Source organism: Bactrocera dorsalis, chromosome 5, assembly GCF_023373825.1.
Source record: "Bactrocera dorsalis isolate Fly_Bdor chromosome 5, ASM2337382v1, whole genome shotgun sequence".
NCBI lineage: Eukaryota > Metazoa > Arthropoda > Insecta > Diptera > Tephritidae > Bactrocera > Bactrocera dorsalis.
This window is the reverse complement of record NC_064307.1, coordinates 60217208-60289296: the sequence shown is the minus strand read 5'-3', so window position 1 is coordinate 60289296 and position 72089 is coordinate 60217208. Positions and strand designations below refer to the sequence as shown.

At 31.9% G+C, this 72089-nt stretch overlaps 1 protein-coding gene across 4 annotated transcripts; it reads left to right on the top strand.

The window, feature by feature from the left end:
• The first annotated feature begins 20962 nt into the window (after positions 1 to 20962).
• On the top strand, positions 20963 to 65455 carry LOC125778591 (cell death protein hid). 4 transcript variants are annotated; one of them, XM_049456902.1, is made up of 5 exons: positions 20963 to 21469; positions 23050 to 23809; positions 55645 to 56197; positions 57891 to 58080; positions 64175 to 65455. In XM_049456902.1, the coding sequence occupies exons 2-5, from the start codon at positions 23611 to 23613 to the stop codon at positions 64253 to 64255; spliced, it is 1023 nt and encodes a 340-aa protein (XP_049312859.1). In that variant the 5' UTR covers positions 20963 to 21469; positions 23050 to 23610; the 3' UTR covers positions 64256 to 65455. The 4 variants fall into 4 exon arrangements, with proteins under 4 accessions (XP_049312859.1, XP_049312855.1, XP_049312857.1 ...); XM_049456898.1 differs by having other exon boundaries at positions 57891 to 58092; XM_049456900.1 differs by having other exon boundaries at positions 23033 to 23809; positions 57891 to 58092.
• The last annotated feature ends 6634 nt before the right edge of the window (positions 65456 to 72089 follow it).

The following is a 72089-nucleotide window of genomic DNA, read 5'->3' as shown; positions in this document are numbered from 1 at the left end:
GTGCTTGGTTATAGCGGAATCGATGAAAACAGGAAAGGCGATGAGCTCGCAATATAGGACACCCTTATATAGACTATATCGGTTTGGGAACGAGTTGAATTTCTGTTATTGAACAACGCTAGCGCTGAACTTCTCGACTTGCCGTGAGCTTAGGTAACTTAGTAAATACTTTTGAGCTCCTTCTGGCCTAGTTCAGAAGCAGGAGATCCAATACTTGCTCTTAGTTCAACTTGTCGCAGGACAATTCCTGCTGGTCATTAGCTAATAGAACTGTGTGACGTAAGCTTTACTCTAACAGTCAAAACTATATGAAGACAGGTGTATTGGAATCATTCGGGCACATTCTCTTACAAGATCCAATGTTTCCAGATGAGGTCTGAGGATTTGTCAATTTCTGAGAGTATATCCGAAAAAACTTAGAAGTAGTCAGGTATCAGAACTCACAAGGGCCTCAGTTGTTCACATGGATACCATTAGTGGATCGATCTTTTAACCTAACCTCACCTAACTTCGCTGTTTTCTTAAATAAAAACTTAAAAGGTACCTTAGGGATCTGGATAATATTAAGTTAATCACCCATCTCCAACTTTTGACATATCCTACAATCGTCCGGATGTAGGTCGGAATTATTGCTGTAGTAATTGAATATTCTCTTCCGGTAACAAGCTGGTTTGTTTACAAAATATTTGAGAACTACAGTGTGAGTCCTTCGACCTATTTTCTTCTTAAGCTGATTTTCTAACTCTACTTTTACGCTCTCAATTGTTTTGTTGCTTGTTTTCTTCAGGTGCCTTCGGAACTTTGCTCTCTTACAGAAGTTAACCTAGCTTGAGCAACTGCTGTATATAAAGCATTTTGAACTCCTCAATCTATCAATTTTACATCTTGCGTGATAATAAGGGGCCTCTTAGAACCCAGGGGCATAGGCTCTGCTCTTACCACCTTCAGATGAAATCATATATCTAAGGACCTAGTCGACCAATATCAACCCATTTTAGTGTATGTCATTATCCCGATTTTATATGTGCGAAATTTAACGAAATCGGACAAAAACCACGCCTACTTGCATAAATACATAATTTTGTTTTTATTTTACAGTATATAAATCGAGATCCAAAGACGTGATTGAAAAAAACTTTGCACAAATAACGCCTGTACCTCTAAGCTATGCCATCTAACAACTAAAAATTATCAAAATCAGACTATAACTTTTTGGTGAAATCCGGTCGCTTGCAACTTCATTACTATTTTATGGAACGAAAGTGGATACTGAGGCATTTTTCGCATTATTTTCTTTCCAAATGAAATCGGTCACTAGGTCACCGTGCCCACTGGTTCAAAAAGTGTCCAGTTTCGCACTTATAAGCATCTATTAACATGTGTAGAATGGAGATTATTTTTCAGCAAATAATAAAGAGTATGGACTCAATTTATAAGGGATACTATGCATGACACACAAGAAGCTAGAAACAAGAAAAATTTATGAAAATGATAGCGGCAGCAATTTCGCAAAGTTCGCGTTGTTAATGGCCAGGAAATAAACACAAAAACAACGCTATGCTCTATTAAATTGCTGAACTAAAGACGAACGAGGGCAATGAAATAGGAGCGTGGCAAATGGTGAAAAACTTTGAAGCTTCTTCTTTTTTTCGGTGAGAGAACAAGGAAACACTGTTTCTGTGAAAGAGTTGCACAAGTAATGAAAAAAAATACACATGCAAAGAGGAACAAAAACAACCATGAGGATCAAAGCGAAGCGACGCCACCGCAGTCGATTGAGGCCTTTGAGTCCAACGACGCTTGGGGAAAAACAAAGCGCTGCCACTATATGGGTATTTGACAAAAGGCGACAAAAGGGCAGCCGGCCAGTTGGTTGGGCAACTGCGGCGTTGCGTGGCCACAAACACACAAAAACAACAACAATAAAAACTATGTGAAAGCAAAGAACGGCGAGTGATGGGGTACAGAGGACACAAATAGAAGAAAAATAATACGATTGACCGCAAGTGGTAGAAATAAAAGCAAAAGCAAAAAAATGTAAGATAAAGGACGATTGAGTAGAGAAAAGAGTGGTGTCAGCTGTGTGCTGCAGGGCACATAAAAGTTCACAAATACACACACGGCTTGTGTGTATGACACTCGTCATAAATATATATAGGGGAGCCATAAAAAATAACGGCTCGCTATTGCACTTGCAGTGTACTTTATTGCATGCGTTGTTGTTGCTGTAGAAATTAGCCTAGTTTAATTTTAAATGCGCTGCGGTGTCGCTTACTCCGCGCACACCCCGCAAGAGCCACTGTTGCACGTTTAAAGCACGAAGTGACTGCAGTCGCACACGCGGCACATCAGCTGTGGCACGAACGCAGCGCAGTGTATTTTGGCTGTTGCTACAGTGTCATGACTTGCGCATTGTTGCTGCCTTTATATTTATTTTTCGCGTGTCCACTTCTTCAAGGCAAACATGCACCCTTTTTGGAAACACAGCAGAAGGTAGAAGCGAAAAAAAAAATAAATATTTTAAAAACATACAAAAATCCAAACGTGCCACAAGCAGCAACAAATTCTAAAATACACCACCACCACACGCGCACACATGAAAAACTGCCTTGGGGCAGGTTCCACATGCTTGCAACACCCCTACACAATCCTTGCCACACCTTTACGCGCACAGTTACATACATACATACATACACATATGTACATATGAGCACGCTCGCGGCTCCATTCCTTGCCGCTTTTATTTAACACCTTATGTGTGCGCACATACCGCTGCGAAAGCGAAGCACAACAACCAGCCCTTTGCAACACACGGTGCCTACCGCCGTCCTTACTGCGTTCTACTTCTTGTTATTGCTGCTACTGTGCTCCCCTTTTGATATTTTCGTAACAGCATCAGACTGCACTGCTAAGCTGTTTTAAACGCCGCTGTTGTCGCTGTGTTGTTTTGCTGCCGGCAACATTTGCTACGACTGCGACTGCTGCTGTTGCTACCATTTTGACGCGTACTTATGTTGCTTTTATGCTTCTTGTTGCTGCCACCGTAGTCGCATTGCTGCTGTGGCAACAACGGTGCAGTGCTTTCGCTGCCTTTGTGGCAGGCAATCACTTGATAGGTCAGCGACCCGCACAATGGTGGCGCATAATTGTTAAATAACCGCGCGTGTACATACTTACGCTTGCAACAATGAGCGCATACACGAGCAGCACAGCAGCAGCCTTTGTAACAGTTACACAATACTATGGTGGCACAGTCAGCTGGCTGTCTTAGTGCAGATTTACTTTTGCTGTTGCTTTTCTACATATATTGTACTAGAGGTGGCAACTTTATAAAGAACGTTACTCAAATAATGGCTCAAGTTTTTCTTTGGAGCCAAGTGAAAAGTCAAGGTCTGAATAAACTGCCGTATAGCAAGCAACAATGAACTTCCAGCCTCAATCTATAAAGTTTGTGTTGCGATAGCCCCGTGTTTTCAGTACCGCCTCTGTAGAAGGTTCTATTCAAAACTTGTTTAAATTCAAAAGTTAGTACAAGCCAGTCCAGCTCTACGCAATATTCTAACCATAATCACCTCTAGCCTCACAAACTGGACTTTGGAGTATTTGTACAAAAATGAAAGTATGAGTACATAGTAATTCGATAAGGTTCAACCAAGCAGCCGTCAAAAGTGTAACTTAAGAAATGTTATACAAGTAAAACACCCAATATATTCACTTGACAGATATTTTATCTAATAACCTCTCATATTTGATCTTAGACTTGCATAAGTTAGCCTAACCCATGATAAATTAAATATACGACTTTCTGAAAAAATTGTGTCACAAAGACTTTCGGGAATAGTTCAGTTTGCTGGAAAAACATTTTCAAACTCTGCTTTACCTTATATTCGTATGGGACAGCATTGAAATAAGTAAAAATTTTATTAGACCAAAACGGCATCGAAGATTTCCATCAAGTGACTATAACCACAATTAAAATTGCAAACATTCAATTTGGTCACTGTAGGAACGAGGGCAAGAGAAAGTATCTGGAGGCCACAGACAAGGTTCCTCGCGTCTTGGAAACTAATTCACTGTTGGCAGACATATATTATAAAAAGTGAAGTACTTGGTCTATCTCGAAATCAGCATAAGTACTCGAAAAATATAGACAGAAATATATATAGAAATGATTCCGGCCAACCGTGCTTAGTAAGGCAGGCAATTGAGAAGCTGCCGCTCTCTGGACGAGCAAAAATGACGTTCTATAAGTCAATTAATATTTCCGTCTGCAATGAAAGATAGAAGGATAGGCGATACGGCGATACGGCGACATGGATGTACATAGCTAATCGAAAAAATTCCAATGAATGCGCTGTTTAGGAGATGTCCAAGGTAAGAAAGGCTGTGCTTCACCGATATGTTTATTCGATTCGAGACCCATAGATGGACAATGGAAGCAAAGGCGCCCACGTATACAATAGAGTTACCAAGTGCACAGTAACCTGCCTGCACATGGGATGTACAACCGATGTGACTGCGCAAAGCATAGAGGCGACTGGCGAAGTTTTGTGTTCGGTTGTTATGTCCAAGAGGAAGACTAAATAGTGCCATAAGATACAACAGGCTTTGAAACACTACTATTGTTTATAAAGTCTTATGTTACATTCCTTAATAAGGCAGATTTCGTTCCATAACTGCAAGTACTTCTTCCAAGGGTACGTCTCTACTTCTGAAATACTGAGTACTGGTTAGGTCACCATATATATAAAAAGTGAACGAAGTTCCAGCTTATCTCAGGGAAAATTTCGACTTCAGCAGAAGGAGGTCAAAATGGTCTGGTAAAAAGTTTATTAAAAAAATTCATCTTGAGCTTATTCTGGATCCTCAACCACTTTCTAAAAATGCGGTAGTTTAGTTTAAATGGCTTGTGCTTATTTTGAGGTATTTAAAATGTTCATGGATAAATTCATTTTGAGAATCATTATTTTCAACTTTACAAAACAGTCAAAACCCGACTGTAAACATACATATTATTTAAAAGGTATTATTAACTTTTAAACAACACATCTGGTTTGGAGATATTCAAGACCTATAAGTAACTTCAAACGAAATAAAAACTGAAAATCTCACATGCTGTGCCTCTCTAATGTGTTACATATGTATGTATGTATATGTCTACAAGTGCGCGGCTGTGTGCGCACGCCTTTGCCCTTGCTACTTGCTGCTTGCAACAGCGCTCGCTGTCATTGCCAGCAACTAACAGTTGCACCAACTGTTGTTGCCACTATTGTATTTTTACTTTTTCTTTGTATATGCCGTTTTTATTACTTTTTTATTGTTTTTGTATTCGCATTGCTTCATATACTCAATTTAAGTTACTTTATGCGCACATGTATTCTCTTTTATTTTGCCATTTTTTCCTTTTTCGCTACTCTATTCAACTACTTTTGCAACCTCATCAGCGTAGAGGCGCCAGTGGAAAGTAAATTGGGCTAATAATTGTTTTTATCGCTGCAGTTAAATTATGTATTTTTAGAGAACTTTCAAAAATTTTAAAATTAGAAATTAGTTTTGTTGTGTGGGCAAAAAATAGTAAGACTTTTGAATTTAAACTTCTCGCGAAAACTCATTCCCGGAAATATTTTTTTCTAAATGTCACATCAAACTAATCAATAGTATACAGTAGCTTGTCTATTTGACGTACATAAAATGCATTCGTCGATTTTTACGATACGTGAAATTAATCAAAAAAGAAGTTCCATTGAATTTGGTGTGTAGAATCACATTTCTGGCGCCGAAACGTTCAAAATGTAAGAAAAAACTACGTCAAAGCAGAAAAATCAAGGTTATGTTGATAGTTTTATTCGATTATCGGCCAAACTGTCAACAAGGAATACTATTTGAGTGGTATCTCGTTTACGAGACACTATTCGTAAACAGAGGCTGGAATTATGAGCCAACCCATCTTGGTTTTTGTACCACGATAACGCTCCATCGCATACAGTCATAATTCTTCGTGAATTATTAGTTTAATTTTTAACCAATATCGTGCCGACACACCCACATCTTTAATATTATATAATATAACACTTTTTTCAACAAACGCATCTCCTTGTCATTTTATTGGTGTCTTTCTCTGGGCAGAACGCCTGATATACGAGGAGTCGATTAACCTTTAATGAAAGGCCTTTAACTCTGAGAACTCAAACTTAAACATCTAACCGATTTATCGTGAGATCGTTTATAATCGGGATACTTTCATTTTCAAAAATTCGAAGAAATAGATCCTAAGGGTGCCAATCCATTATTATTTATAAGGCCATACCTATAATGTGAAAAAATTGTAAGAAGATGACTCCTGTCAAACGAATCTCAGATGGCATCTGTCAGACTAATGGATGGAAGTGTCAAGCAGCGCGTGGTCTCGTCAAAGCAACTTGTTATCTAAAACTTTAACATGCAAATAAGATAATTTTAAATTTATGTCCTCAACAATACTGTCTTCAGCAAATAACGAACTGAAGGTCCCATCAGCAAGAAACTTAAGACTTTTATCGATAAATTTTTAACAGACGAAGGCACTAATAGACGGTGTATCATCTGATACCAATCATATTATTTTGTGCCACAATTTCTTTGAAAAACTAAGCCGAATATCTCGAGAAGTATTAATGATAGCGATTTTGACCTCGAACCTTTTTTATAGCAAATAAATTGTCCTACTGCCCTTGTATATATGAACTCGAACCCCCCTAAGTTTTCTAGACGCCTTCAAATTTGGCACCTGTCTTTTACTTTAAAAGAAGCTGCTCATTTTTTGGAATCGCCGATATCCGACCACAATAGTATAAAGCATATTTCTTTCCTCCTCTTCTCTGCTCGCCAAGTTTGAGCTCTGCTCTCTTCTCATGAAAATAAAGTTATTAATTGAATCCATTAAAAGGAGGTATGTAATCAGCTTTTTAAACAGGCATAACCAGTTGATATTTTACTGCTATTAGTTTATACCAGTTTAAGTAATTTATACCAGTTGTTATTCGATTCACCGCCGTAACTCAGAATAATTAGTTTTGAAAGAAAAGCAATGAACATCAAATTTCATAACATTAACGTTCGGTTATCAGTAAATTAATGCCTCCCAAAGATCCTAATTGTGTTGCAACAAGCACTTTGCGACGTTTTTCTTTGACAAAAAAATGGACAAACACCAGCACATGCACACATATATATGTATACACTATCAGAACAAATGCATTAAATGCTATTGAAGGGAGATAAGCCATGTTAAAACAGTGACAACAATAAATTACAACAAAAACCAAATTAAGACACATAAGTAAAGGCAAATATGAATTATGCGTGGAAGCAACACAACAACAACAGCAAAGCAGCAGCAACAATTATTGAGATACACATTGACGACGTGTTGCGCAGGCAAATGCAAAAGTAAATGAAATTATGAGCACAAGCATACATATGTATATGTAATTATATATACCATAGGCATTTATAGGTGCATACATGTACACACATACAGTCAAACATATGAGCATAAATAAATTGAAATCACTTAAAATGCATTTTTACTTCCTTGTTGACATTTCTGGGTCAGCGACCCAAGGCAAAATTAAGACAAGCGAAATTAAGCTGGACTCCGAGCGCGCTCACTAGAAGTGGAGAGAGCGAGAGCGTTCGAATAAGAAGGAAAGAGTGGGTGAGAAAAAGAGGTCATCATAGAGGCGCGTTGTGGGCCAATGCGCAAGTGTACGCGTACTGGAGCAGTTGATGGCCGCCAACAGTCATAAATGCGGCAATTTGCGGACAGACCGACTGGCGAGAGTGTAAAGCAATTTATTTTAAATATGGACACGCACCAGAGTCACAACAAATGCAGCGCGCTAATGTGAGCAGGAGTAGTGCCAGCAACAACAACCACACCAACAACAAGCAGCAGCAACAATACACAGTATAATAACAGCACAGCCATGCAGTGATCAAGGCAGTTGTTGGAAGCAAAAAACAACAACAAGGTATAAATATTGTATGCAGCATTAGGACTACGCGGCGGCAACAACAATTGCTCATAGCAAAGTCAAAGTTATTGTTCTCGCAACGTACAATTTATGCACAATTGTTCATGGCATAATTGCAGCACACTTTCGTTTGCAACTAAATAATGATAACAACAATAACATGTCGCTGCAACAATGCGACTTACTACGCGTAGTAATATTGTATTTGCAAATTTTTGAGACGCACAACAGTGTGTTTTGAAAATGTGTGGCAGAAACGAGTTAAGCTCTATTCTAGAAGATTTTCCTCAGAACTGAAGATACAATTCGAAAATGCCTTGTGTAACCGGATTATTCAAAAAAATACATACATGACGATACGAGTATTATTTAAAAAAAAAAAAAATAAAAATATCGTTAACAACCCAAGTAGGACTTTCTTCAAATGTGTCCGCATATTCAAACTAGACTTTTTTGATCTCTGGCATTTATAATTGAGGCAACAACAACAATCCACATATTTGCTATTTCCGACGTAGTCCGAAAAGCACTATTTATTATACTTGTATATAGCCAGGCAAAATTTTCTGAACTGATCCTCAAAAGATCGACTAACATAAATTGATCAGGCTGGCTTACGGGCCGCACTAAATTAGTGGCGGACAAAATCAGTATGCTGATCAAGACAATACGAAAACAGAAGTTCTTTTCTCAAACAAGTCTATTAGTCCGAATTGTTTTTACTAATGATAGCAGTATTTCAAGCAAGATGAACTCATCGACCTCCGACGCACTGATCCTTAGTTCTATCATCACCAACACCCGACATGTTTTCCGTATCAAAAAATAGAGTTTCCTGAATAAGAACACTCTTAGAAAGCCACACGTCATACACAATTTCTTTACAATCTTCACTCGACGCACTCTTTGGATTACCGGCACAATTTTCTATATTGATTCAAAAACGATTTGCTAATATACATAACTTGATCGAGATAAATTTGGCTTTCTGACCGCACTAAACTCATGGCAGACAAAATCAACATGGCTGATCAAAGCAGTAACAAAACAATCGTTCTCCGAAAATGGCAAATAGTTTAGAAAAGATATCACTCCTTAGACGAAATGAGCCAACACAGCGACGCAAGAACCAAATGACTTAGCTTTTCCGAAAGACATATTCTTTCCGAGCACGTAGTACATGGCTAAGATTATCTAAACTAACACTGTTATATTCCCTGCACTGTACTAAAAGCAGAGTATAGAAGGACTTAGTAGGACACGTTGACCTACCGTTTTTTTTAAATCTTGATCTTAGATATCCACTTTCGTGAGTGGAATCATTGCGAATGTTGAAAATGGCTTACAGTGATTCAGTTTTACTAAAAACACCAGCCTACGAGTGAAACAAAGCCTTCAAAGACGGTCGAGAGATCGTTGAAGACATGCCTCGTTCTGGACTACCTTCGACCTCTTCAACTGCGGGAAGGATATGGTGCTTAAAAATCGTCAGTCAAATGTTAAAGAGATGACAAGATAGCTCGACATCTCTTGCGAGCCTGTTCGATTGATTTTGATGGATTTTTTGGGTATGAAACGCGTTAGCTCGAGTCATCGCGATAAAGCTGAATTGTTTTCAAAAATAGTACGGTGTCTTTGGACATGCTGTATCGTGCGAATTCGGATCACACATTCATTGAGAACATTATAACTACCGTTTAGACATAGGATTATAAGTTTTACATGCAAACAAGTCAACAATCATCGAAATGGAGGGAAAAATAGGCGACACCAAACAAAGCCACTCAAAAATCAAGGTGCTGCTAATTTTTTTGTCGAAACTCGTGGTTTTGGAACAACTTGAATTTGTTCCGGAGGTACAGACGGTCAATAAGAAGTTCTATTTGGCCCTATTGAGGCGTTTGCGTGAGAACGTCCATCAAAAACTGTCGGAATTGTGATATCCAATATATGGACACATGAGAATGCACCAACGCATCGAGCCGCTATTGCGACCGATTTTAAGGCCAAAAGCGCAATGAATACTATCGATCAACCACCATGTCCAACAGATTTGACTCCGTATGATTTGTTCTTGTTTCCCAAACTAATTCCGTTGTCCGTGGAGCCCGTTTTCAGTCGATCGAAGAGATAAAACGAAATTCACTGAAGGAGTCCAAGCTCATCCCAAAAAAAAAAAGTGTTTCAAGGACTGGAAATCGTTGCAATAAATGTGCTACATCTAGTTGGGATTACTTTGGAAGCGACAAAATAAATATTGATGAATAATTAAATATTTTTCGTTTTATTTTCAATTTATGGGTACTTTGTATATCTCAAGTTTTAATATAGACTGTACCGTTGTCATTCTAAACTCCTACTCAAGCTGAGTGGTAACACCACACGCGACCAATTGCCGGCGAGGCAAGCTAACAAAATATGCACGCGCTTAATTTACGCACAATTGTTGTTGCTTGTTGATGCTCCATTTATTATTATTATATAACTTTTTTCCACATTGTTGTTTGCAATTTATCATAGTTGCTGTGGCTATTTACTCGCAGCAATAATTCCTCATCTTGCTTGCTCCATTATGACATAGAATTGCTGCCGCTTAAAAAAACAGCAACAACCTTAAATTACGAGTTGTAAATAAATTAGTTAGTAAAGTTTGAATTGGACTCGTAGTAGCCTGAAACTCCAATTTAATTCATGTCGCATTTATTTATTAGTTTTATTAATAAAATGCATTAGTGCAAATGTGCAACTATGGATAATTGTGTCAGCGGCAGCCCACAAGAAGATGCAAATGCTTATAGACGACAAGCTACGTAGCGTTGAAGCGCGTGTCTGCAATTTGCGCGCCAATTGTGTGTCTCTTACAATTACAACTAACGGGTGATCCAAGTAGAGGTACTTTTTTCAATAGCCTTTTTATGACAGAGCACGCGTGAGTCGTGTCAAGTTGTCATATAATTTTTGTTCAGTATTCCTTGCATTCAATGTAGGAAAGACTTACGCCTGAACAACGTTAAGAAACCGTTCCACTTTATTACGAAAATTCACGTTCCGTAAGGAGTGTGTTTCACGCGCTTCGCTCAACTTATGGTTAACATAATCGGCCTACTGAGCGAACCATTCGTGACACCATCATCCAACTTGAGACCCAACATCCTTTATTATATAATACGTGTTGTCGACCGAAAAAACTACGTCTGGCTCGCAGTGAAGAAAGTATAGCAGCCAAAGCAGTGCACACGAAGACCGTGAAGATTCTATTCGACGCCGTTCGCAGCAACTCGGGCTGACGTATGAAACGACTTGCCACATTTTACGTTGAGATCTTAAATTGAAAGCGTACGAAATCCAGATCGTCCTCTTCAAGCGACATCGCCTCGCTCTATCGGCTCTTGAAAAGTTCAAAGAAGTTCCGACGTTTTCGAGCCAAATTTTGTTTAGCGATGAGATCCATTTCTGACTCAACAAATACATATGTAAATAAACAAAACTGCCGCATTTTGGGCGAAGATCAACCTAAAGAGATTCAAGAGCTGTCATTTCGCCCAAAAAAACTGTTTGGTATGGTTTAAGAGCCGGTGGAATCATTGGTCCATATTCTGTCAAAACTGATGTCAGTGAGAACGTAACCGTCCATGGAGATCGTTATCGCGCCATAATAACCGACTATTTGATACCCGAAATTGAAGCTCATGATCTCGGCGATATTTGATTTCCACCATCAGTAAATGAATTTACTGAGAGAGTACTTTGATGAGCAGATAATTTCAAGTTTTGGGCCGGTCGATTGGCCAACATGGTCGTATGATATTACACCATCTAACGGTATATGTAAAATCTAAAGTCTATGCGGACAATCTCTATTTGATTCCGGCCTTCGAACAAAATATCACACATGTCACTCGCCACTTACCAGTCAAAATACTCGAACGAGTATCGAAAAGTGAACTCAACGGTTGGACCATCTGAGACTAAGCCGCAGCCAACATTTGAAAGAGATGATTTTCAAAAAAAAAATGCTAAAGAATGTTCATTGTAATGATAATCGACATTCTCCAATAAATTTCAAGTTTTGTCTGTGTTAAAAAAGTAGGGAACCTCGAAATGGATCACCCTTCAGATGAGCTATGCACGAAAAAATTCGCAGCTGGAGTAAATTAGACGTGTGTATTTCTATTCCTTTTATTTACTACTTTACTCTTTTATTTATTACCTTTTTTTAGGATTACACCCACACATTTTTTGGTGAAAGTCTCATTTTGAACTCATTCACCGAAAGTAGTAAATCTGTTTATTATGAAATGGCAAGCCAAACTGAATAAAAATGAAGCCAACCAACTCCGAATTATGTATGTAAGTATGTAAGTATTGCCTCGTTGGACACCACACGTCTTAAAAAACACCCATTAGTTAAGGGTTTTCATAATTTTAGTTAAATCCTGGGCAGTTCAAAATTTGTTTAAGTTATGGAGCCCTCTGACAGTCATTGCTTCGGACAATGATTCAAGTATTTAGCCAAATCTATACCATACAAACCCAACTAAATCCAAACTCTTGAAAAGTTACTAGAACATCACCATTTGAGCTTATTGGTTTTCTAGTACAGTTAATCAAATATTGAAACTCCTGTTATTCCTTGCTCTGCAAAAACAGCATGTTTCTACATGTACGCAGTCACTTTCCTGCAATTGTATGCACCTTCAGAGTAAAAATGCAAATAAAAATCAAAAATCAGCAAACTACCCACTGCATTTGCACGACACCCCAATTGATTTGTTGCCAGCAAACGACAAACGCAACAACTACAACAACACTAACAAGCTGAAGGCTGCAAATGGGACACCAGCCCAAGCAACATAACCTGATGCTGCCGATGGACTGCAAACGCTGAGCTTGCGCGTGCAGCCACCAATTTTATCTGGTACCTTTTCATTATGAGTAAATAAGTATGTGTGAATGTGTGTCGACGGACTACTGCCTTTGTTTTTGCTTTTACAAAAAAATAAATGCGTGTTGCTGACGAATGCAAAATCAAGTAGACCTTGCAATTTTTTGCATTCACTTAATTTCGTTTGATTTTCTTACGTTTTTAACCCTTTTTTGAGGTTATGTTCGTTTTTTTGTGCATGTTTGAACATGTTTTATTTCTTCTTTTTTACAAACTTTTACTCTAATTTTTTTAGTTCTTATTATGTTTGTTGTTCTTGTCTTTTGTATGTTTTTTTTTTGGTTTTTATGACTTTTTTTGTTATTTTTTTTGTGTTTCTTTCATATTTTTTATGTTGCCCTTAACAAAATGATTTCACAACCTGACGCAATTATTGCATCAGCCCAACAAAAGGCAACTGCTGACAGCATAAACGTACGATAAGATGGACATAAAGCTTGAGGAGTTATGTGTGTAGATTAATAAACTGCCCAGTAGAGAGTTTTGTACGTAATATTGGGAAATTGTCGTGCATAAAAGAATAATTTTTATACTCTTGGAACCAGTGGCTACTGAGTATTTTAGTTTTGTTCATCTAACGGTTGTACGTATCACCTAAAACTAATCAAGATAGATGTAGAGTTATATATGTATATACATACATAAATGACCACAGTGACGAGAAAAGTTGACATCCGGTTGACTGTCTGTCTATCCGTCCGTGCAAGCTGTAACTTTAGTAAAAATTAAGATTTCTTGATGAAATTTGGTATGTATGTAGGTCTCTAAATACAAAAAAGTTTGAGTTCGTAGATGGGCGTAATCGGACCATTGCTACGCCCACAAATCGCCATTAACCGAAAAAAGTGCCATAACTAAGCACAAAATGAAGACATAAAATTCATATTTGGCACAGGGGATAGGAGTAGCTTAAGGCTACCTGTGGGAAAAAATTTTGAAAAGTGGGTATAGCCCCGCCATCTAATAAGCCAATTGTATATGACTCCGAAACCACTAAAACTACAACAACCAAATTCGCTCAGCACAAATACATATATAAATATATTACTAGAACCCCTATCCATAGTATGAGAGGATGAAAACCCCCTTCACTCCACACAAAGCTTTATAGGGACCGGGGTAAAACTTGGACGATGGATGTGACAGCGCCTACTTTTTTATGGAATCTTATATCTCGGGATCGACTGACTGACTGATTTTGACAAAATTTGGAACGTGGTATTTTTTTCATATTTATATGTCACCTTGTAAAAATCAGCGGACAACAACCACAGCTATTTCCCATATAGCACAATTTTTAATTCCACTTAATTGCGTTTTCTGTACACAAATCAAGAAGAAATTAATGTAAAGGGATAAAACTTTGCACGACTAATGTCCTTAGTGCATGCCACCTTATGATCAAAAATTGTTTTAATCCAACAAAAACTGTTTAAGCTCCTAGGTACCGAATATTTGGACTTATAGTTGACTTTTGATTGAAAATATCGGTCAATGTGTAAGATGTATAATTGAAATTCAGGGATAGTACATCTCTGTATGTTAAAAATGGCTTGAATCAGGTCAATACTTCCCTGAGCCCCCATATACATACGTAATATAAAGATTTTCGAACTTGCACCTGACTTTATGCTGGATATATCGGCCAATATTTGAGATATCTCTATTACAGAGCCTGTTTTACTGATAACAGTGTATCTTTGGGCCTAAAATAGATAAATTTTAACGAAAACTTGACTTACTCCCCATATAACTAATATCAGGATTTTCGAACATCCGACTGACTTTACTCTATATGATTAATTTTTTAGCATGTGAAATGTTAATTGTATGTGACATTGAGAAAGGTAGATTAAATTGGCTTGATACTACCCCAACTTCCATATTCTATATTTAATGGTTTTCGTTTTCCTAACAAACCGTATGGGTCTGTCGAGCGCCATTTGACTAATTTACAGTAATTTAAAATATTCTTTTCGACCAAAACTGGAATTAAATTGCGAACATTTTCGTGCGATTATTTTTTACAACTTCCGACGTGGATTAACTCATCAACAGTGCATGGATGAACTTAGTTCAACTTTACTGACGGTATAGTGAATTCAACCGAGGTCGGAGTCCCGAAATATAAAAGGTCCCCTACGTATGTAAGGTATTTTTGTTGTCGTTGTTGCAGCAATTCGTAGCCAAATAACATTTTAGAAACAGCCACCGGGTTTATAGTATGTGCTGAGTTATAAATTAGGGTCAGTATTGATCAATAAATACGGTTACGGTGATAAGGTAGTTAATAAAATAAAATTTCTCTAAATAAACAAAACATACTAAATCATTAGACAACTGTTTGAACACGAAGAAGGATTTATTTTGATCAGGAATTTTTTGTTTATAGAAATAGTGTTGTTGTCCGTTAACATATGCCACCCACACGTAAAAACTGAAAATCAGAAATGTCAAATTATTTTTAGCAAACACCTTTAAAGGAAGCATAATACTAAATAGTCCCTATCAATTCACTCAATGATATTTCTTAAATCCGAAAATTCTATCAATTTAACATTATTTGCCTAAGGCGAAATCGACCGACTTACTATTATATGTATATTAAATGAAATACTTTCTCCGTCAGATGATAAAAAAATTCATTTCTGGATTAAGTTGTTTACTTTTATAAACAATTTGAAATCGAAACTGTCCAGTTCTAATTTTATAAATCAATATTTGAGTCAGCTACAATTATTTTCGCGCTTTTGTTTATTTACTATAGCTTAATTTTCAGTCATTATGGTTTTGACAAAAGTAAATTGAAACAAAGTTTGTTCATTTAAAGTCATTTGTATTTCCTACAGGGCAAATTACCAATCAAAAACGACGGCATGCATAAGTTTATGTATGTATGTATGTGCTTTACTCATATTACTAAATAAGTACATATCGCTCATTTGCTGCAAGACCGGCATAAGTCAAAAAAAATTATTCTCCAGAAAACGCGTTTAAAGTTTTCAACTGACTACAACCTTACACGGTGACTCCAACCTTACACTTCTTCTCAAGCGGAGCATATAAGAGGTATTCATATGAATTTTTCACTCAACATAAAGTATGATATAACGAACAATTCTGTTTTTTGATTTATGCCGGTCTTACAGCAAATGAGCGATATATTTTTAGCTTAACTTGAAGAAAAGCAAGTCGAGCCTCCTGCGAAAAGTAGCAAGTTATGTTTGCGATACAATACAAACACACTTAGATACATATGTACATATACTTGTATAAAAAATATAGATGTCATTTATGGTATTTATATTTACTGTCAAGTTTGATTTATACATATAAGTATATGCTTATTATATAAGAGTCATGAAGAAGTTTAATAGATAAAGGTACATAAGCAAATATACTTTTGTAAATTGTTAAAAAAATCATAACTTACGGAATATTGCTATGTTGTAAATACATACATATGTATCTTACGAGTATATATAAAAGCCAATACCACCGCAATATTAAAAAATCCTAAAATATCTGTATATTAATTATATTTTATTTTTCGCATGCATATTTAAAATATTGTATTTGTATATAAATACAAGTATGTAAATACCTCTGCATTATGAATGTACATACAATTGCAGAATTTTGATTTGCTCCATTACTAAGTCTGTGCTTTCCTATGAACATTTACGCGTGTAATTCTGCGATTTGTTTGCTGAAGTGCTAAGTACAGTAGCTCACGAGTCATTTGGGGTCACAAATAAAGGGTTATCCATTTCGAGGTTCCTTACTTTTTAAAGAAAAAATTAGTACCTTTGCTGAGCTGCGAGGTTCCCATGCGAGGTTCCCTATTTTTTTAAAGAAAAAACATAGAAACTTCAAATTTAATGGGGAATATCTAATGTCTAAAGAGTATTTTTGACATTTATTTTTTAAATATTACCTCTTTCAAATGTTGGCCGCGGCTACGTCTCAGATGGGCCATCCGTTGAGTCCAATTTTCGATGACTCGTTCGTTTAACTGGCGAATGACACACGTGATGTTTTACTCCGAGGCCTGGGTCGGAGCTTGAAAATTGTGATTGTACTCGTATAGTACCCAAAAATAAAACTCACTAACAAGAAGGGCGTGAAAGGAACCCTAGAGGAAATTAAAACATTAACAATTTATAAAAAAAGTTCGAGGTCAAAACCGTTATCATTAATACTTCTCGAGATATTCAGCTTTTTAAGTGAGGCTGTATGCAATTTTCATAGATTTTTAATACATACCACCTATAAAAATTCTATAAAGCCTTACTTAAAAAGCCGAATATCTCGAGAAGTATTAATGATAGCGATTTCGACCTCGAAACTCTTTTGTAGCAAATAAAATGTCCTACAAATTTGACATGCACATTTTTTCTATAGCTCCTGTCATTTACGAGATATATACAAAAAAGTACGAAATTCTTGGAAAAATCGGGTTTAGAGCCCCTTACTACCTTGCTGGTGTGAGTTACGACTTTGTTGCACTAGGATTTTTTGTAGAGTGAACAATTCTGAGAAATATGCGTTTAAAGTCAAAGCGATGCCATAAAATACCTCTGATCTGTAGGAATTTAAAGATAAAAACTCACGATTGTAGTGTATTTTCTATGGAAAATTTTTACATGCCTTGGTCCAGTTCTTAATGTTAATATTAAGGGCTAAAATTTTCAGGGAATTTTTTTAGGGTATTTCCAAGGAAATTTCGTGACGGGACTGAAAAAAATTAATAGTTCAAAAAAAAAAACACCCTAATGTACGTGTACATAATGTATTATGCATATCAACAAATTATTCTTATCATATTTTCATTTAAGTTAAGGTTCTTGTATTAACAACAAAAAATATTAGTTTCCATAGTATTTTAATTATTTCCTACAGGGTTAGCTTTATATGCATACATTTATTTCTATGCAGAACATACCACCACATAAGAATTTCCAACATGCATCTGATAGATATAAAAATATATATGCGAGTATCATACGACTCGTCGACAGAACGGAAAAATCATATGCGCAAAATATCATTGTCTGCCTGCCCACCTTTCTGCTTACAAAGAAACAAGAAGAAACATATACATACATACATATGTATATGTCTATATAATACCAAATATACATATATATATATGTCAATATGTACAACTTCAAGTTGCTTCCCGCCATTTTTGTTCCCAAATCACTGTGATTGCCCTGGCAAGGAACTGGTCTACCAATAAAATACATACATATATTTTATCTCTTTTCAACATCTTCTACTCTCTTATAAACATTGGAAAATCTCTTAATTTATGCATTTTTACTCTTTTTCATATTACACTTTTTATTTTGCTTTTAAAACAACTCTTTGGCACCTACTTATACACCGCAATTCTATGCTCACCAATTATACTGAGTAAGCAACCCGGTGAGTTGCCCCTACATAGGCGACTGTAGCAAAACAAAACAGTGAAAATAAAAGCAAATTGTGAGAAAATACAAAAATAAAGAAAAAATAAACAAAATCAAATAAAAAAAGAAAGATTAATAAAAAGTAGCAACGCTCACTTCTCCGTTTTGTTTTGCTTCGACATTCGCCACAAGACGACTCGTTTACGTAGGCACCCATCGACAGCAACAGCTAAGAATTAGTTGCTCCCGCTTTGCATATACTTGTACATATGATATTTACTGTGAAAAATAATAATTTTTCAAATTATATAACTTTGGGATTTTGAGCCTCTTTAGGAATCATGTTGGAGGTTTATCCCAATTCGATCTTATTTTACTATTATTATTATTTTACAATAATGTCTACTTTAGCTAGCTTTTTGTATGATTTTTATTAATTTTTTCTTACTTCCAACTTATTTAGAACCATTTGTTAGGTTATGTAAGGTAATTTTCGCGAAGCTGCCAACTTCTCCAACCATAATCGCAGGTCCGTCGTGATGCCCAGAGCTCCTAATTGTTGATCATAAAGACAGTACTATAAACAGAAAATGTCTTAAGCCACAAATTCCTTTTTATTTAAAAACATACTTCATCTCCTATTTTCACACATACTTAAACAAGTTGTTATCTTTAGATTAATGTTTCCAAATTATGGTTATGAGGAGGCTTGAAAGTTTTGAACTCGTCATGTATATTCCTGAAATCCCTTGAAAATTTCTAAAGTGGCGGCAATGAGCACTTTAACTGGCTTTTAGCCCTTAAAATATATTTAGTTTATATTTAATAAACATCTAAGTACACTAAACGGTTAATTTTTAAAGTGGTTTCGTGTAAGTTTCTGTAACATTTTTTAAGAAAACCCGAAGCGAATATTTCGTGAACCTTAACAATATAGATACAATTTTCGAAAAGCTAATAAATCTGACCTTTCCTCTAATCTCTTCTGGCCATAAATTACGTTGGATTTTTTCTCAGAAACTTTCCAAGATCAAAAATTCCTAACCTAGATGTATCTCATTCATGGAAACCCTGTGTAAAGAAATTGACTGACGATGTATTAGCAGATCAATGATCCAGTTTTCCCAAGGATTAACATTAATGAAGAATAATCTAACATCTAGTTCAAGAACGATCAATCGATCGAAGAGTCAGGTATTCGAAATAACAATATTTCAACCCGAGAAGTCAATGATACATCCAGAAGTCTCTAATAATATTCAAAACCATTTCAGGAACTCGTTTGGCCAGCGCAAAATTGTGAAATGTTCTATTTTCCTGGTTGGACAAACCCAACTCTCTTTCATTTATATATATAAATATTTTCTGCCACCTTTAGAGTTTAACTCCGCGCACTGTATACGAAAGAGCTTTCTTTGTGCATTAAAGAACAAAATCTCAACCAACACTTTTTAAAGAAACAGACAGCAAGAATATAGTTCCTTTGCTGCTTTTTACTCTTCTTTCGAGAATATATCGTGATCTTCTGAGCGTGAGCGTAAAACTTCTTAAAGAGCGCGGCACAGAAGCAAGAGCATAGATACCATATATCAGTGCATGGTGTCTTGCATCCTCTTCTAGCATCTTATATATGTATACTGCAAGCGCTTGATGAGCAGGCCTTTGTCATGCTAGCTGCTGAGTGGCTCTTCTAGTTGGCTGATGGCTCAGCTAAATCATCAGCGCTGCAAGTGCATATTTACCTATACATACATGTAGTTATGTATGTACATATGCATGTTGTGTATGTGTGCTGACATTTACGTGTGTTTGGTTCTGCATTTTCCTCCACTGCAGCACACAGATACTAACACCACACAGCACACGCATTGACGGCCTACCTGTTCGTAGGTGTGTGTGTGTCTTGTTAAACGCACATAAACACCCATGCAGCTATTGCACTTGCGTGTATGCGTTACAGAGCTGCTGTTCTGGTTTCTAATTGTCGCGCTTACTGCTGCCGCTACGCTCACGCTGCACAAGACTCGTTGCATGCAACTGCAGCCTGCCACTGACTCTTTGATTTCGCTGCTTTATTTACCTTTTTTCGTCGCGCTCTACACTTTTTTCCATATTTTTTCTTTTGCTTTTTCAATTTTTATTTCAACGTGCGTTTTTTCCTTTTTTGCTTCAAATCGGCTCGCATTGTTGTTGCGCGCGCTCGACTCCCCGCTGTTGTTGTTACTCTCAGCTGCATTATGATTGCGCTGTCGTGCTGTTGCCTGCATCTCTCATTATTGTTGTTGTTGGTATATGTTGCTGCTGCGTCAGTGTGTTGTTGTTATTACACTGACTCTGTGCACTCGCTAATTGTTGTCGTTGTTGCTGGCTGCGTTGGTTCACCAGCTCGCTGGCTGGCTGACTGGCTGCCTGCCTGCTTCTGACTGAATAGCTGGTGTTTTTCGAGCGTTCTGACTGTCTGCATTGGTATGAGTGACAAATGCCGTCGGTCAGATTTGCTCGTGTGTCTGTGAGTAGTTGACGACGTCAACGTCGCCGCTTCGCCGCCGCTAGGAGGAGGTGGCAGAACCTACACTGCGCGCCGACTAAAACAGAAGCACAGTTGATTGAGAACAACGAAGCAAGTAAGACGTGTTTGTTGGTTGGTGGTTAACACTTTAACGCTGGTTTTGTTTTTTGGGAACACTCTGCTGTACGCCAAAACGCCAACCCAACAACGCAACACCAAACGACAATTCACAGTGCAGACGTACGCTCGCGTGGGTGTGTGTGTGTGTTCGTATGTGCGTGTGCTTCAGCAAATAGACGCGAACTTGCAAAAGTTGATTAGTGCCAAAACAACAATAACATTAAAAAAGTAATAAGTAACACAAAACCAATTGAAAACGTGCTAAATACTTCCAGTTAATTGAACGTAATAACAAAAACCGTTAAAAATTATTGTTTAAAAAATTTTTCGAATTTCGTAATGTTCGAAAAAATTGTAAACAAAACGATTTGTAAGTGACTAAAACTTTTTAAGTGTGAAATTTGCCTGTTGCAGCAAATCTGAAAATATAAAAAACGAAAAATATCAACAAAGTGCTGTGAAAATTGTAAGTCTAATAGCGAAATAAAATTAAGGAATATATTTAAAAATTAAAAGTGCAAAAATAATAAAAACACAAACTGTAAAAGATATTAGTTTACATTTTATGACGAAATTTTTTTAAATACTTGGTGAGAAATATGAAAAGTGGCTGTGTTTTGAATTTGTGAAAACTGAAACTAAGCAGAAATGAAGACAAAAAAAAAATTATTATTTAAAAAACAAATAAAAAATGATTGACAAACATTCACAGAAAATATTAAATATTTTTTTTATTTATAATATAAAAAAAAATAAAAATTTATTGACAAAAATTCAAAGAAATAATTAAATATTTTTTTTTTGCTTACAATTGTGTAACATAATATTTTGAAATCTGTTTTATTATATGAAAAAACTGTGCTAAACAAAAATTTTGTTTTTGTAAACCTGAAGCATAAATATGCAAATAGAAAATTATTACTAAATATAATAATTTCTAAAAATGATTAGTTCTAAAATTGAAAATTATTGTTTTAATTTTGTTTGCAATATGAAAAATATAATAACAAAAATATAAAATAATAATACAGTTTACATTTGAAATTTTCCTTAAAAAAATATTATTTTAAAAGAAATATAATAACAACATTTGATTTAAAGTTAAAATTTTGATTTTCAATCCTCAACTAACTTAAATATTAAATAAAATTTAAAAAGTGTATAAAAAACATGCCATAAACTAAAAAATATTGAGTTTTAAAATTTTGTTTTAACATTTCATAACTTAAATTATGAAAAAAAATTAATTAAGAAGAAAAAAAAATCATAAATAAAAATTGTTTTTTTTTTTCAATAATAATAATTATTTTTTTTTTCAATAAAAAATAAAAATAATTTTCTTTCCTTAAAAAATAAAAATAATTTTTTTTCCTTAAAAATTTTTTTTTTTTTTATAAAAAAATATTTAAAATAGCAAATAATGTTTTTAATATGTTTTTAAAGAAATAATGCTTTTATTAAACCTGCATCTGATTAAATTACAGCAACCATAAATTAAAAACGGATTTTTAAAAATATTTATTTAAAATCTTTTTAACATTTAAAGTAATTTAATTTCTTTTAATATTGTAAATATTTCAATTTGGGTAGTAAATCGCAAAAAAACCGAAAATTTCTTTAGAAAAATATGGTTTGTTTAAAAATATGAGGTGCTATTTTTATATAACATTAATCCAAAAATGTTATAGATATAACTTTAATTTTAATAATATTTGCTTCATTAAAATTTTGGAAAATTAAAAAAAATACACAAAGTCAAAAATAATTCCTTTTATTTCGCTAAACTTTTCATAACCGAAATTTAGAAAAAATGTTTGAAGAAAATGACGAAAAATGTTGCGTTGATTTTTAATAAAAATATATATTTGATATTTCAAAAATTATTTCATTCAATTTAACAATTTTTCTCACAATTTTATTTATTATTTTAACATTTTTAAGAGTTAATTTTTTGCCAATTCATAGAAAAAATTATTATTTTTTAACGCACTTATAAGCAACAAATAAAAAGTAATTTATTAATTTAAAGTTTATGAAATTTTACAGTAAAAATAACTTTTTGAGTTCAAGTTTGAGAGCAAAAGGAATTTCACAACTGCACGCAACAATTTCAAACAATTTGCCATAAAGCGTGAGAACGGTGAAAATCATTTCGATTGCAGACAAGTATTAAAAAAAGTGCTGAATTATACAAATTATCAAAATAAAAAACAAAAAGTGCTAAGAAAAATTATAAAAAATCATAAAACATCGAAACATTGAAAACGCAACATAACTTCACAACAAAAACTAAATTGCAAATATAACTAACTGTAAGAGACAATTCTGTTGCGCGCAAGAATAAACCTGTGCGAACGCGATCCCCACACTGCCGCCCACATTGCTGCGCAGGTACGCCGAACAGCAGCAGCAGCAGGTGTGTGTGCGCACTTATGCAAAAGCAACAGTAACAACAAAGCGTGAAGAGAGAAAAGAAGCAATAATAGCAAACAAACTCACAACCACAGAAATAAAAGAAAAAACACTCAGCCGCAAAAGCGTGCAGCAAAAATCAGGGAAATAAAAAACAAAACAAAAACACGAAATTAAATCACAAAAACTGAAACGATGGCTGTTGTCTTTTATATGCCCGAGGGCGGCGGCGATGACTCTGCATCGTCATCGAGTGGCGGTCACGGCAGTGCGGGCAGCGGCAGCGCTGCTTCGTCGACATCACAATCGCCCAACACAACCACATCGGCTACACAAACGCCCATGCAGAGTCCGCTGCCGCCGCATTTTATGATGGCCTTCTACCAGTATATGAGTAAGTTGCATTTATTTCCTTTTATTTCACATGTATGTATCATATTTACTTCTATATTAAAATGAAACATTCTTTATGAAATTGAGGTATTACTTGTATTTTACTTTTGCCATTACATATTATTGTTGTAAAATATAAAATATTTGCGCATAATATGTATACTATATATGAATATTTAACCCCAAATAAATAATATGTCTAAATATTTATATTTCTGCATGTATGCAAAAAATTGCCTACTGGGTGGGTGTGTCATCATTTTTTATCGATTTTTCTTTCAAATTTACCATTACTCAAAACAATTGTTCTTATATCACATTTGGTTGAAATAATTGCTGTCAACCCCTTTACGGCATAAATAATAACTGATGCGTTGTATTTAGAAAATTTATTATGGAATTTTCCTTTTTACATAAGCTTGCACACAACTGTGATGAAGGTGTTGCAAAAAGGTCAAAGCCAGACTAAACTATATTCAATTGCAATTCCTAGAATTTCAGAATTTCCATTTGTCGGCATATATATAATCAGATAGGAGTCGATAGAAGGACTTTTCCGAGAAATTCAGAATATCCGATTTGCCCGAAAAAACCAGTGTTGAAATAGTACAATGATATAGTCGTTTTTCTGCACCCTAGTTACCGAGCAGTAAGCCTTAAATTAGTGCATCTTTACCATTTAGCATAATGTTTGGAAACTACACCTTAATAATAGTCTACATGTTGGAGTGAGGCTTTCAGAAATATGCCGAAGTGCAAAAGAATGCTCAAGTTTAAAGAGAGAAACCTTAAAAAAACATTTATATTTTAACAGCCATCAGCATAGATTTAGACTGTCCAACATAAGGTTGTTTTAAAATCGATATTAAAATATTTATACTTAAGCGCTTTTAGCATATTTTTAGGCGTTAATAAAAATATCTGAAATTTAGTAACAAAAATCGGAAAGACATTAATTTTCAAGAGCCACTTAACATACTTTGTGCAATTCTAGAACCCTTTAGCATGCTTTCAGGCTGTTAAACATAATGATGTTTCTAGAATCGTTATATATAAATTTACTTTTGAACGTCTTTAGCATACTTTTAGGCTGTGAACCAGAAGTACCTAAATTATGAACGCAAAATATGCAAAAACTTGTTAATTTTACTAAATTTTTAGAACTCAAAATATTTTTATATAAATGTCTAAATCTTATTAATACTAATATCACTTGATTTATTTTGCATATATTGCAGAAAGCTTATCTTTTCTTGTCATAAGCTCTGTTGAGTTTTCCTTCATTTTCCAATATGGAATTGTGTCGCCTTAAGATATGCAACGTATTTTTATAAACATTGCATACTTTTACGCGCTCATACCATAAGTTCGTTGATATCTTCTGTTGCGAAAGATAAATCTATGATTAAATTTCTTTCTTCCAGGACTTTCCAGTAAATAATCTTTAGTAGCTTTAAAACAGGAAAGTTTAATTTTTGTTTAGCAGTTTCTTCAATACTATTAACTAAAAAAGGAAAAAAATTGTTATTTTTTAAATTATGACTAACTGCTCATATTTTTTTCATTAACAATCCTCTAACAGCAAATACTCGCGAAAATAACCGCTTATAGCCCAAAAATATGCAACAATACAAAAGCTCAGGTAATATATTGCATACTTTTAGAATGATGGAGCTTTATTTTACCTATATTTTTGAATTATAGGTAGATTTTTCCATACAAATGTAATATATGTCTATTTAACCAGATATAAATCATACTTTTTCCTCAAGATATAAGAGTCCTTGAATTAATTCACGGAGCAAGATTGCAAATATTGCCACCAATCACTTGAACTAAGTAAATATTAACAGTATGAGATATTAAGGATAGCTACATACATATGTACTAATGTATATTTCTCATTCATATGTAACAAATCGTTAAAGTAAATAATTAAACAATAGTAAGCATCGCTCGGCCATAAGAAATAAATCAATGAGTCATTGCCACTTATTGCTTTATTGTTATTGTTATGAGTAGTTACAATGCAGCAATCAAGTAGTCGACAATCGAAAGGTAAATAATAACTTCTGCAGTCTGTACATGTGTACATATGTAATATGTATGTTTGTGTGTGATGTGAAGTGTAAAACAATGGCAATATTTGAAGTGCTTGAGTGCTTGGCTTTATTGCCGATTTTATTGAAACACTGTCACGTTGCTATAAATTAAGGCAAATACAGCACAATTAAATGGATTAAAGTTTAATGCAAAGGTGCATTATAGCATGAAAGCTAAATGAAGTGCTAGAAACACTTGAGTTTATATGGAAATTTCCTTTATAAACTCGGCCTTGGGGACGTCGTAAAATCGTAAAAAATTAGATAACTTTTAGTCACAGAATTTCAATTATAGCTAAATTTGCAGTTATAATTAATTTTTTATGGATTTGTGAAAAAGAAAATTTTTTTTTTTTAATTTTTGTTGGTGCCAAAATATATATGTATGTACATAGTATATATTTGCATAACCACCGTTATATGTATGACAACATCTGACAATCTCAGTATATTCGTACCCAAATCATAATCACAAGACGCGAAACCAGGCCGCAACGGCTGATATTGCATAAAAAAATATAAAACTTATTTCGGCATAATATTATGTATATATGTATATATTATTTATATACCTCAGCATGTGTGTTTAAATGCAAATAAGCCAACTCGCGGCTATTAGCCGCTTATAAGCAATTTAACGGAGTGGGTTGGTCAGCTGGGCGTTGAAATGCTTTCAACTGTCAAACGGTCAATAAACCGTAAAAGTACAATAAAGTAAAATACATATATAAAAGTATATATACTAGCATATATGTACCTATATTTGAGCAGTCATTAATTTATTCATAATAATAAGTCAAAGGTCTGATTAGAAAGCTTTAATAATAACAATATTTATAAATATTTAAATACATTTTATAAAAAATTGATATAACAAAATAACTATGACATTTTCAGTTTCACAATGTCGCAATTTAAATTAAATAATTCCAAAAATTAATAATAATTAATAAAAAATCTATAAAGAATTAAGTAAGTAAAAAATATAAGAAAACTTTTAATTTACAAAGTGTTGAAAATTTAATAAATTAATTTTATAACTCTAATGTAAAATTAAAAGAATTATAATTATTACAGTTTAAATTTTTGTGTTCTAATAGTAAATATATATTTTTTAATAAATAATTTAATTTTTAAATTTTTTAATTAAATTTCATAAATTGATTTAATTTAGTATATCCTTTTCTAGCTAAAATTTTTTGTGTTTAATTTTAAAATTTAATTTTTTTAATTAATTAAATTTAATTTAAAAAAATTAATTTTATAATTAAGTTAATTAAATTTAATGAAACAATTTTAATTTTATAGTTAAGTTAATTAAATTTAATTAAGCAGTTTTAAATTAAAAATTAAATAAAATCAATTTATAAAATTTAAAATTAAAATTGTTTAATTAAATTTAATTAACTTAATTATAAAATTAAATTAATTTTAATTTTAATTTTAGCTAGAAAATGATATTATACTACTTTATTTTAATTTTTATTTTTGTTATTTTAAATATTTAATAACAATTTTTTTATATATATATTGAATGTTATTTTATTAAAAATTTTTCTACTAATTTCTGTTTAAAAAATAATAATTAATATTTACCAACAATTTCTTATTTTTTTTATTAAAATTTTAAATATTTAATTAAAAATCTCTCTATTAATACTTTTTATTAAATATAATTTATTTGATATATTAAATAGTATAATTTTTTAAATTTTTTTGTTATGTGAATATTTTTTATGTACAATTTTTTATATACATATGTTTTCATACATTATCTTTTGTACTTTTAATTTTCAAAAATTTTGTTTGTTTTTCTAACAATTATTATTTTTTATTTTTCGAACTACTAAAGACAGGTTTTACATTAATTGCATTAAATTCAAAAAACTTCGAAAACAAATTTTTACAACAATAAACAATGAATATAATAAATAAATGCAATAAACTCAAATGCCTGCATAAAATGCATAAGAAACACGCCCAATTTTGCTGTCCGCTTGACCAAGTGACCAGCGTTTTGGCATTATTTCGGCCACAGCAAACGCCCCAAATGTCTGCTGCTGCCACAAACGGTAACGAGATACTGCTTATTTAGACATTTATTACCACACCCGTGCTTTGCATGTGAATAATTTCAATAAAGAAATATAAAATAAAAAAAAGAAAAACAAAAATAAGAAAACAAACTAAAATAAAAAAAGAAGTCAAAACAACAATACAAAATGAAAGCAAAAAGCATAAAAACTGAACGATAATTGAAAAGGCACAAAAAACGGTAACACAATAATGCCACAGAAAACACGAAATCCAGTTTGGCGCGTGCCACACCGACTCATAAGTAAAACTTCAGGCGATCGAGTCAATGCAATTGCGCGCAGGCGCATATTTATGCTGTAATATGCGCATACTTATGGGCTTGTTGTGTGCTTATGTGCATATATGCTATATTTGAGCTGTAGCATAAAATTGACGTTAACTGCGCGTGGCTGAACTTGTTGCACGTTAGTGCGGCTACAGCTAATGATGTTGACTTGGCACGCCCTTGTTTTTTGTTCACTACTTTGGACTGTTGTGCATAAGGAATTGGGTGGAAGGTTTCAGGCATTAATATTTAAATAAAGTTATGAAAACCAGGCACAAAAAGGAGAAAACATAAAAAAGATATTAAAAACCAAAAACAAAAAATTTTTTAATAAACAATTGTAATTTTTGAAAATTAAAAAACAACTTTGAGAAATTAAAAAAAAAATATTTAAAAAAAATTAAAAAATAAAAACAAAAAAAAAAAATTTAAACTTAAAATAATTTAAAAAAATTTAAATATTGTCTTAAACAAAAATATTATTTTTTTGATTAATTCCAAACCTAACATTTTTTATAACCGCCTCAACTCATAACCTACAGCTGGTTCTGAAATAATAATATAAAAACTTCAACTACAAATAGTTCATATATGCAAAACGCGCACGCGATCGCTGCTCTTGTCGCTGTTATAGCCACATTAGTTATCTCCAAGCACATGCACATACATACTTACATACATAAAGCACTCAAAAGCCAAAGAACTCAACAGACAACATAACTGGTTGCTGAGCTGCCGCTTAAACTGCATTCGATATAAAAAAAAAAACTAAGCAAAAAAAAACTAAAAAACAGTATAGAAAAGTAAAAAAACCACAACAACTACAACAAACGCTTATAAATTTGCGCTTAAAAAAATCACAGCAACACCACATAGTAGAAATGCTTGTGGAAGAGGAAGCTCTGCAACTGCATGCAAACTGAAACTGGATAAACGGGTTCTTTTACTACGATTGTTTGCAAACCAGCTAAGCGGAGCTTACAGAAATATAGAAGAAAAAATAAAAAAAATAAAAACTTTGCGCTTGTCGCCATGTAGGTGTGCAGTTTATGTGACTTTTGAAGGTTTTACATGAGGTAGGTTGGGTATTGATCGCAGGATATAAAGTGGATTGAAGTTTTTGAGCAACTTTATAAAAACCAAACGTTTTACTCTAACAGATGGAAGGGTTTAGAAGAATATTTGGTTGAAAATGTCTTTCTTATTTAATAGTTTTTAATGTTTAGTCAAAAAAATAATTTTTGAGTTAGGTCACACTTAGTTAAGGCACTTATAAGATGTTTTTTAACTCGAACGGCTTTGTATTAGCAGGCAAATATTTGAAGCAATCTATTTTAAACCAGAAATATTTATTCTTAGTACTTTTTTGATAGTATTTATATAAGTAAGTAGTAAGTAAGTTTTCTAAATCATGATTTTTTTCAAGTCATCTTGAAGTCAATGTTGCTCATACGTCATGTCGAGCTCAAATTAGTAAATTTACTTCTCCATACATATGTATGGGTAATTGAAAATGAAGGTTTTAGATAAACAAAGTAGCTTTGAATATAAATTGTCACTATCTTTGAATTCAAGAAATATTGTTAAATTGTACTTTACTGAATTTTTTTAGGGCTTTGATTAAAATCAGTCATGTTTTCGAAAACTTTTACGAAAAGAAAATTTTTTAAAAATATCTATACACACACTTTTTCATTTTTAAATATCTATAGTGTTATAGAATGCAATTTTTGATGGTTTTGAGGAATATTAGAAAATCATTTCAAAATATAAATTCACATATTTTTCAATTTTAGATACCTGCAGCCTGCCTTAAAGCCCAAGCACCTACTAAGCACACACATATGCCCATATAAATTATATGCACAAATAAATACATATATTTCCACGCCCGCTGCTAGCAATGCTGAGTCATCAAAGTCAACACCACCAACAAAAAAGGCTAGCATACATAAAAATAGAAATAAAGCAAACACCTATCAAACCACCAAAGGCTCCACCCATCGTCGGGGAGTTGAAACAAAATGCATACGCATACAAAAGCAGAACATACAGCACATACACACATATACTAACACAAACTGAGAATGCACAAGGGTGGTTACAGCTGCCACCTACCATTGTGTTTCACCAACATAATCCCTACATTCCCTCGCTCGAGCAATTCCAGCAAATACTTGTACACAGCTAAGCATATTCATCCCTAACTCTGCCTTTTTTCTTTCCTTTTACTCACCAGCTTGTCTGCTTTGTTTGTTTCTTTCTCACTCTCAACTGGTGGCTTTGCTCCACAATTTTTATCTCTAATAGGCTTTGGTGGCCATATTCATAACTCAGCTTAAATGTTTTGTGCATCACTCTCACATTGCTGGTATCCCAACTTTTTGCTCCTCTCTGTTTTTGTATGTTTTTATCAGCTTCTACCGGGTAATATTTAGGCCTGTTGGAAACAACCCTTTTTACATGTTTTTGACTTTTGTATTATAATTTTTTGTAGAATTGCGATTTCATTGCTCTTTTTTTAGTTTCTCTCATTTTATTATTGCTCTTAACACCTTGTTGTTTGTTTTGTTATTGCTTGTTTTTTACCTAGCAACTATATATATTTTGGGCTTTCCCGCCAGAAACCACAGTCTCAAATATATTTATTTATCATTTGGTATTCCCTTGTGTATCGTTCGTTATTTTATGTGTTCTTCGCTACCAGTTTCGCGCTCTCTCTCCTTCTGTTTACCTAGATGACGCATCACGGCATACCAACCATGCCACAACTTTATAATTTTTGAGCTTAAATACTAGGCTTCGGATAAGACCCAAGGTTATTTGTGGAAGTATGGACCTAACGCATAAAGTTAATTATACAATCAGCTGATTAAAGCTCTCATTTTGAGCCGTTAAAATGCTATCCATGCTGACATATTTTTAAGTAAAATTTAAGAACTTTATAAGCTTTTATTTGAGAGACCTTATTTTGACTGCATATCCTCAACTTTTCAACCATTTAGTCCTTATGCTAGAGTTCTGTACTTGTTATGAACTTTTAAGTGACTTCCAGAAAACCGACACAAATCCTCATATGATAATAGCCATAGAGTGTCTCATGATGCTCCATATTCAGTTGATGCTACAAATTGAGCAATATTTCATATAAGCTGTGTAAGATCTTCGTATCTCTTCTTAAGTTGGGTTCGCAGTGACTCCTGAGTTACATATAAACTTGAGTAGGATCTTCCCACCTCTCCTTGAGTTAGATTCTTAGTGAGCCCTAAGGTAAAGAACGTCACTTAATTTCTGAAGAGTTTTTTTTTTAACAAATACATAATTTCGAGACCAATTTTAACATTTTCTCTCTAATTTTCGAAGCAGGAAGCAAGTTTCCCACATCCGTCATAGCGCCCTTAATCCTCACCCATAACTTCTGAGTTTTATAGGAAAACAAAGAAATACATTCGCACCTATATGTAGACTCCTCTTTTGTTCCACGCTACTACACCAACTCAACTACTAGTTAGCGCCCAATTCAGCTAACGGTACTTCAAATTTATTACGTACCCTGCCACAATTTGCAAGTCATTTACTAATTCACAGAGAAATGCTTGACTTTAAGCTTTACTTCCTCACTTATCAAGCTCCCAACATGCGGTATGCATAAAATCTTAAAAATCTTAACAAGTATGCGTGTGAATAACGGTATTTGTAAGTACGTGCCACATACACACTGTACCGAAACTTCAACTCAAAGTCACACATACTCAGAAAGCACCGCGGGCAATTCTTCATACACAGCATTGTTCTTCAAGGATGCTGGCACTTTCAACATGCGCCTAGCATATATGCTTCCGTGTTAATGATTCACACATTTAAAAGAAATATATATGTATATCTACATGTATGTATAAAGATGACAGGCATCATGTAAAAATTTTCCTGCAATCCCAAGCATTGTTACCGGGCAGTGCCGTTAGGGCGCCTAAAACACTCACACATACATTTGGCCCAGCCACCCGACAACATGCGCTCAACCCCTAAAAGCGCACACCTACTGCAAAAGCCTGACGCTTGACTGTTGTCAGGCGTTCGTTTTGCGGCTGAAAAGTAGGCAGCAAATAATAATAATAAAAAATTTTCTCTACACCTAAAATTTCACTGCCTACATTCCGGCGTGCAAGCACGCTTTCACCGTATTTTGTTTTGCTTTGCACTTTCTTAACATTGCACACCTCGCCAGCGCGCCGCCTGCATAAGCCGACGCCCCGCATATCGATCCGCCGGGCGTTCGTTTTCTTTCATTTGGCTGTTGCCAACAGCTGTTTTGCCGCGTCCATAATTGCGCCTAAAAGTCTGCAAAGCTGCTTGGCATGCGTGTGTGTGCGCGCGCGTTATTTTCGCCGGGTTTGTTTTGCTCAGCAACTTCGTCTGCGCTGTTTGGCAAACGGCCGTGAACCTGGTCGACAGGTCGTCGTGTTGCTTGCTGGGTGTGTATCTGGGCGAGCGAAAGCAGGGCGTGCAGCAGCAAGGAGCGCTGACTTATTGCCGTTTCTCTTGCCTCCTTGCTGTCGATGTTGTTGTTGCTGATTGCCGTTGCTTTTGCGCTGGCTTTTGGCTGCTTGCCAGGCGAAAAATGGGCGCGTCAGCAACGAACCGTACAACAAACATGGCGGTCGCGCTGTGCTGCTTAGAAACAGCTGTGCGCCGCTGGTTAGCTGATAAGTGGGCCTTGCCGCAAATGTTTTCAAAACAAATTTGCACTTATTTTTTTTTTAGCTTTTTGCCTTTCATATTCTTGCGCTCAAAACGCCTATGGCAATACGGCTGTAACTTTTGTAAATACACAACTTTGTTGTTAAACTTTTGTTGCCAAGCTGCCGGTTGCTAGCGCTCTCCACTTCGGCCGCCCGCTTATGCCGCGCCACATAAAAGGCTGTTACAGTTACTGTCTACAGTTGTGCGCTTGTTTGCCAGCAGCTTTTGTGTTGTTGTTTGTGTTGCTTTTGTCGCATTGTTGTTGCAGCGGGTTTGTGTCATTGCCATTGCCATTGAATTTTCTACATGAAGAGCTACGCTGCTGCCGTTGGTGCTGCCGCTACGGCTCTTGTTACCGCTGTATTATATTCAAGTTATACTGCTTTTCACTTGGTTTGTTTTTATACCTTTCCATTTTATGCCTCATTTTCTATTATCGCATCGGCTGGCAACTGCTGTCGTCAACAACTGCGCCTACAGTCCATAGGTGGCAGCCGCAGCAGCATATTATATCATGCTATTTTTTGTTCACTTTGCAATTTTTTATTCTTTGCTGTTTGTTGTTGGCGTTGCAGCTTCATATTCGTTGCGCTTTGCATGTATAATGTGAAATTTGCATTCGACTGCGCCACAAAATGCCGCAAGTCAACAAGCCGGCAAACACTGCTGCAATATATAGTTAGTGGTATATATGTTTGTGAGTAAATATATAAATATTGCAAGTATATACATATATATATATATAATGAGACTTTAGAGCTAGTGAGCGTTGTTACCAAGTACAGCAATTTGTTAGTGCTTTTGTTGTCGTCCTGCAGTTTATTCATTACTTTTTGCCGCGCTTGTTACCGTGTTATCATTCGTGCTTTCCGCTCCCTTTCTTATATCTATGATTCTCTCTATTTATTGCGCAATGCCTTTTCGTATCAACAAAGCAATATATACATACGTAGTAAATGTATATATATACATACATATATACTTATCATAGAAAAAACCTTTTTAGTCCACAGTCATTCATACTTTTATACACAACTCGACTTAAAAAATGCTATTTTTTGTATTTTTCAATTTGTACCTCAACTTTAATTGTTCAGTGATGGCAACAGTGAATAGCCCTTTATTGTTGTTGCTAATATAGACACTTTTTAAATAGCTTTTATTTTACGACCTCCCGTCTTGGTAAGAGCTTTGAAATAAACGCAACATAAAAATGTAGAAAGCAACGAATTTCTTAAAAAAAAGAAACAAAATTATACGGAACATTTTATCTAAAATTCTCCAAGGTTAAGCGAAATTGAGTACATTGACCGCAAAAAGTTCAACATTTGAAATCTGGCTTTTTGTTTGCTTTCTATGCACTACTTTCATAGAAAAGCAAAATTATTTTGGGGTGAAGTATATTTAGGGTTGTCATGATATAGTACAAAAGCTCTGAAAAAGCTTAAAGCTCTTATTTTTTTTAATACTTTGGTTCTTAAACAAAACTAATAATTAAAGTATAGGTGTTTTGGTTTTAGGTCAGTTAGTATGGTCGTTCTAAAAAGCTTTGCAAAAGCTCTAGATACCCTAGAAGAATTTTTCACGACTTTTATCTTAAATTTACAATTTTCCGTCAATTTAATTTCTTACGATCTTAAGTGTTCACTTTCTGCCCAAGCCTATATAAATTTAGACAACAAATAAGTTTTGAAAAGCTCTTAAAAGCTTCTCTGCCCACCTTAATTATTATTAAAAATTTACTTTTATTTTGTTGTTATGCTTATATGCACCTAACTTCTTTATAAAACTTGTGTAAATATATAAAATTGTAACTTTATGTGAGCTTTATTTGCTTTGGGCTTTCAGTTTAAATTAATATTTCACATACATATATTTCAGATATTTCTTAAATTCTTGAAGAAAGACATTGCAACAAAATTTACTTCGATTATAGTGCCACTGAAAAGCTTTTAAGAAGCTTTAACAGTCCTTAAAAGTTTATTGACATCTTAGAGCTTTTTTTTGTACTTAACTTTTTTTTTAATTTTATTTAATATTTATTAATGTAAATTTTTATGGTCCAAATACCGAAAATGAAATGAACGAAAATACAAAATAGCAACAAAAAGAAAAACCTATACAATATAAAAAGCTCCGAAAAAGCTCAATCGTAAATATTTCGTTATAAAATCTTTCTTTAAAAATTATATTCAGAGAAATAACTCCTTTGCAAAAAAATGTTATTTCTAACAGCATAATTACAATTATAAAGGGTGTTTCGTTATAAACTTTTTGTTACATTAAACATTTAAATATATATGTACATATGTATGCATATGTATGTATGTATATGACACTTAAAAGTTATGCTAATAAATTACTTAAGAGCACTTTTCAAAGCAGACATGTATCTACGAATATATGGTTGGGTGTGTATACTTTTCAATACAAGTACATATATAAAAACCACACTGTAGACATGCCGGCAACACTGCACAAAACCAAACTGTCTACCAAGCAGCCCGTGCAATGTCTTCCACTAGCCGGTGTTTTTGCTGTTATTGTTGGTGTAGCTAAGTCAAGTTGATGACACATGCCACTGGTATTTTTATAAGTTGCACGTGAAGTAGCAAAAGCGCGGCAACTACCGGCATTCCACGGCATTGATGTCACACACTTATACACCTTACATACATATGTATATAAACAATGTGTACATAAGTAATTAAGTGTGCAAATATGCCCATCAGCAAGTCTGTTGTTGTGCATAGCAGACAACACATGTTTCTTCTGCAGTTTCAAGGGCGCTGCTCCACACTTTTTGATTGCACTGTACCAACATTTGTGCAAAGAATAAATTTAGTTGTGCGCATAAATTAGTCAACGTGGCATCCTTTTTACTTTGATGCAAGCATTGTTATATAATACATGTAATTGCAAGAATTAATTGTTAATTACAATAATTAATTATTAATTACAACACTAATTAAATAAAAATTACAATAATTTGAAGAAATTATTTCACAACTTTTTTTCTGAGTTTCTAAGATCTGCTTCCACTGTATTATCTCAAGTGGGGCCTATATTTAGCGGTACATACCCTGTTTTCCTCTATTTTATCTATCAAGTGGCCACTTGTTTATTACTAAGCGTTAGTATTATATTTGGTTGTAAGATCTGCAAGTTCGTTATCACTAAGTTGTAAACACTGACTCATAAACCGCAATAATGCGGCAAATAAAATGCGGAAGGCAAGTTCTTCAGCTGCTAAAGTTTCTTTTCCATAATTAGTAATTTACTAATCATAATAAAATTTAAAAAATGTATATTTATTCAAAAAATGTATTATTTTTTTTCCAAAACTGAGAATTCTTTATAAACAAATTTTCAAATTCTATAAAAAAATAGAAGATTTTAATCTATAATGTTAAAACAAAAACTATGCAACATAATATTTTTATAAATAAAATAAATTTTGTAATACGAAAACTCTGGAAAAAAAAGTTAAAAAATATTATTAAAAAAAAATTAAATATTTATTCGAAAATTATGTGTGAAAATATTTTATTTTTCAAAACTGAAACTCTTATGAAATTATTTTTTCACAAAAAAAGATAATTTTTTCCAATACTGAGGAACTTTGGAAAAAAAATTTCAAATTCTATAAAAAACGATTTTGATCTAAAATTGTGATCTAAACTATACAGCATAACATTTTTATAAATAAAGAATAATTTTGTAATTCGAAATTCTGGGAAATAATTACAAAATACTAAAAAAAATTAATAAATATTTATTTTTTCTAAAATTATGTGGGATAATATTTTTTTCTTTTAACTGAGATCTTTAGATTTTTTTTTTTACATTATACAAAAAAAGATAATTTTCCCAACACTGAGAATCTTTGTAGAAAAATTTTGAAATTCTATAAAAAAAGATTTGGATCTAAAATTTTAAAACGGAAACTATATAACGAAACATTTTTATGCTAAATATTATTATTTTAATTCAACATTTCTGCGAAACAGTTACAAAATATTTTCCAAACGCAGAAGTATTTTGCAAATAAATTGAAAAAAAAATAAATATGTAAGCTTGTGTATTAAAGCTAAATAAACATTTTTATTTCTTTGTGCAGAACTTATTATTTTTTGATTAAATACTCTAAAACAAAGTAAAAATAATAATGGAAATAAAAACAAATATTGATTAAAAATAAAATGAACTTTATATAAAATTTAAAAAAGTTTGTAGTGAAAAATTTATAATGCTAAATAAATTCAATAGAGATAAAAACAAAATCAAAATTATTTAAAATTTTTCAATTCATAATTTTTTTATTATAATATTTTTAAGCAATAAAAACAATTAAATTCAATTTTAAAATTTATTTTTAATAATTTACTGCTTTCAAATTTTTTAAATTATTTTTTATAAATGTATTTAAATATTTTTTTAAAATTATTTAAATTTTTTTATTTAATATTTTATTTTACATTTTATTATAACAATTATTGGTTAAAAATTATAATAAAAAAATATATTAAATAAAGCTATTTAAATAATTTAGAAACTCTAACACTCTAACTCTAATTAACAAATATATTGTTTTTTGTCAAATTATAATAATTTTAAAATTTTGAAAAAAAATTAAAAAAAAAAATTTGAAAAAAAAATTTTAAATTTAATTGAATACTTTTTTTAACATTAAATATAAGAATTAATAATGAAAATATTAGCAAATATTAAAAAAATACTATTTTAAAAAATTAAAATAAACTTAATAAAAAGCTCCATGACCACAAACTGCGCGACCATTAGCGAAGCTTCTCGTATGAATGACTATATCTGCTACTTTTATATATGCTTATATTCAATGTAATAATATACGCAAGTATGTGCGTGCTGACTAATTTGCAGCACAATGCAATTGATTAGCCCTCTAGCTGACTTTGATTATCGGCTGTCTGTGGGCGCTGGAAGTAATGAAAGCGCCACTGCTTTGAACTTGACCTTACCCATAGCAGTGTTACGCATCGGCGCCTTGCGACAAAAATAATAATTACAAATATGATTACCAATACGCATAAAGATATGTAGATATGTGTGGAGATAATGCGAAAATAGTTTGTGCTTATTATAATCCAATATACACTTGCATGTATATGTATATATAAGTATGTTTGTCTTATCGATCTATCAACGCTAAAATTAAACTGCAACTGCATTGCGGTAGCTGCAACTAATCGCATTATCGCGCGCAAAATGAAGGTGCTAAGCGGCTTACGAACACCATCGCCTACTAGCAGACGAACTAAGCGTTCATAAGCGATAGCAGCCGCGCGCTGCTCATAATTCTATCAATCAGTTTAATATACTACATAATACATATGTATATACAATATATACTAGACGCTTGGCTGTTAGACGAATGAACAGCGCGTCAATCGCACAACCGCGCTTCAGCACTCGCCGCCGCTGGGTATAAGCTTGCACTAGGCGCTGCGCTTCTCACGTTTCGCGCGCGCAAAAGTAGCTCATAACGTTGAGCGCATCTAAACGAAGCGTGAATTATATTCAATTAGCTCCTCAGCTTTGTGATGATTTTTTTCTATTATTTATATTTTTTTTATTATTTTCATTGCTTTGTGTTTTATTATTGCTGTGTGTAGACGATTTAGTTGTTTTCTTTGGCTCAACGCTTGGCGCGCCATTCAATCAATTTTTTGCCGCATTGGCGATCCGCGGATGGATGACTAATGGACAGCAGATAAGACATGATTTATATTAATGAATTGAATTGCAGCGTAAATACTCGTAGACGTGGATAGATGACCGCGCGTGTAATTAAAGTTTATAAAGTAGCGAGCAGCGCTGATAATATAAATGTGTCTAGATGGGTCTGTATTTGAAAGATTACTCACAAAGTAAAGACAAAACACTAAAATTAGATGAAAATACTAAAATTCTTGAAAAAATTAATTTAATAAATAAATATATAACAAAATAATATACGTGAACATATTTTTTTTAATTTTTGGAAAAATTCCTTAATACTTTCTATTAATGAAAAACTACTTATTCTATTAATTAAATAAATGGAAAAAATTATAAGTAATTGAGTTAAGAAATAAATCTAAAAAAAAACTATTGATCGCCTTGTGATTATTAAATAACACTAAACAAATTAAAAAAACAAAAAACAATAATAAAAAAATAAAAATATAGCCTACTTTCAGGAGTATTGAAAATAAGTCAATGAAAAAGTTGATATATTTAATAACACTTTGAAATAAGTATTTCTAACTAACGAAAAGTAACATGAATTGTATACAAAAATTACTAAAATTTATTTTTAGTTTTTTTTTATATAAAAAAATTTAAAAAATAATATATACAATTATATACAATAATTTTTTGGTAAAAATAATTTTTATATCAAAAATATATAAATTTTAATACATTTTCCACCATTGCTGTCAGCATTTAAACTTCTCGATAACAAATAATAAAATAAAATTGTTGCCTACATTCGGGCGAAACGAATTTAAGATCTTTGAAAGCAGTTACCATAAACCTTAAACTGCTTGCATAATCCAACACCTCATAACCTTAATCTGTTTTAATTCATTATCCAAAAATTATGTAGGAAATTTCATATTCATTGTTTTACTCGAATATATAGCACTGTTATTAAAAGCGTTGTCTACAAATTGACGCAAATTGATAAACTGCTCTTTATTTCAACTAAAACAAGTGAAAATATATCTCCTGATGACTCTACGCTACCAATCACTATCAAATCTTTGAATCATCTAACATGGTGTAATATAAATATTATAGATTTTAAGATGAGAAAGCCACCCACTCTCTTATTAGAGAAACATAAATATCGGTGGTTGAGGAGCAAAGTACTTTTATGAGCCCGCACACGTCCACTTTGTAGCTAACAACCTCGAAATACCGTATGTGCTAAACACAAAAACTCAAACTCAAGAACTACAAGAAATTCTAGAATCACAACAATTATTTTTTCCATAACCCTCAACGTTAAGGTCATTAGAACACTTACCATCGCACATATTTTATTCTTGTTTATTTCTGTTTCAGTTTTTATATATATATTTTTTTTTATTTTTACATTTTTTTATATTTTTATTTTTTTTTTAAGTTTTTATATGGTTTTTTTTTTTGTTTTTGTTTCAAATATTCATATACGCAATTTCGCTCCAACGCCTATAAAGTATTTATGACTTTTTAATTAACTTCTTAATTGTTGCAATTAAAGAGCATTTAATAACAATTTACAGCTAACAAAACGTTGCAAACAAAAAGCATGTTATTTACCTCTGGGAGTTGAAGAAAATGCATAGAATAAAAAAATAGTAAAATCAAAGCTTCGAAACTTCATCGCATAATTTACAACGCATCTTCGCAATGTGAAGTGCAGAAACAAAGCAAAACTGTTATTCTAACAACTTGCAACAATGTTGCTGTTGATGTTACGACACTCGTCAAGGTTGCAACTTGAAAAAATAGTACTTAAAATACTTGAGGCTAATATGTGTGTACAATAGCTACTTACGCATATGTGGAAGACCATATACTCATTTGTACTACAAGTATGTATATATCTGTATATAAAGAAATATTCTATGAACTCATCACATAAGTTCATAATTCTTCAAAATTATTGTTTGACTGCACTGACGCATGTGGCAAATGTTTGCCAGTATTTCTTACAAGCTGCAGCTACTTGTGATTCGCAATATCTTAGGAAGAATATTATTTCTTATGCATACATACTTACATATATGCTTATGTATTTTTTATACATACGTATTTAGGTACTTCTATATGAACATATGTCTTCACTGCATTTTCAGCGCTGTAGACTTATCTACATACCTACACATGTATATGGATCTCTTTATTGCAACTCGGTAGGCGGTAGATGCAACCCGTATATTTTTCGCTTTGTTCTACTCCTTAAATGCTAATTATAGTCGCTTATCATGTGCAATGTCATTAATTTTATGAATTTCGTTCTTTTGTGGCAACCGTAGCGTATTTAATTTGAGTGATCATATATTTATTTCCTTTGTAGAAAGCAACTTAAAGACAAAAGTACAGTACAAAACCATAGAGTAGAATAGAGATGATGCTACTTTGTACCAGTAAAAAGATAACGATACTTTGAAATGACGTATCCTCTTTTAAAAATTTTAAAAATGTAAATTTTTTTAGAATTCTTAGTTTTTTTTTACTGAGATCACATCTATCAATCATTTAACTGGTAAACAAAAATCGACTTGTTTTTTGTGACATGAACAGAACAAAGAGTTTATTATGTAAAAATTATCACAAATGCAGAAAATAGCTACAGATTTCTTCCATCACCTATAGTGTTCCACATGTTCGTCACTAACGGCTCCTAAATTTTCGAGGAAAAATCCAGATGGGAGTCTAGAAAGTGAACTTTAAGGAACATGTTACAACCAAGGAGTTCAGTCACAAGATCTTTGTAATTTTCAGTTTTCACATTTCCAAGAAAATTTTTAACAACGCTTTTAAAGGCCCTCCTGGCTCGTATTTCAGTTTCATTAAGCATTTCCTCAAATGTTTCATCTTTCATTAGTTCGCTTATTTGCGGACGCATAAATATGCCCTCCTTAATTTTTAATGTTTTTTTTTGGCCCGGAGTGAGTGCCTGACGTACTGGCCACTGCCTGGAGTAATCTTGTGAATTTGCGGAATAGCCAGAAGTTACACGAAGGTAAATCAGGCGCATGCGGTGGTTGCGACACGATATTAGTTGAAAATGTGGCGCTATGATCAAAAATAACCAATGCAGTAAGAGACGGTGCATTATCGCACTACTTTGTTCAAGGCTTAAAACAATTAACCATTATTATTGCAGGCAAAGTAGAGTCAGGGATAAAAATTGCTTATTTGCATTTATATTATATTATAATATATTATATTTTATTAATTTTTTTATATTTTTATGTTGTTTACACAAATTTTGAAATTGCTAATAATTTTCCTTCCAAATATTTCTCTACCAATCTAACTTGATTCATAACAATGAGTCAGTTAATCGTGCAAATTCAATAAAACTTTCTCTTTTGCTGCCCACACTTCAATTATTGTGAAATGTTTACACCATGTTTAATCACCTCAGAAGAAATATTTACATACGCATTAGTGTTTCTTAATTTTTCGCTTCCTTTGGTAAATAATTTATTCATACACAAGTTCATTTAACTCAGTTTTATAAACGCTCATGGAAATACTCGCACCTACATATACATACATATGTATATGCAAATTTCACGAAAACTTGTGCCTACCTCAACAGAATAAAAAGTATGCCATATATATATTTTTTTTTTTTATTTCGAGCGTTCGCACACACACACTTACATGCTTGTATGCTAATTAGCAGTTGTTGCGCACGCCTTACTCGCGTCAGCTGTCTGTAGCGCCAAATCAGCCAAAAATTTGTCATTCATTGTGACGTCACAAACAAGCGCGATTTAATTGAGTTTATCGACTTTTCAGAGAACCGCACGTTCATAAAACATTTATGTATGTATATGTTTAAGCGCTGACTTGTTCCGTTTTTTACTTGCGATACAAAGCATGACTGCACAGAAAGTATAGTGAGCAAAATTTTACATATGAATACATATGAATGATAAACAAATAAGTATTTTTTAGAACAGCGTCAACGTAAGGAATTTAAGTAACAGCAATAAATAACACGAAATGTATAGCGTACAGCTGAAGTGATTTGTATATTTCAATATATATTTGCTGATGTTTAGAATTTGGTTTAGAATTGACTAGTTCGCGAAAATATAAATATTATGAATAAATAAGTGTGTAGTAATAATTTAACTAGAAATATTTTTTTGCAAATATTTTTTGCAGAAAATTAAGATTTAAATGTTTTCAAATTTTTGACTAGAAACATTTTTATTTCAATTTTAAAACTCGATTTTTTCATTACTTTTATTTATTTAGTAATATATATTTTTTACCAGCTTTATAACTTTTAAAAAAAAAAAACGCATAAAATTTGCAAAATCTCATCGGTTCTTTATTTGAAACGTTAGATTGGTTCATGACATTTACTTTTTGAAGATAATTTCATTTAAATGTTGACCGTCCAATTTTGGGCAACTTTTTCGAGCATTTCGGCCGGAATAGCCCGAATTTCTTCGGAAATGTTGTCTTCCAAAATGCTGGCTTATTTCTGTAGACTTTAGACTTAGCCCACAAAACTTGTTGAAACCACATGTCAACCAAGTTCAGTTCTTCCATTTTTGGCAACAAAAGTTTGTTAGCATCGAACGATATTCACCGTAACGTTGCGTCCAACAGCATCTTTGAAAAAATACGGTCCAATTGCGGCAATTTTGCTTATTTACGTAGCCATTCAACCAGAAATGAGCCTCATCGCTGAACAAAATTTGTCGGACGTAAAGCGCGAAACACATTTCGAACCGAACACTGATTTTGGTAATAAAATTCAATGATTTGCAAGCGTTGCTCGTTAGTAAGTCTATTCATGATGAAATGTCAAAGCATACTGAGCATCTTTCTCTTTGACACCATGTCTGAAATCCCACGTGATCTGTCAAATACTAATGCATGAAAATCCTAACCTCAAAAAAATCACCCGTTATATATTTTTTAACACTTTAACGCTCTTGACGGAAGTTTTTTCTATATTACTATAAAGAATAAGCATATAAAGTTCTTGAAATTAAAAAACATATATTTTTCAAAAATTTTAGGAAAAAATTATCGTAATTTTGCTAATAACATACAATATTAATACCTACATTTTAAATAAATAAAATTATTTAAATTTTTTCGGAAAAAATAACGTTTTTTTTTAAATAATTGTTAAGGTTTCCCAAACTTCCGAAATTCAAAAATAATTTATATAAAATTTATTATGATCAAAAAATTAAAAAACAAATTTAAATGATTAACCAAATAATTTATTTTCAATTTAAAAATAAAATTTTTTTTTATTTTTTTAATTAAAAATTTTTTTTTTTTTTTTTTTTGCAAAAAAATTTTTTATTTAAAAAAATTTCAAAATTAGAAAAATTAATTTTATAAAAAAATATTATTAAAATAAATTATTATTAAAATGTAATTTTAAAAATTTAAATTAAATTTAAAAATAAATAATTACTCAAAATTTAGAAAACAAAATCCATGATTAAAACTATTGGAAAATTTTAAATAAAATTTTTTTATTATTTTCTTTAATTAAAAACTTTAATTAATTTTGTTTTTTTTTGCAAAAATAATTTAAAAAAAATGTTATAATAGTTAAGAAAATGTTTTTAAATAAAAAAAATTATTTAAATTAGTTAATTATTAAAAAAATTTAATTACATTAATTTTTCAAAAACGTTTTAAAGTTTTAAAAACAGTAAACCAAATTTAAAAATTAATAATTACTAAAAATTTGGAAAACAAAATTTATGATTAAAACTATTGGTAAATTTTAAATAAAATTTTTTTTAATTAATTTTTTTTTATTTAAAAACTTTAATTAATTTTTTTTTTGCAAACATAATTTAAAAAAAATTTTTTAAAAATTAGTTAATTATTAAAAAAATTTAATAAAATAAAATTTTTAATTGGAATAAAATTTTTTTATTACAAATTTATAAAAAAGACTTGTTTACAAAATTATGAATTAACAAAATTGTGCCACGCAAAAACGTATAAGTAACGGTACTTTCTTTCGCTCTTAATTTATTTCGCAACATGCCTTCATTGCGACTTTTAATTAGCTCACTTTTTCATCTTACACGCCTTTGTAAATAATTAACCGTTATGTGGCGTTAAAGACACTTGTACATCTGGTTTTCAGCGCATTCAGCATAAGAACGGCTGAGTGTGAAGAAAGTTCTTTGTTGCCTTACAACGAAAAACAATGATGGACAGACAATGGCAACAAGTTGCTGTGCGTAAAACAACAACAAAATTGCACAAAAAATTTATTAATAATTAATTTTTATTTTTCTTGTTAGCGGCTTTAGTAAGAAAGTGACAGTTTACAAGGTGTTGCGAAATATGGCAAAGGATTCATTGTAATTTTGCAAATGAGAAAAGATTTATTGGGGACCAATAAGAAAAAATTTTAAAGGAAATGCCTGATGGATTACTAACGGCATTCTGTTGATTAATTTAAGATTTTTGGTAAACATAAATACTATGTGCATATGTACATATGTGTATAGAAATTTGGTATACATTTTTGAAGAAAATTACAAAAAAATTTAATTATTTAATTTTTTTGTTGAAAACTTTATTTCGGAAATATAGTTACTAAAACTAATTGTAAATTGATTCAAACTAAATAATTTTTCACAAATTTTTTTATTGAAAAATGATACGTGTTCATTAAAAATATCATTTCCGAAAAATATATGCTTCACTATTATTATTAAAAAAAGTAAAATGTCTAAACTAACGGTATCTTGATTCCAACTAAATATGTTTTCTTATCTTTATTTTCGTTGAAAAAAATAAAATGTTCCTAAAAATAATGTTTCCACAAAAATATCAAAAATATTATTACAAAAAGTAAAATATCAAAACTAACGGTCTTTGCATTCGAAATTTTAAAATTTCTCGGAAATTAAATTAACACTTTTCCTGCATTTTAACCTTCGCATTGCGCTACGGCAAACACAACAGTCATTTCTTTACAACATAACCGTTAGCTTGTAATTAATGCCACAAATTTGGCAACGTCCTTGCAACACTTGCTTTGCGCATTTGGTCACACATTGAACTTGACGTCTGCCAAAATTGGCAAAAAGTCTATAAAAGTGCAAAAATATATATATGAACATATGTGATATACAACTGCAGCTACCTATATACATAAGTGACCGTTATGGCTATTCGTGGCTGCCTGTTTTACACATTGAAGCGCTTTGTTCTGTATGAAATGATTTTTAGACGCCAATGACCAGCGCCAGAAATGGACAATAGACATGTGTAAATCTGCCTTATATATTTATATATATGATAAATTATATATGTATATATATAAATATTTAAAGCCAAACGCTTGTATGTTTGTTTCTGTGTGCATCATTTGCGCATGTGGCATTCAGAGTATGCATGCCACACCATAAATGCCAATTTTTGCAATCTTTTCGCACATTCAATTAATACCAAATTTAGTTTGGCGGCAGCGTTTATGACCGTTTAAGCGGTCAATTAACGGTGTCTAATTACATGTCAGCAAAAAAAAAAATGTTTTTCCTATATAAAAATCTGAGAACAGCGTCCTTAAGACAGCTTATGTAGCAGTTGAAATATATATTCCTATATATCTACAAAAAAAGAAAATATGTACTATAGTATATATAGTTATGTACATATGTGTATATATGTATATACATCCGCACATATATGTATATCTGTATATATACATACATATATCAATATCATTCTAATTTTAATTATCTGCCACGACATTTTTCTGTTTCAAAAACTCTCAGTCCACTTCCCGCATTTCTAAAAATTTACTTGACACCTCCGTATCTGTCTGTCTGTCATTCAGTAGCTAACATAACAAGTATCGATCAAGCGCACGCATATCAGTCCGTAGTCGTTCTATATGGCGATCACATTGCATCACATTATTTTTTGCGCATTTTTTGTTGCAATATCTATGTAGTTATTATTTATTGTGGTATGCTTCATTGTTTTGCCATTTTTGGCTGTGCTACTTTTTAATTTTTCATTTATCTCTACATAAGTTTTTGCTGCTTTGCCACATTGTTTGTCTGTTTGACACTTAAATGGCAACACTTTTGCTTACTGGCCTGCGGTCATAGTACTTGGCGCTGGCATGCGATCAGTCTGCCCGGCCAGTCTACTCGCTCGCTCATTCATGCATATATTCATTGAATTGTTGTATTGCTTTTGTTATTGCTGTTGCTGTCGTAATTTGTCATTTATAGTTAAGATTTGGTGGCCAGCTGTGCGCCAAAATCTGTGCGACTGTGCGGCAATACACTGAGCTACAACGACATATATGTATATAAACGATAATTTTTGACTTCTCCAAAAGTTTCACAGTCGTTTAATGTTTTCGTTGATTTTTAATAAACAGACATACTCGTATGGCTACACTGCTGTCATATATCATAACTGTACTATTGGTTGGTTTGACAGTTGACAAAAATTTTGTGACAGCGTTAGTTGAAGTGGCAACAATACAACACTTGGTGAACTGCAACTGCAACTAACGGTACATAATTTATTACAATGGCTTGTATGAAGGTTGTCATGAAAAGTTTTAAGAAAAAGTAGAGCAAAGGCGAATTTTGATTAAAAAATATTTTGCATCTGTATTTAATGTAGTTTATTTACGAAACTATTCAAAAAACCTTATTTTCGAATTTATACTAAAATGAGTACATTAAATTTTTAGTTTTTTAGAGCATAACGATTGGCTAATTCCTTTTGATGAAAGAAGTATATATATTTTTATTTTTTAATTTCATTCTAACAATATATTTGATATCCGTTAGAACCTTGAACCAAATCTTGTGAAATAATGTAAGTCCCAATATTTTTTCTAATAAATACTGACTCCAAGTACTCATATTCAAGCTTTTATGTAGCTTTTATATACATAGTTATAGGCTTTTAACACAATTTGTGGAACTATCATAATTTTGGTGAGCTTTCATGATTAAGAACTTTCAGAATTTTGCCGAGCTTTCAGTACTTACATATATCATGAGGCTTATAACTAGCAATGAGAAAGGTAAGGTGGAAAAATATTGACACTTTCATCTCCACTATCCAGCTTTCACCGAATTAAAGTTGTAACATCTCAGTTTCCATATTTTTTACGAACCCAACGAATTGGCTGGAAATGATATTGTGATAAAATTGTGGTAGCCTATAATTATGTTGATATTATTCTAAAATCTTTTCGACCAAAACCTAGGACATTACAATGGACAATCGTCTCTAGCAGTCCAAATGGTGTAATGCATGGTTTCACGATAAATCAGCCTATTTACATAGTACCTAACCTTCCCTATATGTGAAACTAAAAGTAAAACTATGAAATGAGTTCAGCTTAAGAAATCTTAAGCTCATGCAATATACATATAACGTTACGTTCTTGTTAATTTTATGGAGCTTTCAGAATAACATTAAGTATACATAGCTTACAGCTTTCACGTTAAAGTTGAAGTCTGGAAGCTTCCACATTTCGATGCACAATTATAATGAACTTTCATTGCCTAGTGCTTTCGTGTTAATATTGAATTTTGAAAAGCTTTCACGTGTAATGATTTTTTAAATATTTATAAAATATATACAATACTGAATAACTAAATATTTCCGGGGAATGGCTTATTAAAAAAAATTACTACCTTTACAGTAATAATTATTAAATTATCGTTAGAAATCTCTTGAAACAGATAAAATTAATTAAAACTACTGACAAGCTTTCATTAAGCATTTCATATGTGATATTGAAATGTATATTATGCCTCATAAATATTAATTTTCTGACATATTTACTAAACACCAGCGGAAATTATGCAGATTTCGTAGTAAATACTTAATTAAAAATGAAAAAGGCACGTGTCACTTTAAAAGTAATTAACTTAACCAGTTTAAGCTTTATATTATTACTGTTAGAAATTGAGAGGAAATAATTAATTAAGCAATTAAATAAAATGTTATTTAACAACAGCGCAGAATGGTATAAAAGAGAATGAGGCGCGAAGAAAATTTGTTGTAAATTTTAAGAGGAATGAGAAGTAAGACAGAAATAAAATATTTAGAAAAATGAACTGCTTATTTTCCAGATCGGAGATTTTATTAAATTTTCAGGGTTCACTTGACGTTGTTTGACCCTGAAGGTAATAATATAAAATTAGCTCTCGCATAGGCAATGCTGCTTTGACAACCTAGAAGAGTTGACTTTGGGAATAAAAAAATAAAACAATAATATTTTTTTCATTTAAGGGTATATTTACTCATTTTCTAAATTTTCTATAGTAAAATTTTAGTAAAATTAATTATATATTTTTCGAGTTATACGCGATTTCTTACTGCGCTGAAGCAAGGTGCTCCATTGCAGCAATTACAGCAGGCTTCTCCGTAGATGGAACCATACAAAAAAAATTCTACCAGATATTATGCGATAGAAAGAAGCTGACGACACATCTTAAAAAAAGTGAATTTTACCAACATTTTGGCCGATTTTTGTCTGCCAGGTTATTGTATGAAGAAAATGCAGAAAAATTTTGAAAGTATCAGTTCATTTGTTTTCAAGTAATTACTGAAGCAAAACTGACAAATTTTGTTTTGAGAAAAGCGCGACTGAAGATAAACTGTTGACGCTATCGATCTCTGTAGCCAAACTTTAGAATACTTTAACCCAAAATTTTCTTTGAGATATCGATTTAAAATTTTATTATGTTATTTCTAAAGGTATAACTTACTTTTTAAAATTTATTGTTTTTTATTTTACTCAGGGTCAAATAATTTGAACTTTTCTAAGGTATGAAAGATACATCAAAACAATATTACCTCGACATATGTATGTACAAGTGCATATGTTTGTGCATATAACTAAAGATTAACAGCAAATCGGCTGTCAATAACATGCAGCCACACCTTTATTGCGGTACGAGTTCAAAATATGTTTCAACTTGCACCATTTAAACCGCTTCCTCAGTCAGCTATAAAAAGCAATAAAGCACACATGCAGCTTTAAACTTCGGTGACACTATTTGACATAAATTTGCTGTTTTTTCATAAGCAATATTATATTCTATGGTATGCATTTTTACTAACTTATACACACATACCACTTATATACTAATATATATGTACTTATTAATTACTTCATTACAACTTTTTCTTAAATGCGGGTATATTTAAACCAGTATCTTACAGTTGCCGCTCATTATCGAAAGCTTAGCACCACCCGCTTGGCAATTTAAAATGACGCAAAATGCGCTTTTTGCCTTTTTTCTGTTTCCTTACATATTCACAACTATATAAGTAATTTATGCTTGCTGTCTTTCGCATTTATTGCTGCAAAGGCACTTACGAGCGCATTGTAACTAACAAAAAAAATCGCGCGAAAAAAATATAAATAACACATTTAAGTATAAAAAGCTAAAAAGATTATTGCAAAACTTCAAGGCCAAGCTGTTGCGTCGCAGCTTAGCTTAGCTACCAGCGCATAACCTCAACACCAACTGCTGGCTTGGCTGATTACAACTGCTGGCCTGTACGTCTGTCTCGTTACTTTGTCATTCACATGCGCTTAATATTATTTATGCATATGTAAATGTGTTTGTGTTTGCAATAAATATTGCCGCGGGTAATTCTTATGCCATAATATGCATTAGCATAAGTATAAAATGATGATAAATTTTAAAGATCGCCGCGCATTTGTAGCATTCATTCGCATCTGCCATGAGCAGTCGTGAAGATAGTAGTTATATGTGTTATTGCAGGTACATACATGGCGTATGCGCAACTATTATTAGATTAAAGTTGTGATGGCGCATGAAGCGGAACATTGCATTAAATTTATAATTGTTGCAATGTGAGTGAGTGTGTGTGTACGCGTACGTGATTGCTTGATTAAAGTTTTGCATGAGAAAATGCGTCTTATAATATCTGCTGATATTTAACTGTCATTCAGTTAGTCATTAAAGTAGGAGTGACTTACTAAAGGAGTTAATTGAATTGGAAAATTAATAAAGAGTAAACTCAATAAATTTTCAACAATATAAATACATGATATGCAACTTAATACTTAAATATTTAACTATTGCTACGCCTTTTTTACCTTTTTTCTCATCCTCTTTGTCCTTTTTCTTATCTCAAATCATAAGCAGCAATCAACTGCTGCCAAAAGATGCTCCAAAGAAGCAACTACTCTAACTACTCTAACACCAGATATCCAACAACACGTGGCAACTTTTCAAAGCTTCCAAAAGAGTCAACAAAAAGTAACGTCGATGCCTCATAGTCTGCCTCGAAACAACGCATTCAGGGCATAAAACAATAAAAAATCAGATATTATATTGAAAATTGCCATAAAAATGACAAGATTTGCGAAAATCTAGTATAAAATGTTGTAATTGCTTTTTAATTAGTTCAAACAACTGAACATTAAACAATAACAACAACACTACTTGAATCTGTAAATATATGCATGTTCCTAATAAATGAAAAATTAAAAAAAAGTTATACAACAATAAATTACAACAACGCGCAGCTATTAAAAAAATCTTGTAGCATTTATGTGATAAAAATATGCTTACTAATTACAACAATAACATATGTATACACGTAAATACTCTAGTGCGCATACCGCAAAAATAAATTCCGAGGCGGCAAGTTTAACTTTGAAGTCAGTTGCGGCTGTGAAAATATTTGTGGCTGTCACTTTTCTTAAACAATGATTACTGACCGATTTTTTTATTTGGATACTATAATGCAGTAACTATGCTGTGTTAAAGTGGTACAGTTCTTTAACTGTGAAATGAGTGATTAATTAGTAAATAGTAAATATTTATAATATTTTATGGACTACAGCTGCCAACAAAGTGTTTCAGAGAGCCTTAAGATGCTTAGAACTTCTATATCTTTCTTTTTTTTATATCACTCGTAGAAAGTAAAACCAAAATTTTTTATCTCAGAGGTATTTGAATTCTCAAAGCATACAAATATATCATAGAAATATGACAGAATAGAACACTCTCGAGTATTTAAGACACATCTTAAAGTTACCGTGACTTAAAAAAATACCTTTAAGTCTTCTGTGTAGCATCTCACATGGAAGCGGAGAGATTTTCTTAGATTAATTGTCTCAAAATCGTGATGATTTTCTCTTACTAGACTATACAAGAGAATGTTTTCGAAACTTTTGGCTTTTTGGTCATTTTAGTCGACACTGGAATGATCTTAGATCACTTTATCGTGAACATTTATATATAATTTACCCACTTTTACTCTACAAATAATGAAAAATATTCTTTTTCGGAGATTAATATACCCTTCTTAAAAAGGAGTAGGAATAGTAAGCTCAGCCCAAGAAATCTATACTAACCAATTAAGGCCTAATAGTCACCCAATGATCCCTTTGGAACAATTTTTTCCTACAATTTTGAAAACTTCTCATAAATTGCTTTAAACTTTACAACGAATTTAGTTGTACATCTAGTAAAGGTGCAATTTTTATATTAAATTTTTTTTTTTAATTTGTTGTCAATAACAAAATATGTAGTTTGGAAGTCTGTTAAAAATACTTGAATATTATTTTGAAAAGTGAAAAGCTTTAAGTAAATTTTTTACAACAAAAGTCACCTCATAATTATGCTCTTCGCTAAATTTTCATTCTTTAACTCATCTTATCCTTATTAAGGGAAAAAAAAATGAGGTCCTTTCTATCCTATCCCGCCTTAATTTTACTTTTTTCATATCATATTCATTTCCTTTTCTCAAATTTTTCATTTCTCAAACCAGCCGTTTCTCATCGTTCAATCCAAGCAAATTTCATATAATCATCTGGTATAAGTTTTCCATATCGTTTTGCTCTTTTTGTTGTCTTTTTTTGCAATTTTATCTATGGTTGTAATTATTCCAACAATTTCATTTTCATGCTTCATTAGAAAATACCGCGTATACCGCACTCCTAACAGCGACAGCAACAACTTTACTACCACTACAACAACAATAAAAGATTGAACAAAAAATCGCTAACTCATATCTAATATTGTTCTAATGCCATTTTAAATGCCAACCAAGCTACAGTTCAAATATTCAAATAACATTGCATATTGTTGTTGTTATTACTTTATTACTACCATTATTGCGCTTCAGCTTTACGAGCTGCAAAAAAATGCATTATAAAATAGCAAATGACAGCAAATCCACCAAGTGTTATGCTGTAATAGAATTAATGATGCTACTACATTTCAGGGTTAGCGACGACAGCTGCCCGGCTGCTTAAGCTTGCGCGCCCGCCAGCCAAACGGCCAATCGAACGAGCGATTCACGTGCGCCAGCTCGCTAGCGGCTAATGGCAACAAATGCTTATACATCATTGTCAGCGCGTGATAGCAAAAAATAGCGAAACAACAAAAGCAAACGCAATCAGCAGCATATATTACGGTGGCAGCAAGCGTGTTTCAAATGTTACTTACCAACAACAGCAACAACAAAATTAGTTACCAACTTTTTTCTTCATTTTTATTAATAAAATATATTTTTTCTTCTTCTTCTTTTACTTGCTGTTAAGGAGTGGCACGCTGCACAGTTCGTGCCAATGCCTGCAGCCACAACGAACAATCATGCGAGCTGCCTCCGAAAATGTTAATAACAACAAATTTACGCTCCATTAGCTTTTGCTGTCTGCGGCAAAGCGTCTGTTCATAATGAAATTAAACATTTGAACAGCTGAGCGCAAGGTTTGCACAGCATTTGCTATTACCCCGCACTCCTCCGCTCTACTCCTTTTAAACGTTTTTCATTTAGCGGCGACTGCTGTTGCTATTTTTCAAGTTGTTTTGCCAATTACGTACATAGCTGTAACTGTTAGCTTGTCTTGTTGCGGCTATCAATGTACGCGTGAGATCAAGGATAGTGGGTCAAATGTGCAGAATTGCGCCACTGTTTTGGAGGCTGCCACGAATTATTGGCGGTAGCGGTTAATGGCGCATTGATTTTGATTTTTTTTAGGGTATCGGTTACAAATTTTTCTAAAATGCAATATTTCAAAAAAAAACCAATAATAAAAATATATGAAAAAAATATGGAAACAAAAATAATAAAAAAAATTATTATATTGAAAAAAAAAAATTTTTGAAAAAAATCACATAAAATAATCGGAATTTTTATGGAAAAAATATATATATAAAAATAATCGGAATTGTATCGGAAACCAAGCAATTACATGAACTAATCACCCGAATCACCAGAATCCACAAAATCGCTCTAAAAATTATTAATACGACAGAAAAAGGTCAAACACACGTTCATATATCGATAACTTGTCCCTTATAAATAATCAAAAATCGATAAAAATTATTTATTATTTTTTGTAATTATTCTTTTAAAGCAAGCTTAGCAACTCAAAGGTTAATGTGTCATTTAAATTCAAAGAAGAGCGAATTACTTATGAAACAATCAAAGCTTAGTTAATAAGGAAAACAGCATAACTCAAATTACATTGCAATATGCAAAGTGGCAAGTTGTATTTGCATTTATTAGCCGTGCATTCGCATAAATCTAACATGTGTGCTCGCTTGTCTCTAACCACTTACATTTATCATATATGCAAATATATTTCCTTGCATATGTTTGTCACTAGATATATGCCACTTCCACATACTTTACAGAATAGTTTGTATAATTCATGCAAATTATATGCAATTTTTATTGGCACCTTTTTCATGTTTTATTTCTGCTTTATTTGCACCTTTTAAATGCCTTCTTCTGCTTGATTGATTTTTATGATTTCGCGTTTGCATTAAAACGCTTTAAATGCATTAAGAGCTGGGCTGCTTACTTTGCATATACGTATTGTTGTTGTTGCATTTATGCGTTCAATTCAACATGCCGACGCTATGGCTGCACATGTGCAATATTTGTAGAAATAAATTTACAATTTTGTATAAATATATATCAATGCTTGATCTCAGGTGTCTTATGATTTTTAGCCTGAGTTGCAGCTTATTTGCTGATAGCATGTATGTATATAAAAGTGCTGATTTGTTATTTTTGTAATTTTATACTATTTACTGTGGCGTAGTATAAAATTAAGTGGCGTTTTATGGAAAATGTGGGTGGCTACAGTGGCAGAAATGTCGGACAGTTGGCGCCACAAGAATGTTCTCACAATTTTAATTTTTTGGAGTCATTTATACTTGAGTTGGAAATAATTTATTAACTTATATTATGGTATAACAATTTTTAATATTTTTTGTTAACTTAACGAAAGATGTAAAAACTTAACGACACTTTTTTTGACTCATTTTTGGAATCAAATCATTGACTTTTATAATTTTATTTTATTAGCTTCGACTTTTTGACAAATTTCTAAAATTTAATCGCGAAACAGAAAACTTAACGAAACGTTTTTTTTGCTTATTTGGCTAAAAACTATTACATACGCTTGAGAAGTATAAAAGTGGTTTAAAAATATAGTCTCTAAACTTCTTTGCAAAACTTAACGAAAAAACCAAAAACTTAACGAAACTTATTTAAGACATTTTTTTACTAGAAACCAACACAAAGTATAAAAAATGCAAGTTGCTGCAAAATTAATGTTTTCAAAACTTTTCGTTAATTTTCCAACTGAACGTATACTTTGTGAAACTACCAAATATTTCTAAACATAACGCTAAATGCTAATATATAAATTTAAATACTTAATAAAACTAATATAAACAATTTATTTGTAATTTTATTAATCATGACTAAGAACTTTAAATTTAAACAACAAGCTTTTTCGTCAAGTGCGACAACATAGCAACTTTTTCTTTACTAAATAATTTCCACTAAATACTTACATCTCCAACAAATTTCTTCTACTTACAGATGCTACCGCCTTCCAGTATCCCCCACCAGCCAGTCCATGCTGCCAAGTGCACAGCCCCTCACCATACACAGGTAGCGGCAGCGGCGGCGGCGGCGGTGGTGGTGGTGCCGGTGTCGGCAATGGCGAAGTTTTCTTCCCACTCAGTCTTAGTACACCACGTACCCCACGTACCAGCGTCAGTTATGCGGCTGGCGAAGAGAATACCTTCTTTCGTCATCACAACATCAGTGCGGGTTGCAGCAACGCATCACACCTACAACCACCGCAATCGGCACCACCAATGCCGTCGAGTAGTCACAATGGTGCACATAGTCAACCAGCGCCACAACAACAATACCAACAATATACATATCCATACTATCAATATACACCACCGCCGACACCGCTCACCGCCAATGCGAGCACCTGCACCGGCAATGTATTCGGGGCGACGGAAGCGACAACGCATCAACGCGGTTGTGTGGCAACAGCGTCGACATCAACATCGACGACATCGTGCGGTATGGGCGGGCATTCGCGTTTGCATCGTAGCCTCTCAGATGCGCAGAAGCGGTAAGTGGGGAAAAATAAAACTTAGAAATTTATTTATGTGAAGCGTAGAAATTGAAAGCCAGATTTTTATTTATTTTAGAGGAGACTTGAATTGTATAATAACGTTTTCGAAAATCAACGAAAGTGTCTAAATCATAAATTTCGAACCTAAAAATGTACTTTACAAGATTAAAGAAATATTTGAATTTTCAAAAGAAAGTTTTTGAAACTTAACGCAAGTTTTCAAAACCTAACGAATTTGTTGTTATACTTGACGCCTGTTGCACAAATATCATATCTAACTAAAAAGTAGAAGAAAGTTTTCACATTTTCAAAACCTAACGTAGTTTAATATTTAAATGCTAAAATGTTTTTGTTCATATAAATGCCAATTATTAACATTAGTTCTAGTTAAACAGTTATTTTTAAGCGTACAAACTTTTCAAATAATATACTTTTTCACAAAAATTTATTCGAAAACCACTTCACTTGACTATAAATGACTTCAAAATATTAAATAGTTTCAGCTAAACTTGTCTCTATTAATTTCCGAAACTTAACGAAAGTTTCCAAAACTTAACGAAAGTTTTCAAAACTTGACGAAAGCGCAAAAAATGTTTTCTCAGTTTCCAAAACTTTAAATTATTTGCATTTTTAACGAAAACTGAATAATGACGGTATTTTGTAACCTTGAGAGTTTTAAAAAGTACGAATTTTACTTCTTATTTTGAACAGCATAAATAAATAATTAACAAATTGGGTACAACTCATTAACGTCAACATTATACCAAATTTCCATTCAATAAATTATAGTACAATACACGCTCTTATCGCCCAGCAACGCCTACTTTATACAGTAGTGCGCTGTGCTAAGCAAAGTATAAGCGTATAGCGCCGCTGATTTCGATCATACCATATATGTATGTACATATGTATATAGTATATGTTTGAATGTTTAAGAAAGCATATGCGGGGGTAAAGCAAACGTAATGTGATTGCGCGCGCGATCAACGACCGACAGCAGCTCCCGCAACACATTAACGCGCCATTTAGATTGCGAAATCTCACTTTTGTTGCCGGCTGCTTACGAGTATACGCTAAAAATATCAATTCCCATGACATGTTTTCACGCACCGCGTATATTATGCGCTATCAGTTGGTTGGCAACGCCAATGGCGACAGCAGCCGTCGACAAATGTGCAGGCCCCCAGCTTCCCAAACAGCTAGCGCTTGCAATATACATACATAGTATATTAACATGTTCGACGATCTTTTGCTGTCAAGATAATCCCTATAATTAAAGGCTTCAACGCTTTCAGCTGCAGCTTGCAAACTTACAAGCGTAATTGCGTCGATCGGCATGTCTCGATCATAGCGCCTATGTTATCGCTTGCACATATACATACATACATATTTCTTTTATCGCCATGAGAATGAGCACAATTCGCAGCTGGTCACTTGTGCCGCTTATTCACCTCTCCCACACACATGACCGCTACTTATTCTTCGTTGATTCCACATATTACATATGTATTGTGATAAAAAGTCGCAAGAATTTTTCACAAGTAAGCAGATGATTTTCACTTTCATGCTATTTGATAAATGTAGACTAATTTCTTATAATTCACAGCTTTCTTTCCTTGTACAAATCTTTGTTGTCACATGTGTCTTATTTTAATGAATGTAATAAATATTTTATTATTTATTCATATAGCTCTCGTCGTACGTCAACCACCAACGATGATGAACGCGAATATCATAGCGAACACGAGACCAGCTGGGATGAGTTCGATGACCGCTATGATAATTTTACAGCCGGCCGTGAACGTTTGCAGGAATTTAATGGACGAATACCGCCACGAAAGAAGAAAAAGGATGTGCCAAAATCAAAGTATGAGAAGAAGGTGAGAGAAAGAGTAAGTCATAAACTGAATTTTATAATTGAAACTGACAAATTTTGAATAATATAGAGTATACTTAGTTTCCCTTACACTGATATATAAAAACTCAAATTGACCTTAGCCAATATAATATGGCTCTCATACTAAAAAATACAAAAAAGATCATTGATCATGAATATAGTATATGACAGGTTATTTTAATCATAAGAAAAAATATTTAAAATACACAAAAGATTTAAACAAAGCTTTTAAGTTAGAGCAGTTATAGCGAAGGTTTTCAATGTTATATAAACATCTATTGAAGCTTTCCAAATGTTATTGAAATTTAATGAAAAGTTTGAAAACTTGACGAAAGTTTTTTTTTTTAATTTAATGAACGATTTCGTAAAATGAATCATATATAGTAAACTTATAGAACAACTTTGAGGCCGTACAAAAGTGTTTGAAACTTGACGAAAGTTTCTGAATGTTTACAAAGGTTATAAGAATTCAAAAATAATATAAATTTAAGCTTACCAAAATGTTTTGAAGTTAAAAAGTTTTCAAAACTATATATTACGAAAGTTTTTAAGACTTAACGACGAATTTGAAAACTTAACGAATATTTTTCTTGAAACATAATGCATATTTTCAGAAGCTTTTGAAAGCTCACTAAGAGAAAAGAGGTTTTTGAATACTTGACAACAGTTACAATAATATTTAGAAACTTTCCGAAATATAAAGAGAGTTCTAAGGGTTTCACGATCTCTCATATAACTGAAGAATTTACGTATACATATTTTCGATGAATATTTTGTATGCTCACACAAGATAAATAACAAAAAAAATTTATTTCTGATTATTTTTCTCATTTTTTCGTCATTTAAAAAACGAGAGAAAATGAAGAAACCGAGAGAATAGTAATTTTCGAGTAACAACTTCATAAGATAAAATAGTCTCTTCTAGGTAGGTATATTAAGATCTAGTGTCTCCAATATACATAATAGTCCTATGGTTTCTATATTTCTATTAGAGAAGAGAAATTTAACCCTAAATAATGCCTTGAAACTTTAATATTATATGACTGAAGCTCAAAAATATTTAAATTTCAGAAACTTATATCCCTACATTTGAAGAAAAATATATCCCTTTCTCATAATGCCTTTGTTTTCATGAATACACTTTCATAGTTAAAGCTCCCTTACAAAATATCCACGCTTTTACGAATATCAATATAACTAAATTTTCTCAGTGTATGAGCGCTACTTTGAAATTATTTTAACTTACTTGTATATTTCAATATTTTTTAGAAATGGTTATTTCTTCTTAGTTCATAGTAGACATTAGTGTCCAACCGCTTCTCAATTTTCGGTCTATAATCGGTCCGAGTATTCGAACGGACTCTATTAGATATGATAGGTGCTATGTGTTATTTCCGCAAAAGTTTTGTGAGTAATCTATATTATACCATTGACCTATATTCCATACTTTTATTATTTTTATGAAATAGAAATATCTTCTAAAATGTAATGATTACTATATAACTTATACCGGCTAGCTTGTAATATTCTTAAAATAGTCCACAAAGCGCAACATTACTCATCTTCATCACAGAACATTCCTTGACAGCTGGAGCGAATTTTCACTTATACTCTACAAAAAAATAGTGTGTGAATGAGTGCATAATTAACAAAGAATGTCTTCATCAAAAAAATTATTTTATTTAAAAAAACCTTTTTCAAAAAATGCCTTCCCATTACTTTGTAAACACAAATGTGCCGCCTATAACCACAGGTGTTCTTCATAGTTTAAGACGTAAATTGCGCCATAGTGCAAAGCGTGCAAAAAAGCAAAAACATAAAATAGTAGAATACTGTAGAATAAAAACTTCAATATGACACAGTTCATTCATTTATAGACGCACATAAAGGAAGCTTTTGAAACTCTTTGTTTTCGAAACACTTGTGGGGCCGCATGCGAAAGCCAAACGTACGTTGGACGACAAATTAAAAAACTACCGCAAAGAAGTAGGTGTGTGTGTGCATATAGATATACATGTTTGTGTATATGGAAAGCGTAACAATTTTATTACGCTGCAGTAACTACAATAAATGCAAAATGCAATCTAAGTCGCTGGCAAGCCAATGATAGGCATGCGGGCCAATGGACACCAGCGCAATGCAGTGGTGCCATCAAGCACACGTACGCCGAACACGCGCTGCCTGCCTGTCGATAAATGGACAGCGGGTGAGGAGCGTAACTGCAGTGTGCTGTCACTAAAAGCTAGCAGGTTTCTAGGCGCTTGCCGTCAGTAGCGACAAAGCGTGGCAAAACCTTTTTCTACAACATATTTTTGTTGTAATTTATATATTTTTTATTGTAACTTTTTGTGTCTTTTTTTGCTGTTAGTACAGTTTGCTGATTTTATTGACGTCGCAAAGCTGCGCAATTAAATTTTATCGCGAAAAATACGAATTTTATTGTCACTTGAAACCGCCACACCGGCTGCCCAGCTGAGTGCGCCAGCCCGTTATGCCTTTGCCGCCGCGCTGATTGCTCGCTTTAGTTTCGCGCATTTTTTTTTTAGCTTTTTTATGCGGATTTCTAAGCAACGGCAAAGCGGAAAATGCAAATCCAGGCGGTTTTTACGAGCGCTTTGTTCTGTGTTTTTAGTTTTTTTTTGTTCCTTTTTTTGTGCCTCAATTTAATGCACTTTAATTTAATAATTTTTGCTACGTTTTTGTAAGTTTACCGTAATTTATTTGTTGCTTTGTGTGACACATTTTAATTGTGATAACAAATTTTTTGATTTTCGCCAATTTTTCTTTCTGCTGTCAGCAACTTTTGTGTGACTGACGCATGCCCGCTAGGCGCACAGCTGTCATTGTAATTATTTTTATTGCTTCCTAAGTATTTATGTAGGTGCAGGCATTGTTGCTGGCGGGAGTAGTATATATGTACATGCATACATATATATGGCATACAGTTTTTATTGCACTTTTTCCCCAACGCTTGCGTTGAAATGTAATTTTCTGCCTTGCTTTTGTATGTTAATGACCTTTTCTAGTTGTTTACTGAAGCGCGTAATTACAGTTTCAAATTTCAGTTGCATTTATCATGGTGAGATGCTTTTTTCTTGCATTTTTTTAGCAAGCGATTTTAAAGCTGTGTGCTAGGTTCTGATTAAGAATCAAAATATCAGGCTGCATTTAGTTCGTGTGTTGTTTAAACACTACAGAAAAATGCAATTTAAGGGAACTAAGAAATAAGATAAGATATAAATATATAATATAAAAAGTGTATGAAAAGCTTCTAAAGATGAATAGAGATAAGATAGATGAAGACAGATTTTTATTTTTAATTTTCTTCAGCTATTTAATAGATTTTTGTTAAAGAAGTTAGCCACGTCAAGAACCATAAGAAAAATGGCACAATTTTGATAATTTATTCCGAAAGCAAAAGGATAGCATAATCGAATTCTTCTCTTTCAAACATATATGTACAAGTATGAATAGTTTTAATATTGCCGTTTTCATACAAAATGGCGGCTACTGGGTTAATCTTTCACGTCTCAGTTTTCAGGAGGGTTTCTACTAGTAACATTAATTCTAGGAAATCGCAAAAAAATTAAACACGTCATCTTTACATACATAGACTTGCCTATGAAATACGTATGCTTTTGGCTTTACAGATATTTTTCTCTAAATACGTACTCAAAAATAAAAATTTGTTACCGAAAAAAAAATTGCAAAAAAAAAATTTAAAAAAATATTTAAAAATTTAAATTTTTGATAAAAACGATTTTTTTAATCATTTTTTTACAACTGTTTTGTCACCAAATATTCGTACGACTTCTGTCGAAAAAGAAAGAAATTGAAACAAGTGTTCGAAATGCTTTCTTTTTCCAAACAATTAAGCCGTGAATAATGCCAAAAATTATGAAAATTTATGTCTAAAAGGATGACACACTTCATTTGCATATACTTATGCAAGTAAAACGTAAACCACCCTTACCCAACTCAAATCTGAAATACAAAACAAGTGGGCAATCAAGCGAAAAAGTAATCAAATAATAAATTCATATTTCTACTACTGAAAAAAATAGCAAACTAACTGACCGCAATTGTAATGAAACATTCGTTTATTTATTTATGCCCCACTGAGACACACTCCTATGTACTTGTATATTTTCATGCAAGTGCCTGTCCACAAAATATTTATATGACCACTAGTGGACTGGCAGTGGCATTGATAGCAATTTTCGGCACATTTTTATTGTAATTATAAGCGCATTTGTTACATTTACCAAATGCCAGTAGTGCGGACATAAAAATTATTTATTGATGGCCACATAAATACATATACGTACATAAGTATGTAAGTACTACATGCATACTTAAGTGCTGCCTTAATGTTGAAGTGCACGTGTAAATTGGTCTTTGGGGAGGATTTTATGCGCAGCCGATGAGCATTGCTGGCAGTTGGACCCGAAACAAAATAGAGACTAGATACACAGACACACACTTTTATAAATATACACAAATGTACACACATACATCTATGAAAATGTGCAAATCTAGAGCATTTAAGCGGCCAGGAACACTACCAGGTGTTCCAAGTTCGCATGCGGGGGCTGTTATTGAAATAATCCATATTTATGTTTGTCAGTGTGTTCAGTGGCAAAGTGTTACAATAATGCATTTAATAGCCTATAAAGTGCTATTGAGATTAGAACTTTGTTGGATTTTTTTGATTTACTTGCACTAGCAAATCAATGGGCAGTGCTGTTTTAATGCCAAAAGTTTTCGGACTTCATTATAATACATATGTATGTATGTATATGAGGTGTTATTCAATGAGTTTATGGATATCAGAAAAATCCACTTGACTATGAAAATCATTTATTGTCTCTTTTATTAGTTCTATGAGTGTTCAGATACATCATTCAGTTGGATTATATTGCAATGAGGAACAAGCGAGCGTAACTAGTTCGGCTGCAGTAAAATTTGAACCAGTTTTATAAAAGGGTTCGTTTTTAGTGTATTTTAAACCAGTTGTGAACTAGTTAATTTCTGGTTTATTTTCAACCAGTTGTTAACTAGTTCGAGTACAGCGCACCACTATATGAAAGAGTTCTTAATACATATATTCTTTCCATTGATTATTTTTTTTATATTCGCCGAAAATTTCGGCATTAACACATTTCATCTCAAGAATTTCCCAAAGTGTTGAAGCTTACTAATATATTTTAAAATATTTTCTTGCTTTAACACCGCACACTTCTCGAATAAAAGTACCGCCAATGCGCAGATGCGAATATTTACTATTAAAAATTAGTCGATCTTACTTTTTCTCCTATTTGTCGTATTTCAAACCATTAGCGAGTACTAGAAATCTTCTAAGCCGCCTTGGAAAATCTTTTAAAGAAGATTATTTTCTTTGTTATAGAAATATTCACACTTAAAATACTCTCGGAGATTTATTATAACCTGCTGAATGGTCTTCGCTTATTAAGAAATATTCTATATATTACATTTTACCGTGAGAGGCTGATATTAGCAATTATGGAACAGGTGCAGGCTTTAAAAAGCTATAAAAAATTACTAAGGTCACTTTGGTGAGTGAAGTAGAGTATTTGGGAGGTGAAATATGTTCCATAGGTAACTAAAAAATAAATAGTGTTCCCACCTAAAACTACATCACCTACTTTTTTGAGGTTTAACTTAATCAAAAGATTATTTAAGAACACCATGGAAACCACTTGCGTAGGTGTATCTATCTATCTTACATGAGGCTCGTATCTCTTTTCGTTGAAAAAATGTATATCATAGAATGTGCCCGACAGACAATAAGATATTTTACTATAAGTAACAGATTACCTCCAAAAACAAAATTTCTCAGATCGCAGTGAGTTCTATACCTTCAAGTCAAGGTTATCATAATTATGGTTAGGTTAGGATTAAGGGTGAAAAAATATTCAGCAACTAATATCTTAAGTTATGGTATAATTTTTGTCGGTTATGTAGTAGGGATTATGTTATCTATATAATTTACTTTCTAAAACATATGAAATTCAAACCAAAAATTTATTATTTTCTCTCTTCTTTCTTCTTTGCAGCCATTCAAGGGTTTTATCTGGCCCACTGTCGTCACAGTCATCGTTGTTGCAATCGGTTGTGGCTTCCTTGTTACGCGATGAGTGCGCCAAAAGTGAAGTTCCAGCGGCAACAGCCTCAGCAATACTTACAATTTAAAAAGCAAGCAGCAGTGAAGCAATGCAAAAAACAAATAATTATTTACACTTAAAGAAAAATAAAACAAAAATAATAAATTTTGAGAAAAACTTTAAAAACAAAGCACAAATGAAAAGTGTTAAAGTGTGCGGAAAGCAGAATGCTTTTGATGTTTTCAAGGCAATAAAGGAGTACGAGAGGGAAATATATAAAGGTGAAGACATTTTTGCCAAAAATGTGGTACGTGAGAGTGTTTAAAGAAGCGCACGTCGCGCGTGGAACGAGGCGAAGTTACGCCGCGCCAGTTTTGGAGAGACCCGTTAGTGAACGGCTTGAGAGAGAAGTCTTTTCGAGAGTGGAAACGTGTGATAATTTTGAATTTTCAAGAATTTACGGATCTACTGACGAAAAGGCGCATCAAACCGCTACAATGAGATGGAAAGAGTTGGGTAGTGAAGAAAAGAGGAGGAAAGAAATGGCGTTAAAGAAAGAGAGAGAGATGATAGCGAGCAAAACGCACATTGTGCGAAAACGAAACCGAATTTTTAATCAACGAAGCTTTTCTTACACACCACAAACTCAAAACGAAATCAAAGTCGAAACAAAAACGTAATGAAAGCAAACAACTAACATTTTTTAACACCAGCAAAGCATATTTTTGTACAATGTAGGCATTTATAGTAGATATACATACTTATGTACGCATACGCGTATTTGATTAAAAAATCTCTGCCGTATTTGGACGTGGAAATTTCGCATATAGTATACTTGACATGAATTTGAACTGCCCTTAAGTGTAAGCTACTTTGTGCTTAAAGAAAATATTTTTCTAACGAAAATTTTGTACGTTTTTTATTCTAAATGTGTAACAGATAAGACTGTTCGATATTGAAAGGCAGCATTTGTACTAAACACAATTTAAAAGTAAAGACAACTAAAACCACAAAGCAGCAAGTTTATAAAATTTATTCAATAACTAAATATTTTTTTTAAATTTTGAAAAGAAATCGTACAAACTAACAGTAAATCAAACAAAAAAAAAACAAGAACTCAATGCTAAACTTTTTTTTCATACTAACAGCTGAAAAATTGCTAATTTGGCGTATTGAAGGTACACATTTTTTTCCAAAACAGATGCGCGTATTTTTGATAAAAATTTTTGAGGACTCTTACAACAATATAAAATATTTTTTCATACAAAAAAAACTTAACAAACGCAGCAAATTACAATATGAAACTACTGATATGGGAATAAAATTCGGGTTTCCGAAAGCATACAAGTTTTTTCGAAACAAGCACTTTGGCGCAATATTTTTGATAAATTTTATAAATATTTTTGTAACCGCATATACATATGTATGTATGACAGTAACTGGAATACCAACAATTTTTGCTAAGAAGTTTACAACTTAATAATAACATAAAATCAAAAGCATAAAATTAATGAATATAAAAATTTGGGAGTTCTTTTTTATATTAAAAACCATAATACTAAATTTGAAAACAAAAATGGTAAAACAAAACCAAGAGAAAAACAATTTTGCAGAAATATCGCGAATTAATAAAAAAAAAGCAAAATAATTGAACAAAAAGTAATATTACTAATTTAAAAAAATATTTTGAAATACCAACACCAGAACTGGATGACTAATAGATTCTTTTAAAAACAGTATAACTCAAAATTTGTGAAAAGTTACAAAATGTTTTCAATAACAAATTTTGCATTTCAAATGGTAGCTTAAAAATAATTAAAAAAAAAATATGTTGAGAAATATTAAAAAAGATCCCAAAAATTTGGAATAAGTAATTGTATTTAAATACATTGATTCAATTCTAAACATTATTTTGCAAACAAATTTTTTCTGCCACATCTCAAGTAGATACATCAAAATTCATAAAATATATAAGGGAAAATTACCACAATAAATAATTAAATACAGTTTCCAAAATTTAATTATTTTTATATGACGTATCTAAAAAATATTAAAAACGAAAAATGCAGCTGTTTATTTTTTTAAAGAAAAATTTCAAAATAAACTAAAAGAAAAATTAAAATTTGACAAAATCTTTTGAAATTAAAAAAAGCTTATTCAACGATAAATTAAAAGTTGACGGTATGTTAAAGTTTTTAACATTAAAAGTTTTTGAAGAAAATGAAAGCTTTAAATTTGTTAATTCTTACAAAAAAATTAGATACGAAAAAAAATATAAATATATTATTTCCTATTTTCATACGCATTTAGCATTAAAAAAAAGCTCCCTTTCTATTAGCATAACATAAAGTTAATATTTTCTGCCACTCTCCCACCCACTTAAACGGCTCTACGACACATTTAACTGACCTTCTTCACATTAAGCTATACTTTTTGGACCATAAATCAATCACAGTTCTTTGCAAGTCTTTCTTTCTTTTTCTTAAAATTTTCATCTTTAATAATACTAATATCAGCTCATATTCTCTATAAAAGTTAGAAAATGCTGACACTTAATACTGATCTTCAAGCTTTAACTCAATCGCCGCCAAGCTTTCATTTCTCTCAAAGCTAGCTGGCTAAAATAAAATAAAAGAAATAATATAAAATACAAAAAAGTATAATTAACGGTGATATTTTCTACAAAAATGTTAAGACAGTTTTGGAAAATAAAATAAATATGTCATTATAATTATAAATAAGTGGCAAGGTGCTAAAATTGGAACACTAAAATATTATTAAAAGAAAAAAAGATATTTAACCAAATTAAAAATAAATTATAAATTATTAAAATTTTTAATTGTATAGAAATAATAAAAAAAAATATGATTTTCAAATAATAATAATAAAAATAAAACAAAATTATAAATTATTAAAATTTTTAATTGTATAGAAATAATTAAAAAAAAATAATAATTTTCAAATAATAATAAAAAAAATAAAATAAAAGACACCTACGATAATGAAAACAAACACTAAAAAACTATTTTAAAAAACTTACAATAACTGCTCCCAAACTGCAAACAAAAATCGAAGTCTTCGCTGTAATTCAAATTACAAATAAATTGTATTGCAATAAAAAAAATTTTTATGTAAAAAAATTGCAAAAAAATATATACACGTGTAAATATTAAAACTGCGTTTGAAACATAACATAAATGCTTTAAACTATATAGAAATTATATAAAAACATACATACATACATAAAATAATTTTTAGTTAATTTTTTGCTTAGCTCTAATTGTGCGCAGAATACTGCTTAGTTATAATTTTGAAAGCCATTTTTGTGATGTTTTTATTTACGTACTTTTTTGTAAAGGAAAAGGAAACTATAAAGCGAAATTTATAATTTTTTTGCTTCTTTCAACAAAAAAATGTGAATAAAAAGTTAGTAAAATAATAATTAAGAAACAAGTTAAGTGCATTAAATTGAAGTAAATATTAATTTAAATATATGAATACAAACACAAGAAATATTTTGTTTGAAAACGAAAAAAAAAACGTAAAAACAAAAAAATAATTAAGACATAAATAATAAATAAATTAAAATAATTAAGTTTAAGTTGTAACTTGCAGTAATAATTTTCAAATTGGTCTCAAAACACCTTATTTGTTTTTATTTGCATAAATTGCTTAAGTACTCTGGCAATATAATATTTGAAAATATTCGTAAATGTTGAAATTTCGTATAGCTGTTCTGTTGTTTGTTAAAATTTTGTAATTAGTCAGAAAACGCATTTAATTTTAATTAATATTTACAAAGCTATAGAGATTTCGCTATGTCAAAAAAGGTAAACAAGTTACGAAAGCCTTTGCTGAACTTTTCATAAAGCTTTTATTTTCAACAATTTGCGCTTTTTTGAAATTATCAAGAGCTTCCCCCAACAGTTCACCAGCACAATTTTAGCTTCTAAAGCTCTTTACATCCAAATCTTTCAATTTAGAAAACCTAATTGAAATTCTATAAAAATAAGTATAAAAGATTCAACAGAACTTCTTGCTTAGCTTTTATTTATATTAGTTTTCTCTTTTCTAAAATAATCAGTAACTTTTTCCAAGTGTTCGAAAGCAAAAAAAAATCACAATTCTAGCTTCTACAGCGTTTGATGAAGCTTTCACTTATTTATCATTTTCAAATATTGCAATTTACAAAACTAATTGAAAATTTATTAAAATTAGTTAAGGCTAAACTGCTTCCTTAAGTTTTAGTTACATTATTCCGGTCTTTTCTGAAATAATCAATTGTTTCACATAAAAGTTCAAAAGCACTACTTTAGCTTCTACAGCGTTTGCTGAAGCTTTCACTTATCACATCTTTTTCATATATTTCAAATAACTAAACACCAATTGAAAGCTTTACTTATTACTCATTTTAAAAAGCTCTCAATAAATTTTTTGAAGCTTCCGCTCATTATAAAACCCTTAAATATGAAGTTCTAAAAAATAATAATTTTTTACACTTTTATGCCATAAAGATCTACAACAATTATTTTCCTGAAACTACAAAGTATTTGGTAACAATGAAAGCTTCTTTCAAACTTTTACTGTTTTTCAAGCCGTAAAAAAATTTTTGATCTCAAATGCACAGAAAATTTACGAAATTCACACAAAATAGATCTCCCTCGCCAAAGTAAACGAATTGAAAGAAATTTATGCCACATACTTTTGGACTCAAGTATTCGTTTTCTTTAAGTTACACAATAGTATATATTTTCGTTGTGAAAATTTCAAGAAGCTCAACACTTCAAATTCATTTCAGATTTTTTTTACAAATATGACAGAATATAAGCAGAAATAACAAAATTTACTTGAAAAAGCAAACTTAAAGAAAGCTCATTTTTGCAGTACTTATAGCTGACATAATTATATTGACATAATTTATTATAAAATCTTAAAAATGAATCGGTTAGCATGAATAGCAAAATAATATTTCACTTAGCACAATATAATACTAAAAAATTTTAATACACCATTATTTAATTTTTATAGCGAATAATGTGCATAAAATTTGCCGGTAAAGCTTAGCAAATCTGTACAGCAATTTATGCAAACAAATAAAAATCGAATAAAAATAATTGTTTAAATAATAAACATAAAATTTATATCTTAAAACAATTCCCAAAAATCACAATGATCTCAAGATGAAAAATATATAATAAATTATAATTTTCTACACAATTATTTTTATTTTGCATTTTGCATATAAAATCTATAATAGATGCAGTTAAGTTAGTGTAATAGATTTTGCGCAACTTGAACAATGACAAATGCCACTCAAACCGTAAAAATCATTAGGTAAGGATATAACAACAACACCAGCATTATTACAACAACCACCAACTCCAATTCTTCAATGGAATTAAACCGCAGTTATAAGTTTAAGTTTTGTCTAATGCATAAATTAAATATTTACCCTTAATGTTATATTTTTAAACTTTTAAAAGCTTTGTTAAGCCTCAAAGCTATGAAAAGTTTAAAATTGTGTTAAAGAACAACACAGTAAAGGCAGGTGATTGCAAAAATTTCTTGTCATTAGACGATTTTCGCTATTATATAATTATTAATTAATTGCTAGTTGAATTGGACGATATATACTTGTATGTACATAGAAAATAGTTGTAATTTCTTGAGTTTATATAAAAATATGTGCCTAGTTGTAATTTAATTTTTACAATATTATTTTGTCCTTAATAATATTAAAACACACTTATGGTGTGAGGTTTTTGTAAATAGTGGGACAAAACTTTTATTATAGATGTACAGAATACATACATACATTTTTTGTAGTATAATTCAAAATTTGACATAAAATACTTTTTGAATTCGAGTACATTTTTCGAGAGTTTCCATACATGCTCTAAAACTATAAAAACCGTTAAAAGCTTTCAAATTTCACTAGCATAAAATAGTAATCTCTGAGTTGAAACACTTCTGTAAGTTATAAGTTTCACGATATATTTCACTGTTGGTTTACAGAAAAGCTCTTCACTAAGCTTACAAAAAGCTCTGCGGACGTATGAAAAGCACTGTGAAAGCTCTGCTTAAGCCAATTCTCGAAACTGCAGCACATAAACTAATTGAAATTATGGAAATTAAAGTATGAAAACTTGTTAAGAAAGCTTTTCAAAACTAAAATTTTTTACAAGATGTTTTTAAAAAACTGCATAAACTCATATGGCTTACACAATTGCTACTCTCCCTCAAATTTGCTATAAAGCTCTCATTGAATACATAGAAAGCTCTCCAACCTCTCCAGTAAGTTAAATACATATACTCGTACTCATTTCAGCCATATTTTACTCTCAGCACATACTCGTTTCAAACAATTTTACTCAATAAGCAAAATATTTTTGATTAATATTCTCATAATATTCCAAAAACAATAGACACATTTTTTCAAAAACCGGAAGAAAATAATCAAGAAACAACAAAAATACGAAACGATCCGAAACCAAACGAATAAAATTTTAATTGAACGATTTGTAAATTTTTAACAAATGAGCCACGTAAATCCAAAACAGTTTTGAAGCCTCAACAAATATGTAAAATTTCATGCATTTTTGCGTTGAACGGTCAGCGATTGTTACTTGAGTTTGACGTGCGCTCATTTCTAATAGTTTTCACAATGATCTCGGTATATTTTGTACTCACCCAACTAAGGGAACTTTCAAAGCGTACAGAAAGTAATGAAAAAAGTTAGTTTTTGAAATATTTTGTTTAATTTAAACAATGTTGCCAGTTTTCACAAGCTCACAGTTGTGATTTGGTGTGAGATTTGGTTAATATGCACTGTTGCCAATTTTCATTTACATCGTTTTCATTACTTCACCACTTTTTTGACGCTGTTTGAATGCCCCTGGAGTGAGTGTCCAAAAAAGCATACACTTAAAAAAATTCTGCTAATATTTAGTAACATTTTTAGCCAGTTAGATGAAGTTGCATTTAAATAAATAAAAAATATTTGTATTGTATTTTTTTTTATTTAATATTCATAAAATAATTTTTACGTTGTCATCAATTGCCATCAATATGCTCATTCTCATTTTATAGTTGATAAAGAAAGTCATGCATTCGCGCAAATTGCCAAACAAAACCACAAAAAAAGTAACAATACACTACATTTAAAGAAATATATGGTTTTCATGTATATATAATTATAAATGAATAGACATATAGATCTATATTAATGAACTATTTAAGAATAAGTAATTTTTTAAATTACGCAAAGATTTTCTGGGTATAAAAGTTTAGTTTAATTTTTCTGTAGATAATAACAAGGACATATATATAACTCACTCACTTTCGCTTTTTACCGCACACTACCGCAATTCGCTTTTGCTTTTGCGTTGTTGCCAAATTTCCACGTCAGGTGCTGCCAAGTTATATACTTACATTAAACGTATTTACATTAAAAGTATATAAATAAAAAAATTGCATAAAATATGATTCCCTAGCTACCACTTAACGCTTTAAAATTTATTTTTGTACTGCTTTATGTTAAAACTTTTTTGTTAAAAAATTTATTAAAATTCAATTTTTTGAAGTGTATATAAATTACTTGTATGCCTTACATAGCTGCATTGCTTTTAAAATTGTTTCCAATATTTGCTTACACAAATTTGATTTGTTTATTTTTTCATTTGCTTTAATTATATTTGTAAAATAAAATATATTTTTTAGTCTATAAACAGTTGAAAAGATGTTATGAAATTAATGATTTTTATAATATTTAAAAAATGTGAATTTAAATGTATATGAAATTCATTTACATGAAATTAAATAGAAAATATGTATACAAAACAAATAATATAAAAACACCAGAACTATA

Excerpts from the sequence above, each read along its gene's own strand:
- LOC125778591 (XM_049456898.1), top strand. The coding sequence starts at position 23,611 with ATGGCTGTTGTCTTTTATATGCCCGAGGGCGGCGGCGATGACTCTGCA. Across the intron at positions 23,810-55,644 it reads GGCCTTCTACCAGTATATGA|ATGCTACCGCCTTCCAGTAT; the intron begins GTAAGTTGCATT and ends TTCTACTTACAG. Across the intron at positions 56,198-57,890 it reads CTCTCAGATGCGCAGAAGCG|CTCTCGTCGTACGTCAACCA; the intron begins GTAAGTGGGGAA and ends TTATTCATATAG.